The 72,089-nt window shown below is 40.8% G+C and overlaps 1 protein-coding gene across 9 annotated transcripts; it reads left to right on the forward strand.

The window, feature by feature from the left end:
• The first annotated feature begins 5,825 nt into the window (after window positions 1-5,825).
• Window positions 5,826-44,977, forward strand: EMSY (EMSY transcriptional repressor, BRCA2 interacting). 9 transcript variants are annotated; one of them, XM_052671047.1, is made up of 19 exons: window positions 5,826-5,950; window positions 6,822-6,924; window positions 10,327-10,426; window positions 11,015-11,089; window positions 13,390-13,565; window positions 18,004-18,263; window positions 22,839-23,115; window positions 25,364-25,678; window positions 27,802-27,951; window positions 29,531-29,704; window positions 31,345-31,481; window positions 32,958-33,131; window positions 34,052-34,250; window positions 35,131-35,295; window positions 35,538-35,696; window positions 37,428-37,487; window positions 38,535-38,689; window positions 39,944-40,507; window positions 43,348-44,977. In XM_052671047.1, exons 2-19 carry the CDS (start codon window positions 6,855-6,857, stop codon window positions 43,540-43,542), a joined length of 3,405 nt encoding a protein of 1,134 aa, XP_052527007.1. In that variant the 5' UTR covers window positions 5,826-5,950; window positions 6,822-6,854; the 3' UTR covers window positions 43,543-44,977. The 9 variants fall into 9 exon arrangements, with proteins under 9 accessions (XP_052527007.1, XP_052527009.1, XP_052527012.1 ...); XM_052671049.1 differs by having other exon boundaries at window positions 35,541-35,696; XM_052671052.1 differs by lacking the exon at window positions 43,348-44,977 and adding an exon at window positions 41,374-41,738.
• Window positions 44,978-72,089: the final 27,112 nt, after the last annotated feature.

Genomic DNA, 72,089 nt, shown 5'->3' on the forward strand with positions numbered 1-72,089 from the left:
AGTGTTCAGAAAAATAAGATGAGGAAATGCCTGCTTTCATTGGCCACCTAGGTGTTAAAATCTTTAATTATTTTTCCTATTATCACCTTAGCTGCTTTTGTTGTCTGGTCCCTGTATAGTGATCACAGCTATGCAATCCATTGCTGCCCCAGCATGCATTTTTAGCACTTTTAGCAAGTTAAAGTGTAATGACATCTTTGATCCTTTTCCCATGCTTTTTGTTTTGGGAAATGCCCTTGCTTCCTTCACAGTGCATTGTTAACCAATATTATACATTACAAAGAGAACAGAGGTATGCATCTGTCTCCCTGAATCACAGAAGCCTCTGACTTTAAGCTGCTCTTTGACATGCCTCAGAATGACACAATGGAGTGGGTTTTTTTTAAATATTGTTTCAGGTTATATAATCAAGCTTTTGCCTCCCTGTAGTGTTTAAATAGATGCTTGACTCCAGCGGTGTTTCCACGCATTAGGTTTCGCTGAATTTAGCTACTTTCAGCACTGAATTTCTTTCCATTTGCAAAATAGATAGAGGTTTTAAGTATACATGTATTACTTAAAACGGGGGAGGGGGGGAATAATTCGCAATGCAAAGCTCGCTCCGGTGAAATAAGTTGAAATATTGTTGTGGATTCAAGTACAAATAGTTCTGAGCCCACTGTGACAATCCCTGCTTCTGACAAGGCTGTGCATAAAAGGCTCCCCTGGCAAGCTGCCATTGCCTGAATGTTGCTGAGGCTTCTGTTCCTATCTCAGCCGTGAGGAAAATGTGATGGGAAAGGGTTTGAGGAGGGGGAGAGTTTAGGAGTCGTCTGAGGGTGATGGAATAAAATTAAAACGGAGATGCTTGTGTCAGGAAAATGTAGCGAGTCACTGAATGATCTCTAAAGAGAAGTGGAAACTGTTGGTTGGGCCATTTAACATGGAAACAACAACAATAAAAGAGACCAAGAAAGGATTTAATTTGTGTTAGAATCTCAGCTATCTCTTGCCTGTGCAAAACACGGAACGTATTTTAAAGCATCTTTAAATTCAAAAAAATTTCACATTATCTACAAAGTTTCGTTTGTCTTAGTACAAGAGTGTCGTGGCTTTCTTGACTGCTGATAAAATATTTTCTTGATTTTCCAATTCTACTTTTCAAATTATCAGCACAAAACTCTGAATACTGAAACTTCACCGTTTATAGAAAGGAAGTAGTTGTGCATGTTTCTCATGTAGTGCCAAGTTGATGTGCCTCAATTCTACCTTCAAAAGGCTGCTCTGAAGGAAAAGGGGATTTCAGAGTTTGTATCAATCCAGCTGTAGCTTGGATGAATGCAGGTCTGTCAGCCGTGTGCCACAATGAGAATGGAGTTTGTAGTGGCGTGAGTGGAGATGCACTTAATAATCCAGCAAGAAGAGGAGAGAGCTTGCTGTGCTCGTTTTGTATGAGCCCCTAAAGAGCTGCGAGGAATGGCTTTGTTACTGGTGAGCTGGGCTGCATACAAATCACTTTTTTCAAGTGAAAATCACTTCTCCCCTGTGCTGTGCCATCTCACTGCTGGTGCCTCAAAACTACAGCGTGTTGTCTTCTCCCTTCCATTAGCTCATGCGGTACAGGGAGGTGCAGTGAAACACATATTATTCTATACGCTCCCAGAAAACTTGTAATTAATTAATCCAGTGCCTGTAATTGATGCGAATTGAATTATTACATCCGGTCCTAGAGAACGTGAAACAGTATTTGAGTCCTTGATGGTCACTGTATTTCTTAATGTAAGTGGGAATGGATTTTGCTTAAATGCATGTAATTGAGCCATTTCTTTATAAGCCTTGCAATATGCTGTTATAAATGATTACGCATGGCTTTTGTATATCAATCTGCCATTCATTTCCTAAATTCTTTATTAAAAAATGGAGATAGAGGTACAAGAAAAGTGAAACAACTTGCCCAGGGCTGCTCACTGGGTTATCAGCAGATGAAGAATACTGCAGGACTAATGAGATCTCATTTCATCTGTGTCTGCTGGCTGTAATGCATTGCTCACACTTTTAGACCTAAGGTTACAGTCTCATAAGACCAATTTGTGAATCACTTGTTGACATCAGTTGAATGTTCAATAGATTTACTGGTTATCATGAGACAGAACTGGCTGACAGCATGGTGGCAAGAGCCTTGCATCCTTAGGAATCCTGAAACCAAGCTGCTCTCAACAATTTTCTTTATGGTTTTACTTTTAGAAAAGTCAGAGTGCTCTGTAATTTTGGGCCTCTGTTACTGATGACTCAGTCAGAAACTGAGGATGTAGGTAATGAGAACTAAGAAGGTTGAAGGCAACTAAGAATATATAAAAGAAAAAGCTGGCATTTTCACATTCTGCATTTTCTTCTGGAACCCACAATGAATCAGTCTATTTTATATGACTGCACTGAGAAAATGTCACCCATGGGCTGTTTAGCTATGATTCCTTATTAATGAAGTCTAAACCACCCTGCTCTTCTTTCCATTTTTTTAGCATATAACTGGAATGCTCCTGACATTCTCTTCATCACACATAAAGAAATGTTGTCAAGTCTTGGTCTCCCTTGGGTGGCCTGCCAGGATTATCCTAAATTATCTAAGCAGGCTCCATGCAATCATTCTGAGTCCAGATAACTTATGCTTTTCAGGATTCATTCTTTCTGTGTGATTTTGTTGTGTCTTTTTTTCTTCTTTGTCTGCAGTATCTCAGCCATCCCATTGGTACGGGTAATAGAGAATTGATTGTAGCTAAGTAGGTGGCTCTGAACAACTGTGCTGTTGTAACTACAGGCAGAATTTGGCCTTCAGAGCTTCTGGACCTTCTCCCACATATTTCCAAGTCTGGTTTTCATCCTTAATGAAAATAAGAAGTATTCTTGGAAAACAACTTAGGACATCTGCAGAAAGTCGCAGCTTCAGACAGTTCATACATAACTGCTTCATGTCTTACATCTCTTTTTTCATTCTGTGTGCAGAAAGAAATGCAGCGTATATGATTTGCTTGAGCACATACATATGTGCTCATGAGAGTGTTAGTGTGTGTCTGTCTGCTTTGCTTGTAATAAGTTGACCCTGTTGTCAATTTTGGAAGAAAATTAAAGATCTTCAAACAAACAAACAAACAAATAAAAAAACTAACCAGCCTCATTAAGTTTACTGAGCCTGCTGAGCCAGGCTGAGAAAACATATTATTCATGCTTTCTCTGAGAAAAGGTACCAGCATGAGCTGCATTGTTAGCAAGTAGCAGAGAATTCACTGCATGAGGATGGAGAGCATACATAAATAAGCAAAAAAAAACTTCAAGAAAATGTTCAGCTAACATCTACACCTTATTAGATAAAATATGTTTTTAAAAAATGGAGTAGTTTCTTGCTCAGGGCATGATTTACTTACCTCATGCAATAAAAATGATTCTCTCCTAGAGTATCACAGTTGCTGTTGATGAATAAATCTCAAAAGGGCTGTATTATTCTGGTAAGTGGCATTCCTACTGAGCTGCCTAACTGAACTAAAAGTCACATTTCAAGCTGGGTTTGCAATGGAACCTCTGAGCTACAAAGAAAAGCTGCAACTTTTAGCACCATCCTTGTCTACATCTTCCTTAGCTTTCTACAAAGCGTAGGGCATTTGGTTTTGTTAGGGCATGTTATGCAAAGATGATGCTATTTTCCTTCAGCTGGTTCTTGTTTAAGAAGGCATTAAAAAAAAAGGAGAATTGTTTGAGCTCTCCTGTACCGTTCAGCATAATCGTTTTCAAGTGCTGGAGATTTATGCTGCTGTGGAGAACAATAGGAAATTGCATGTGAGAAAATATTCATCAGCAATCACAAGGAATAAACATTTTTCTGTAGTTAGGTGGAAACAAAAGCACTTGCAGATCTAGAAATAGGCATTGCCTTTCAAAGAGTACCATCAACCTTGTCTTCACCTCAAAAACCTTCCAGCTGCATCTGCTCCTCTGCAATCAAGCTATAAGATAAGATTTTAAGGAGTTGGGACTCGGTGATCCTTGTGGGTCCCTTCCAGCTTGGGATATTCTCTGAATTTATGATTTTCTTGGTAAAAAAAAAATGCAGGCAGAATAGAAATTTGGGCTCAGCAGAGAGATTGCTCATTTCTAAGATTTTATTGTTTCCTAGAGAGCTATTGAAGGTAACCAAACCAGCCTTTTCCTTTTGGCCGCTGACAAGGAGAACTGCTCCTTGCATACAAGCAAGCCACCACCTTTCCCAGGATCGCACCGCACACTTCCCAGTAAAACGTCTAGACAGGAACAGAGGGAATTTTTCCTGCCAGCATTTCCAGCAAAAGCCTCTGCAGGCTGGAGCTTTTAAATTATGTAGGGAGGAAAAAAAAAAAAAAAAAAAAGTCTCAATTCTTTTCATTATATATGATTTTCTGCGAAAAGACCCGCTGTGGTTTGCAGACAGTAACAAATTTCTGCAAAAAATGGGTTTCTCTAGCACAGGTGTGGGCCCAAAACCACCAGTTCCTCACAACCTGAAAACACTCATTACAGGACAAGAGGGAATCATCTTAAGTTGCACCAGGGGAGGTTCAGGTTGGATATGAGGAACTATTTCTTCTCAGGAAGAGTGGTGATGCATAAGCACAGGCTGCTGGTGGAGACAGCATCCCTGGACGTGTTCAAGAACCATGGAGAAGTGGCCCTCAGTGATGTGGCCAGTGGAATGGGTTGGGTTGAACTTGGGGACCTTAATGGTCTTTCCAGTCTTAATGATTCTATGATCTGCAGGATGAAGGGGGACAACTATGATAGAGGGGACACTTCTCATCCTTGTCCTCAGTTCTCAGGCACTAATACATATATATATATATATACACACACATATATATATATTTGCAAAATTGGGAAACACACACAAGGAAGCGCAGAAAAAAAAAGTCATGAGGCAAAACTAAAGCCCCACGAAGGCCTACTGTCCAGAGCTCATCCTGTATCTATGGTTTTCTGTCTTTGTTGTTGTTGTTGCTTGTTTTGATTTTTTTTTTCTTTTTTCTTTTTGTTCTCCTTTCTCGCTGTCACACCACAGCCACAAACCGCCGTGTCTCCTTCGGGCTTCAGCTACACGCCAAAGATGGTTTCTTTTTTCACTTCTAATCCCATCTGAGAACTTTCTAGAGGCTATGATCGACTGCACTGCTGCGAAAACCACAAAATACACGCACACACACATACCAAAAAAAAAAAAAAAGCCAATACGGCTATTAGATCTGAGGCAGCCGCCGGGCTCGCAGGATGTAGCCGTCCCGGTGCGGTTGCCGGCTGCAGGTTGAACCACCGCATTGTCTGCACTGAGGAGGGCTGGCTGCCGTCACCGCACACGATTTTGAGTCAGAAAGCTGGAAACGGGGAAATAACGCCCCGGATTTCCTTTCAGAAACTGCGCTCGACGGTTAACGACCAAACTTTGAGAAGTATGATGGGCTTAAAATTCGCATCGTTACGCTAATGGCTGTTTCACGGTGTAGCTATGGGGTGCTACGCACCCCTCTACTATCCCAGCCTTAGAGAGCAACGCGCGCGGCTTTTTGTCCCCTCTCGCTTCCCGTATCCGCCCGCAGGGCTATGGCGGGACAGTCGGCGCCACTTCCCACCTCGTAGACAAACGCACAGCGAACTACATCTCCTAGGAGTGCCCCGCGGCGCTGCGCATGCGCGGCGCACTTTCCCCGCGCCATCTTGGCTCCCGCTTCTTCCATCTCCTCGCTCACTGAGTGGCTGAATGAAGGGATGAGGGTGTGCGGACTACAACTCCCGTCGTGCCTTGCGGAGCTGGCGCATGGGCAGTGCGCCCCGCCGCCATCTTGGCCGGGGAAGCGCTGCCGCCACCGCCGCCAAACAAACCCGAGAGCGGCACCGCGGGGGGAGGAGGGGTTGAGTTGCCGAGGAGTCTTTCGATGTGCCGGGCACGGCCGGCCAGGTGAGTCTCGCTCCCAAAGCAGCACCTCCCTGCCTTCTCCGAGGCTCTTCCCTATGAGGAACGGGGCTGCTCTCCTTCCCCGGGGCGCCGGGGACCCGCCGCCCCCTCACGGGCCCGGCGCCTGCTCCCTGTCTGCGCGGCCTTCACCTCCCTTCTGCCTTCAGGGCCTTTCTCCCTCGCTTGAGGTACCGGAGGAACCCCGCGAAGGGCGGGCGTGAGCCCCGGGTGGCTGTAGCCTGAAGGCTCCCTCCCGGGAAGCTCCGAGCCTGGGGATGGGGCCGGGGCTTTTGTTCCCTGTGCTCCCCTCAGGCCCTTCTTCCTTCTCCTCCTCGGGGGAGATGCTCCCTCCCTCCCCTCCCATCCCCCAGATCTTCTCCTCGAAAGGCTTTTTCCCCATATTTGAATTTTTTTTTTTTTAATTTTTACTTTATTCTTTTTATTTTAGGGGACGCGGAAAGCAGATTTCTGCGTTATTTTTTGTTTTGCTGCCGTTCTGTTATAGATCGGTGCTAAATGCGTTGTGTGGGGGGGGCCGTGTGGATTGCTGGAAGAGTTCTTATAATAGGTGCTCTGTGCATAAAGAGAAGGAGGAGACTCGAGCATCTAGCATCTATTCGGAGAGTGTTTCAGCATGAAAAAGAAAAGGCTGGGGCAGGAGGTAGGAAACTCAGGAGAAAGGCTTTGACTGGTGGGAGAGAACATAGGAAGCCCCACGCCTTTGTGAAACTGCTGAATTCCTGCATGGTAACGCATGCCATTAGGTTGGGGCATGGATGAGAGGGAATGTGGTGTTGAGAGCAGCCTGGGGACTTTGCATTGGGATGTGGATAGACGGTGGGCTCACGCTTACTGCGTCTGCGTTCCTTTGCAGGGAGGCTGAGCTCTGCGGGAGCATAGGGAGAAGATGCCTGTGGTGTGGCCAACGCTTCTGGATCTCAGCAGAGATGAGTGCAAGAGGATCCTTCGCAAACTGGGTACAGTAAGATGCAATTTGTGGGTCTGTATGTTTGCCCTTTTAAGACTTGCCTGCCTGCTGCTTCCACGAAATACTTTATTGCGTCTACAGGCAACTTACAAGTGATTTCCTGCTTCTTCCGTGTGTCATTAGGCTGACAGCTGTGGCTTAAAATGATGTTGGGCAGATGCTCTGCCTGAGCAATAGAGGTAGAACAGAATTGTTTTCGTTTGATTAAATCTCTCATAGATATCCTTGTCCATCTTTGCTTTGATGTGACAGTGTTTATGGCTATGAATGTGTGATATATCTGGGCAAGAAGAGAATCTTAATTTGTTCTTCAGTTCTGTGCTAAGGCACCTATTTGTACCAAAAATGCATAGAATTTTGATTTGATGGATACGGTGGTGTTTCTGTAGTAAAGACTTACAGATTCATAGAATATACCAAGCTGGAAGGGATCTGTGAGAATCATGGAGTTCTACTTCTAGCACTGCACAGTCTTGAAACGTAACAAAAAATAATCTATGATATCTTGTAACTTTCTGCCTTACTTACGTGAGTTGTCAGAGAGATGTGGAAAGTCCTAACTTTACAGCAGGAGCTTTTTGTTTCAATTCTAGCTTAATGTCTGTGTACCTTGCCCAACAAATGTGTGCGTATTGAGATTTTTTCGTGCTCTGTAATTGCAGGTGTGTAAGGAGACATCCTATTGTGTTTTGGAAGCTAGTAAAAATATTTATTCTTTCCTCTCATGCAAGCTTTTGGCTACCATAGGAGAGAGAGAATCCTTTCATCTGATCCTATGCTGTGGTTCTTGTGTTCCTAAGAAACTTGTTTTGTTTTAAGTTAAGGGCTTTTTCTGAATTAAATGATGCATAGCATTAGAGGAAAAGAGAAGTAGATTTCTTTTCAGGCTGTCCTCTGAGGAGCTTTTTCTAGGAGCTGATGTCAGGAGGAAAGCTGAGCCTGCCACAAACTTCCTGTGACAGTCATGTTAATCACTCAGCTTTTCTTGTTCACATTTTGAAAGCTAAAAGACTGTGTGTTGTATTCCTTAGTTATGTGAACGTTCTCATGTGCTGTGAAGCCATCGCCACTGTTTTCTGAGAGATGTGAATTTGTTTTACCTTGCTCTTTTTTTCACTTTGCTTCTTGACAATCTGGGATTTGCATTCTGTTGGAGTGGTGACGCAGTTGTTGCACACAGCATCAAAACGAAGCCGTGCATCCATTAAAGTGATAGCTCTAGGTGTGAAGAGAGTCTCAAGGGGCACAAAACTAGGAGAAAGTGCAGAATGCCAAAAAATATGGACCGGATCTCTGCTACTAAATTATGCTAACATAGCTCTTGCTGGCTGGAAGGGTGGAAAAAAAAACTTCCAGCCGACGGCGGTGTGCTGGCAGAACCCTGCTGGTGTAGCTGAGCCAAACAGAACTGCAGCTACACCTCCTCCAGTGACATAACCTAGGCCGACAGGAAAAAAACAGAAGAAATAAAAATCTTTTTGGCTGGCATGAGCTGTGTCCCCGCCAGAGGGCCCTGCCAGCATAACAGAGATAAGAGCTTGTAGCTGCCGTGTCTCTTCTAGAGTGGAGGAGCTCTCCATTTATACAGACACACCAGAAGGCTGGAGGGAGAAGGGGCACAGCTAGTCTGCCAGCCACGAAGCAAATCAGTTAAGCTCTCAGCCCAACATCTCATGTGGTTGCTCATTCAAGGCAAAATACAGTGGTGCAGGGAAAGCTGAAATGTATCCTGAGGTGTACAATGCCTTGTGTTGCCCTGCAGCCTTCGTGGCTTGTAACTGAATCACCTTGCACTTGAAATAACGGCATTTATTTGTGAAACCCGGCTTTTGAAGCATTTATTGACTTGCTTGGTGGTTTCAGCTTGAAAAGAGAGCACGTCAGTTAGTAATGCTGTGTAGACAGGAAGGTGAGGAAGCTAGTTACAGCTTCTACGTAATCTTTTCTAACTCTCAAAAAGCCAGAGTGTGCATTTGTTAGTCTTAGTATAGAGCATCTGTATTGAAAATGAAAAGAAGAATCTCTTTGCTAAGTCATTATACAATTGTATCTGAGGATTATTTTATGGTATTAACAGAGGAAAATAATTAGTATCTTAAATATTGTAACATGGTTGTCTAAATAAATGTTGATATTAATAATCACCATTGCATTAATTAGCAAATGTTTTATAACCGAAGCTGCAAATACTTCTGTAGGTCTCCCGGCATCCCTGTGCAGGCTGTGGAGTTAACCAAGGCGACTCTGCTTTGTGTCTTTCCTACTTAATCAGGGCAGCAGAGCAGGGCTTCTTTTCAGCACAACTCCTTGATTTGATTTGTTAATTGGCTTTTTGGAATCCCAGTCTGAGCAGCATCAGTCTTCTTTAATTGCAGGAAAATTCAGATGTGTTTTGGGGCTCTTGTTAAGTTTTGGCCTGCCCCTTTTATTTATGCTTCTGACTAACTGGGATCTGTTGTGGGGGTGGGATAACTGGTTGTTGAAATGGAGCTCTGAATGAAAGTAATCTGCAGAAATAGCAAAATAATTGGTATTGCTGGTTCAAAGCATGGCCCTTAGTAATGTTTTCTTTAACACGTAGTGCTGTGCTTAGAATAGCAAGCTAGCAGACTCCAACTGTACATGCATTAGGTATTTTTTACCCTGTTTAGTAGGACAGCATCCAGTATTTCAGTAGCCTTTAGCTATTATGTTATTTTGAAAGCACTGATGGTGTTCTTATGAGTCACCTGCTATTACATGTTTATGTTACATCAGAGTTACATTTTTGCATGCTAATCTTCTTGGTGGCCCTACTTTTAAGACTGGCTGGATTGTTTGGTGTACTGTATGGCTTTAATTCACTGCAGTGCATTGTTTTCAGATCCGAGCAGTTGTACATATCAGGTGAATGGGCATGAAAAGATAATGATGATCGTGTTTAACAAAATGGAGCTCATGCTCTCCATGCTAATTAAAGAGCAGTGTTAGGAAAACAAGTCCATTACTCTTTTGACAGTATTTCTTCTCCAAGCCTTGCAACTTTTAATAGTGATACGTATTAAATATTTTCTTCTGCTTCTAGAGAGTTCTAAGCTACTACTCAAATTGCTGGACTCATTTTTCAAGGTTTCTATGTTGAACTGTCAGCTCGGGGAGTGCTTGGGTTTATACAACTAGATAATCCTCTGTGATGATACAGTTGTTTCATAGAAAAGCTGTAGGCTGCAGAATAATTGACTGAGAGAGTTCTAAACCATCAATCTCTCCTGAAAAGCGCTAAATAATTGAAAGACACATTCCTTGTAATGATTTTGGAAATTAATAGAGTACTGTCAGTAATACTGAAAATAACATTTTTTCCTTTTGCTGTGAGCATTAAATAGAACTACTGTTTGCTCTAATTCCTCAGAACTGGAGGCATATGCAGGTGTCATCAGTGCCTTACGTGCACAGGGAGATCTTACGAAAGAGAAGAAGGATCTTCTTGGAGAACTCTCTAAAGTGCTTAGGTAACCCTGACCTTTATAAACTAAGAGCTGGTGGCCTTTTTTCTTTTAAGAACCTAACATGTTTTTTCTATCACTAACCATTGTAAAACAAATCTTGATTCTCCATCTTATGGGCGCTTGATTCTGGTTTGTTTTGAGTTCCTGTGGGTGAAGATTTACTGTTTTGCTGGTGGCTTTTGAGTTATCTAGTGATTGCAGCTATCTCATGAATGCTTGCTAGTTCCAAGTTCTGTCAGAGTAGGATTTTGAGGTCTTAGGGACCACATTACAGCAAAGAAGAACGCTGTATGTTCTGTGTAAGTTTTTCTACTTTGATATTTCCATCTTTGATTTGGAAATCAGCTGTTTTGCAGCGGTACCCAGTGAACAGTAATGTTCTCCTTATTCTTCAGTAGCACTTGTTGTGCAATGATATGTTCATACTTTCTCACTGTGATAGCAAAAATTAAGTGACAATCTCTGAAACCTAAATACCTGTCCCCCTTTGTCTCCTGAGTGGATTATTCATAAGTTTCGTTTTAGCTGAAAATTGTAGATAAATGGTCATGTCTCCCTTTGACTAAAATATATTGGTATTTTTTTTAATAGTATTTCAACAGAGAGACATCGTGCTGAAGTTCGAAGAGCAGTAAATGATGAACGGCTAACGACTATTGCACACAAGTAAGTTATAGGTCATTTCCTCCACGATTTCCAAAGGTGCCTTTTGGAAAATCCATTATGCCTTAACTGAACGATAGAACTTTCAAGATTGATGGTGATTTAAAGAGCAGTGTTTGACTGAAAGAATTACCGTATCAGATTTAGGTCAGGGTGCCAGAACGGTTTTAACCTTTTGGATCTCAGGGCATCCTGCTCACAATATGGTACAACATAGGGAAGAGTCAAGAGGAGCTTTCTGTAAAATAGACCAGAAGAAACAAAATAGAGAAAAGAGATAAAATGTAAACGATGAACAGCTTGCACAGTTTTTCATCTTTGTTTTATAATTGTTTCTGAGTTGAATTGTGTTTAAATGCATTTGTGAAGGTCGTATTAAGAGATACTTGTCCAACCAGAAAGACAAAAGGAAGGAAAGAGATGAGAGACACTAGTGGAAAACAATGCATCAGCAGCGAGGTGGAAAAAAAAGAACTGCAGCAAGCTGTCTGATGACATCAGTGTCCACTGTTCCCTGCTTGATGCAGCTGCTATGCTGGCATCAGTTGGGCTGGTTTCTCCTTGCATTTGCTTTCCCAGGCTCCATGTGACTTTGAGAGGTGGAGAGGAGCAAGAGGACAAGCGCTTACGTGTCTCTGGTAGTTAATAGTCTTAAGAAGTGTGCTGAAAGAGGGGTGGACTGTGATGATTCCCTATTTTCTTTTGTGTTATAACCACTGATTTTTAGTTTGCCTCATGTAACTTAGGTGTTATAATGAGGAAAAGAGAATGGAAATCGTGCAACTAACAAGCTTCTTGGAGTTAGCAATTGTCTGAACATGGACTTGCCAAGATTAGCATACTGTGCTAGTGCTGCAGGATATTTAACATTTTAGTGGTTTAATGCTCATGTTTAAAGAATTAGAAATGTGCTGTTTACCAAACAAAAACCCACGGACTTCTTTGCACTTCTTTAGAGAAAGAGAACAGATAATAAAAGAAAAATAAGCATTGTATTGTCAAGTCTGGCTTATTTCCTTGAATTAAGTATCCTTTTTAAGCAGTAGTTCTGTTTTTAGCATTTTCCAGAGCAAGAGTACAGTTTGTCCCGAAGTAGCGAACTTCAAACGGACGAGATATTATAATCCAGGCAAGGTGCAACTGTAAAGTGCTGCATCTCTTTATTTTTTTCCCTCTGGTAAATTCTTTGTAAGTGATGGTTGGTAATGTAGTATTTGACTTAAATAATCTAACTCATTAGGAAAGCAGACTTTGCTAGCTTTGCTTTGCGCAACATTTGTAGTCTTATATTTGATTTTAAAAATGTGTTTTTACCTCAGTTGGTGCAGCTCTGCTTGTACTTATGTGAATATGTATGAAGAATGCTGAAGCATATCAAGATTTAACAGCAGAGCAGATCCTCTGCATTTTATGAACTAATTTGTTGTAGCTTTTGCTGCAACTTGCTTGCAGTAGTTCATGTGGGAAGTTGTTTTTCGGAATATATTAATACATTAAATGGGTTGGTTTGTTTAAGAACAACATAACAGCATTGAAAAATAATTTGTCATTCTGATTTTACTGATTTCTCAAATGAGTGCTGTAAAACAGTTATAAGCAGGAACAGCTTTCTATCTAGGCAAGCATTTTTTGAAGCATTCTGGTTTGTGTGTAAGTACTAAGGTTGAGAGAAAATGAGAGGAATCACAGGATTGTAGGGGTTGAAAGGGACCTTTAGAGATTATTGAGTCCAAGCCCCCTGCAAAGCAGGCTCCCTATAGCAGATCAGGGAGGAGCAGGCTGGATTCTGTAGAGAAAGATGTGCTTGAATCTTTTCATGTGCTATTACTTTTTTTGGGACTGCTTCAGTCAGTCTGAGAAATTTCTGCTGAGGTAAAACAAGAGTTGCATTAGAAGCTGAGATTTTTCTCTTGCAAGATAATCAGTTTTGGTAATCTTTCATGAAATCAATGTGATCTCTAGGTATTTTTGTCATCCAGAAATGGAGGGTAAACTAACTCTACCTGAGTAGTAGATAATCTAATATGGGGGAGTTGAACATGACATCCACAGCCCTGTAAGGGCTTTGTAAAACATCACATTAAAAGAAGCAGCAACTCTTAGATATGTTATGGGAGCATTTCTGCATCAGCTGGGAAAAATGTAAGGGCTGTCATGAAAGGAAGAAGACTGGAGGTATTTCTCTAGTGTGTCTTTAGAAACAGCCTTTTAAACTTTCACTGTTGAAAAGAGGAACTTAAGTAAGAATGCTGAGTGTGTAGGAAAGTCAGCAGAGAAGTTAAAAGGTTTTCCTTTCTGTTTAGTATGTCTGGGCCAAACAGCTCTTCGGAATGGTCTATAGAAGGTCGTCGGCTGGTGCCGCTGATGCCACGGCTTGTTCCACAAACAGCTTTCACTGTTACAGCTAATGCAGTTGCCAACGCAGCTGTTCAGCACAACGCATCTCTTCCAGTCCCTGCAGAAACTGGAAACAAGGAAGGTGAGAGAATGCTGAGGTTCTACACAAGCTATTCATGGTTTAAATTGTTTTCTTAGTGCTAGCTGCCTTAAAAATCCAAATCTTTCTTTTTTGAAAATGTACCAAGTTATAAGATTGATTTCTACTTTTCTTTTAAACAGTGCTATCACATATTCTGTGTAACTTGGCTGGATGACCTTCGGTTATGCTTCATACAACTACAGGATGTGTAGCACTTCTTCAAAGAGGCTTTTTTTTTTTCTGGTTTTCTGAGAACTGTTGGAGCATTGTTTTGTGACTTGAAAGTAAAGTTGAAAATAGCCATTACCAAAAATATTTGCTCATTGCTCAAGGAATGTTTTAATTTCTTCAAGTGATGTACGTTTGAGGGGAGGCAGAAACTGTCTTCTGTCAGTTACCTATCTAGATAAAAATTTACAGAAATGAAAGAGATCATTATACTGAATGAACACTAAAATTAAAGATAAATGAACGAACTGTAATGTGAAACATCTGATTATTGTAAAGGAGGATGAAAAGACAAACCCTAGAAATGGCAGCACAAGTTTCTGGGTATGGGAGGAGGGGAGCTTAGATTTCTCCTCTGAAGGCAGTTCATTCCATGGCCATGCTGAAATCAAACTTGTGAGTATTCAACAATAACAGGATTGCAGAAGCAAGTATATGCCCCACAATAAGTCTTTAGCTTGCATTTCAGTTGCTGAGATAGTGATAGAATAATAGATTTCTGTGCTTCACTTATATGGAAGGTGTCTTTTCTCCTCTTCAGTGGTGGTTTGCTATTCCTGCACAAGTACCTCTTCAAACTCAACATCTACCCTTGTTCCAAGTTGCAATGTAGCAACAGTGAAGTCCCTTAGACCCACCTGATCAGTTTCCAATATATTCTTGCCTAGTGGAAATACTGTTTATGTCAAAAGTAAGTGATAATAGTAACTGATTAACAAAAGGCAAAAAAAAGGCCTATCTTGTGGCTGAAGTGTGGACTGAAATAGACACTCTAGCCTTGGGCAAGTCATTTAATGCCTTTATGCCTTAGTTTAGTCTAAAGAATGAGCATATTGCTTCCCTTTTCCAAGGTAATTACTGCAGGGAGCAGTAACAACAAGACTGTAAAATATTCTGAAAGTGAAGTATAGGCATTGCTTTATATCAGTGGATTTCTAATCCAGCTTATTCAGCAGTTATCTTTAAGGTGGCCCTGCAGGTTGCTTCGGCAGAGGACTTCCCTCTTCCTTGTCCTGCTTAAGTATTGCAAATAGTCTCTTATTTGAGTTAGGAAGATCTCTCTTTCTCACTTCCACAGCTGATCTATGCATTATTTTGGAAATATTTTTGTGCCCTTATTTCAAAACCAGGCAGGACAGGGCTGTGAGCAACCTGATCTAGTGAGAGGTGTCTCTGCTAGTGGGTTGGAGCTGCATGATCTTAAAGGTCTTTTCCAACCCAAACCATTCTGTGATTCTATGATTTCAGTTAGAGAGCCGTTGTGCTTGTCCCCACTTGCTCTAAACTAGCCTTGCATTGCTTAAGAATGTGGCTTTTGGCATACTATGTTCAAATAGTAGCAGCTTGAGAGAATGCAAAGATTTCTAAGTTGTAACTCAATGGTTGAACAAATTACAGTGTTTACTACATCTAGTAATTCTGTGGTTCATTTGGTAGCAAATTTTTTGTGAAGCGTGTGTACCTAAGCAACTTGGGAAATCCGATTGGATATGAGACCTCAACAAATATCCATCTTCATGTGTTTAGATTGGAAATGCAGCACATGATGAATAGAAGCAGTCATTCTTCATGTTGTTTTGGTGGGTTTTTTTTGTTCTTGTTTAATAAATGAGCTAGTTCCAAAAGCAGAGTAAGTCCTCATAAATACGTCCAAATCATCTGAGCTGGTTTTTATGTGAAATTGAAAGTGCTTTATTCTGATTTTATTTGAATTTTGATGACTATTAAAAGGCTGATGACAAATCGAGATTAATAAAGAAGTAGTTCAGAAGTGCTGTTTGCTATTTGTATTGTTGTTATGGATAACTAACATTTTGAAAATTGATCTTAATGCAGTGTGTACGTGTTTGTGTAACATCTGCTAGCCAAAAGCAACAAACTGTACATGACTGCAATGCTACCTGCAAACAATCATCTGTATTGATTGTATCAACCTACAAAACCCGTTAAGGTTTTTTTTCAATTTTTCTGATTCATTGTGCTCATCACTCAGTTTTAGTTTAACGATTGAAGGGGAAAATGTTTTTAACCTCTTAAAAATTTAGTTTAGACTTAATGAGTATAAAACCAGTCTAGACGCACAATAGAGAGATGATAGGTTCTCAGTTTTATTCCAACCATTCTTAGTTGTTTTTTTTTCCTCCCTTGCCACTTGCTTTATTTTGTTCTGTCTTTTAAAAGAATTGTCCATCTTTCAGAATGTGTTGCATCAGTCACAGCAGTTTTAACAAACTTGAATAAGAGTAAACTTGGACGGGCTGAGTTATAGTCCTGCTTTTGTCGCCGATCTGTTGTGACCTCACCCAAGTCACAGCCTGATTGAGCCATTAACTCCTCTGTTCTCTGCTGCCTTGCTTGTCATGTGTGAGTTACAGTCGAATTGCATTACTTCTGAGTTAAGTGCTTCTGGAGCACTTGGCAGAAGTACAGCTTCTAGCATGAAATTACAGGAATAACATTCTTACAAAACCCCAGCAGTGAAAATGAGAAATGAAATGAGCTGTACATAAGAAGAGGAGATAATATTCAGCTGGTTCAATCTGTTTAGTCTTTTGTTATTGTTCTGTGGAAGAGGGTGGATGAAAATACATTTTTATCTCCAGTGTTTCTTTGTAATGCACAAAGGTAACAACTGTATCCTAACGTGCAGGCTGCGTGTGTTATTTTTTAATTGAGATGAATACTTCTCTCATCTCCTTCTGAAACTCCTGCCCACTTTCAGTGTGATCGATGACTTTGCATTCATTGCAAGTTTACGAAGTGTACTTTGTGTAGTACTTAGAGCCTGTTGCTAAAAGATATTCATGGTATTCTAGGGATGGGGTTCACCTTTAGGCTTGTTCCAGTCCATAAAGGAAATTGTTTTGAGCCTTGACTTGTAGATCTGTGCTTAATCATGGTGTTTCAGTGTGCTAAGACTAATCTTTGAAGCTGCAAGCTTTTCTCTTGGTCAGTTTCCCATCTGTGTGTGGGGGCAACCATCAGCCTTCTGAGTGACTCTGATGTGTACCTGCCAATGAATTGGTTATGGGCTAATACAGAATGCCATCTTTTGGACACCATTTGCTATGCCACTTGTCCATGTTCATTCCTGCATCTTTACTTTTTGAATGCCTGAATGTTTAGTTGTTAGATTGAGTGTAGTTAGATCCTGACCCTAATTAGAGATTGTCTGTTAACCATGTTTCTTTGTGTTACCAGCGAGAATGCTTTTTGCTATGGCACTGTTTGCTGTCTGTAAGCCACAGGCATATAATACAAGATCTTCAATCTTATTCTGTAGAGGAGCATCAAGTCCTCCCTGTGTATATTTTTACTGAATTTGTTTATCCCTGGCTATTTTGGTAAACATGCACGTTACCTAGTAACTAAGAATTTACGAGGTAGTTAAACTGTGTCTTTCTGCAATGCATATCAGTTTATGCACCTTTTGCCTGCTTAGGAAAGTTTCATATGTATTTATGGTCCCTTGATCATGCTGTAGAATGAAATATTTCTTGCTCGGTTGAATGTTGCAGTAATTTGTTTCTACTTGTGCAGTCGGCAGTTGTGGGGATGAATGAAATTCTTTGAGGCTAGACTTGTTTTCTCTAATTGCATGCAAGGTGATGCCTTGCTATTGCACAAAATGCACCAGACTAAACTTGCAAAGTGAGGTTTAAGTATGAAATGAATGAAAGTGGAACATGAGATGCTATGTTGATGTGAAAAGGAGAAAGGTAATGTAACAAAAAGCATGTTGTAACAAAAAGAATGTGCAGAGGTTGAAATCAGGAAAGACTACAGGAGGATAAACTTCAGCTTTCCAGTAAACAACCAACAACAGCAGTGTAGTATGAAGATTTAAACTGATGCTATCCTAACTCCCGTGTATGTGCAGTCACATTGGACTAACTTCTAGAGATAGAATGAAACTCCAGCACTGGCTCTGCATTCTTTCTGTCTTTTAAATGGAGTGAAGCAGCCAAGCAAGGTTTTGGGGGTTATGTTTCTTTGTTTTCTGGCACTGTAAGCGTGGCCTTCATTAAGGACATAACACATCTATGATGTGTTGTGGATCGGTTGTGACCATAAGATATAATTTATTCTCTGTTTCTTTTTCTTTTATTTGGAAATGTGTGCAAGACTCAGTAAGTTTGAAGTGTTCCGGAAAGCACTGAGAGCCACAAGTAGGGGAAAACATAAATTTAGAAAAGCACTTCTCTTCCAGGTGTCAGCTGCTCAGATGATGATGAAAAGCCCCGCAAAAGACGGCGAACTAATTCTTCCAGTTCTTCCCCTGTTCTCCTGAAAGAAGTCCCGAAGGCAGTGACTCCTGTCACTAAAACTATCACAGTGCCTGTAAGTGGCAGCCCCAAGATGAGTAATATAATGCAGAGCATTGCCAACTCCTTACCGCCACACATGTCGCCAGTGAAAATAACCTTCACTAAGCCCTCAACACAGACAACAAACACAACAACACAGAAGGTATGTGGGGGAAGCTGCCAAATGTTACTTTATTTTGGTTTTATCAGTGAATAAGATGTGATGTTTGACTCTTCCTTTCTGTGAACTGTCTAGCTGTTTGGTTGTTTTTTTTGTTTTTTTGTTTTTTTTTTTTTTAAGGATTATGCTTGGGATAAGGTAATCCCTCTTTAAAACAAAGAGAAAACCAAACTCGTGTATGAATTTAGTTCACCTGTGTGTGAAAGGACCTGGATTGACGGCTGTGGAGACTGAAGCCCTCTTTTTATCCACAGAACAGGTACAGCACAGGCAGCGGGAGTGCAAGCTTCCCCCAGACTGCCCCACCAATGTGCCTCAACCCTGACCTGAAGGGACCACTTCTAGGGATGAGAGGGGATTCAGTCTCCATGCTCATTCAATTCTTGGCCTCTCTGGTGAGACTGCCAACAAGGTTGCCAGTTAGTACCATTTGTGGTGTTGGGTTTTGTGATATGGACACTGATCCACTGAGAACTGGATCACATAGGCCACTGAACAGCCTTCAGATGGTAACAACTATTGGTCAAAGGTAATCTTTCTTATTTCTATTTTCCTTACTTATAATTATTCTTTGCAGTAGTAGATTTCCAGGAGAGGTGGCATGGACTTTCCCTTGGCATGCCTTTTGTCTAGAGACTACAATTCGGGGGTCCCTAAGGCTTGCCACTGGAGCTGATGGAAGACTGGGGAGGGCTTTGTTTTCCTTTTAGTTCTAGCGTGCAGTTTCTCATTCTACATGAACAGCATTTTGGTGATCAGATCAGTTTCATCATCTCAGCTGAGTATGCCCGGGTTCTGTGAGAATGCAGCATGTGGAGGCTTACCCATTTTGAAACTTTTTATTGGACTCAGATTTTATGTGGCTGTTCTACTGCATGACTACTTTCCCATGCTTAACAGTGCATTTCAGATCTGTCTGCTTTTTTGTCCTTAAGGTTTAAAGAAGATTAATGCTTCAGACCAAGTTAACTCTTGGCGCAGTTATTAATTAAGGCAGACTTGTGAGAGAGGCAAAAAGAAAAAAGAATTTGGCCTTGATACTGACAGGCTGGTTGTAGGCTGGCTGCTGACAAGCATTTGTTTTTTTCCGACTATGAGAGTTTGACACTTGAACTCAAACCTTCACATGGGATAGTCTTGTTAATTGTTTTATTACTCTGGGTTAGCAGAGTTCCCATGTCCTGGGTTTGGAAACTTTAATAACAAAGACAATATAACTGAAGTAACATGCAATAAAGAACTTGCTTTCTGGCCTTTTTCCATTTCCAAGGTCTTTGTTTTCATTTGATTTACTGTTCTTTGACAGTGTTCTTAATCAGTCTTCACCTCGGAAAGACATGCATAGAAATCTGTGAGTGAGCATACATCACTAAACAGAACATCCTGCATTCACTGCAGCAAACACAAAACTAGTTTAGAGCCTGACTAACCTACCTAGCCTGCTGTTCTTTTTAGGCTCACCTTTTGTGCAGGAAGATTTTTCTTCGCCCTAACTGCCCATGGTGTTACATATGCTTGGTAGTTAAAACTGGAGTGTACTAAACCTGCAAAAGGAAGAGAAAGGACTGTCAGCAGAATCTTTTCTGCAGATGTGCTTTTGCTTCATTCAGATTTGGAAATTTTAGGTCTTAGTTTGCACATTGTGACTCTTGCTAGTCTGCAGCTATGGGAAAATCATTTGTTTCATCATAGTAGTGTTTGTGTCTGAGCTTGTCACACTGCCCTCTTTCGTTGGATTTAGGTATACTAAGATACATCACTGGATAAATTTGGTGGGAGAAATCCCACTGTGCAGTTTTAAATTAAATGACAGACTTGTTAGACTCAAATTGGAACTGCACCATTTTAAACAAGTGCAGCTGGTTATGAGTGAAGTTGTTGGGTATGAATGAAATTTTTAGTTTCTACACGCCAGTTTTCAGAATTGTTTTGACATCTCAGTGGGTTGGAGAAAGACTTGCCGTAACAAATAATAATGTCACAGCTCCAATTTCTGGCTTCTCTTCCTGTAAATAAAATCCTCTGTGTAGGACATAGAAGGAATCTAGCTTCAGCTTCTGGTGGTTTGGTTCATTTATTTCTTCAGGAGCTGGGTTTTGATGTTTCTCAAAATAGGACTGATAGGACTAAATACAGTAAATGTAAGGAATTTATATCTTACTATAACAAAAGCAAAAAAAAAAAAAAAAAAAAGCAACTTGCTCTTGGTCACTAGTCAGTCTTTCTGCTGTGGAAAGATATGCAGTTCTGGTGACAAGTTAACATGTAATCACAGGATATCCTGAGTTAGAAGAGACTGAGGATCACTGAGTCCAGCTCCTCGCTCCACCCAAAACCCAAATCCTGTGTCCCTGAGCTCTGGCAGCTCGAGGCCATGGCCACTGTCCTGGGCAGCCTGTTCCATGCCTACCACCCTCTGGTGCAGAACTTTTTCCCCACACTCAGCCTGATCCTTCCCTGGCACATCTCCATGCCATTGAATGTTTGGACATGTTAAAATATAATATTTCAAAGACATAATAGTTGTGATTTAAGTTTCAGAATTTGAAATTTTTTTTTTTTAGATCAGAAGATTCTGCTTGTTATATTTCATACGGGAAGATCACTAATCCTCATTGCATTTCTTCTCCCAGAATTAACACAGCAGAACATAGAGATCCAAATCTGCTTAGTCACAGGACAGCAGTTGATTTTGAGCTATAATACGTGACAAGACTTTTCCCCTTGCATGATTAAACAAAGTCATATTATGTAATAACCTCTAACTGATGGTTTTATCTCTTGCTTTGATTGAAGAACAACACTGTTCAGGAGTTGTGATTATATCCAGATGCATCCTGCATGTTCATACTTAGCTGAGATGTTTAATGCCCTGTTGCACTAGGAATTACTTAGGAAGATTAATATGAATAATCTTCCTTCATAACCTGCAGCTTGTCGTGGTGCTCCTAAATTAGTTATCCTGTATGGAATGGAGCTGGCCCTAATATTCAGAAACTATTATTTCTAGTGCCATCTGACTATTGAAGAAACAAAATTAAACTCTGATCACACCTTAGGGTCTTTTCCACATGCAAGATTAGTACCAAAATTGAGCTTATGCAGTGTTCAGCATGTGTATTTGGCCACAGCCCAGGAGCAATTTCAGAAGAGTGTTTTGATTAAATTGCGGTTAGACAGAAAGCGAAAATAAGGGTGGCACAGCAAAAACATTCTTCCTGGAGTAAGAAATGAGGAGGTGAAGTAGTGGGTATGGAAAATTTATCCTTTGGGTGATGGTGAGGTGTGGTAAATGTGCTGTCATTGGTGGAGGTAGTAAAGTTTTGTTTTTCCTCATGTCAAAATGTTTAAAAACTCAGTTAAGTAGCAGGGATCATAAAAGTAGTGGGGAGAAAGGAGAGGCAGAGGCAACCACAGTGGTGGAATTTGCTGTCTTGATTCCATCCATTCCATCAATTCAGAGCAAGATATCAGTAGCGTTGGGAAGTAGTATAAAACCTTCAAATTATTCTTGCCAAGATTTGATTTCCTCCTTATGTACCTCTTTTCTATTTGATTTTGTTCTGTGAAATCATGACTAAGTTTTTAAATTTATAGATTTGTAATAAATGATGTGGGGGTGATTGGATTATTGAAACCGTTTCTTGAAGTTCCTGCATGGCAAACTGCGTTGTATTTCTGTCCTGTGTGTTTCTATTTAAACGGTGTGTTTGTAAATGCAAGGAGGTAGGAATAAACAGAATAGCACAAACCTCCTTACATAAGTAGTTCCCATCTTAAAAACGTAAGAGATGGGCAGTTTTCTAGGTCAGTTGCATAAGGACAGACCTCTTTCTGTGTATGTCAATGTCAAACCAGAGCATGGCCTTGTAAGTGAAGATCATACTAGGAGTAATGCTTATTGTCTTCAGACAAATGGTTTTCAGGCAGATATCAACGAATTTATTGTTACTGAGGACTCTAATTGAAACAAATTGTTTCTGAACCTAGAACAGATTTTTCACTGATGAAATATTGATTGCTTACATCCTTGTGGATCAAAGATACTTTCCTATTTATTCCCAGTAATTTCCCATTACTGACTCAGCAGCTGTTAGTTGTTGAAGAGAAAAAGACATTTCTTTATTCTCTTTATTGCCATTTCTTGATATTTGTGCTAGATTAGAGAGAATGGTGTTTAAAACTTACTTGAACTCCCTGTTGTTTTGTTCAAAATGGGCTTCAGGCTTCCTGGCTTGGTTAACAGAACTGAGTTCTTAATTCCTCCTGTCTGTTTGCCTTCAAACAAGCAATTGCTATCTAATTAAAATAGAATTATCTCTAAAAAACAAAACAAAAGCCTTCTAAGGAAATGTTTATAACTGTCTTTTCCAACTAAGGGAAATTTTTAATTGCCAGCAAACATGATTCACACTTTTAAATGCTCTTGATAAACGTGTATCCCAGAACTAAATGCTCATACACCAATATGTTACTGAAGTTTTATGCTTTTTGTAAGTGCAAAGAACACATGAATTTCTTCTTTCTTTTTTTTTTTTTTTTTTCCCCTCCTTTCAGGTGATTATAGTAACCACATCTCCAAGCTCAACTTTTGTACCCAACATCCTTTCCAAGTCCCACAACTATGCAGCAGTTACAAAACTTGTTCCAACATCAGTCATCGCCTCAACTACTCAGAAACAACCGGTGGTTATCACTGCTTCTCAGTCCTCTCTGGTCAGCAGTAGCACCAGCAGCAGTAGCTGTTCCACTCCTTCCTGTACTGCAAGTACAATTGCTGTGACTGCTGTGGTATCATCAACGCCATCTGTGGTCATGTCAACGGTAGCACAAGGTATGATGAAAACGTATGTTTAAGAGCTTTTTTGCTGATTGCTTTGAGAACAGCATAGAGATGAGGTTTATGTTTACATATGCTGAGTTTGAAAGAGGAGTTGTTAAAAAACAAACACTCCACTGATGAAATTAATCCAAGGTACTACAGAGGAATTCTTGCTGGACACAGCTCTTTTCGTTCTTCAACCACTGATGTGTAAATTCAGTTATTAAAGAGAATCTGATGAGGCAGTGTGGCAAAGCTTCTAGTTCTGAGGTAAAAAAAAAATTCTTTGGGCATTAAAACATTGCCCCAGAATGAGTGTTTTCAGAGAGCTCTGTCTGATTCACAAAGAATGGGTATTTCCAGTATTATTTGAATACCGTGTTGATTGCTTCTCTTAATGCCTTCACAGAAACATGGAAAGTTCACACCGAGTAAATTAAGCTTATGCTTGACATACTCAGTATTTTAATACTCATGAAGTATTTTAGAATAAAAATATTCTAAAAAAGGCTTATACATTTTATCTTCATATTTTATTGACTTTCAGGTCCTTATTCTTAAGATCTGAGTGAGCCTGAATTTAAAACACCTGAGTTGCTGGTTTCTCTTTCCATCTATGCCTGCTAGCATGATTGATTCAACTCTGTGCCCGTTGGCTGTCTCTTTGGGTGGGAAGGTGTGAGTGACTGAGGGGACCTCAGTGACCACCACTTGCTGTTCCTGACAGTGACAATTGTTGTGTAGCTTTTCTCTTGGTCTGTATTTTCCATTCCATTTTTCAGTCCACAAAAAGTTGCTGAGCCAAATCAAGGCTCAGGAGGTATTCTGCAGTCCATATTGCATGCGTTAATCAAATCCTTAAGGTGTGTCAGTAATCTACAGCACACAGGAGCTTACAGCAGCGTTTCGTATTGAACCGTGAATTTTTAATTGGATTTGATCTTGGAAGTGGCAGCTACAATTCAGAAGTGACTGATGCAGGTTAAAGATTCAATGTAATTACGAAAGATAAAACATTGATGAAACGTTGTGGCAAACTGATAATAGTTCCCACCATGGAGAAATGAAATCAGTGAACAAGAACGACTGACCGAGAAAGGGAGAAGCTGATAGGTCATGCAGTGAGAAAAGGGTTGCTTATTTAGATTGTCAGAATTCTAGGTTGCTCTGTTAGTGTTATAGCTGCCTATAACTGTAGAGGAAAAGTAAGAGAGGAGATTAAAGCCTTCTGCTTTAGCACGGACTTGATTGAAAAGTGCCAATGTAAGACATGAACTTTGTCTTTCTCAACTCTTTTTGAAAGGTGGATAACAGCAGGACAAGGGGAAATGGTTTGAAGTTGAAGGAGGGAAGATTTAGGTTGGATGTCAGAGGTTGGATGTTGGATTATAGAGAGAGTGGTGAGGTGCTGGGGTTGTGGATGCCCTGTCCATCCTTGGAGGTGTTCAAGGCCAGGTTGGATGGGGCCCTGGGCAGCCTGGTCTGGTATGAAATGGGAATGTTGGTGGCCCTGCCTGTGGTGGAGAAGTTGGAGATTTCATGATCCTTGAGGTCCCTTCCAACCCAAGCCATTCTGTGATTCTTTTTTGGGGCTTGCAGATGTACAGTACAGAATTTGAGGTAAAGCCCAAATTTGCTGGAAATGTTCTGACAGCTCTGCCAGCTGTGCAAGGAAATAACCTAAATGCTTATGCATTCAGGAGATTTTTTTCATCTGACTGCACCACTTTATTACTTGTAAGATTGTTTAACCTTTCATCAGGAAAAAAAGTATGTTCCATACTTCTCTAAATCTCATACCATTACTTGATTCATTTTTGTAAGATAATTTTTTGTTCACTAATGGATATTTCCTTATAATGATGGATTTGACATTTGTCATTCCTGCGTTCTAGCTTGTTGCAGTCTTGATTTTTATTCACTGTAAACATCTTGCTTTATTGAAGATTGAAGATCTGGCTTTGAAAAGATTCATGAAGTTATTTGTACCACAAAAGGTGCAGGAAATAGGCTAGAATTGTGGTCTTCGTGTTAGTTGCCTGAAGATATCCTACTGTCACATTGAAAGCCTGTATAAAGCTCCCTGGACACTGACCAGGGCATTTCTGGCACAAGTACTATGTTTTTTTTTTAACCATTCTGTATTTATTGGCATTCTTCAGTAGTAAAGACAGTTTAAATGAAAGAGTATATGTATAAAGAAATCATACTTTTCTTTCACGTTGCCCTGTTAAATCCCAAACCATCTACTCTTTTGCAGGTGTATCCACATCGGCGATCAAAGTAGCCTCTACCAGACTTCCATCCCCAAAGGGTTTGGTTGGGAATCCAACGCAGATCTTAGCACAGTTCCCCAAGCAGCATCAGCAGTCCCCCAAGCAGCAACTGCACCAAATGCAACAGGCCCAGCAGCAGCAGCCACAGCAGCAGCAACAGCAGCAGCAGCCACAGCAGCAACAACAGCAGCAGCCACAGCAACAACAGGTGGCACAGTCTTCTGTAGCTCAACAGCAGCCCCAGCAATCTCAGTTTCCACCTGGCATCAAGCCCACCATTCAGATCAAACAGGAATCAGGTAGTTGGAGTTAATCTTGAGTTATATTGCCAACTGTGATCTACTCCCAAATCTCAAGAAAGTAGGGGCCAGATTCTATCCCAAACATAGAGAAGGAGCTGCGAAGGCGTAGCTGCTTAAGGACAGTATTTCAAAATTAAATAATAGAGAAGAATGATATTATGTTGTCAGCTAACAATAATTGAAGAATTTGGTTCTGCCATTCTTGTTTGGTTCAGGTATTGCAGACCATATGCAGAGTTACTGCAGAGTAAGTATTTTATCATTAGACATTGAAAGGTATGTAATTATCTTGAAAAGTAACTTAGTTGAAACACGAAGACACCGATTTTCTGAAGATCCAAGAGCTGTTCAGCTGTATCAACTGGAGGAAAAAAAAAATTAATCCTTGTTTCAATTCTTTTTTGTGGTCCAGAAATTGAGATCTATTTTTGAGGTACTTGTCACAGCAAAAATACAATTAGATCTGAGTCTGGGAATTGATCTTAATTCTTTTTGTAATGTTGACTCGTTCAGTTGACTTTGGGCAAGTTGCATAATCTTTCTTCCTTGGCTTCACTTTACTGTAAAGTAAGAAGTAATGCTTGCAAAGTTACCAAATTCTAAAACAAAAAGTGCTATAAAAGTGCAAAGTATTTTTAAATCCATGTTTTATATTAATAATGTGATTGGTAAAATTATTATTTTGTTTGTACTGTTTAGTTAAAAAAAAAAAAAAATTAAAACAGGCAATGGAATGAAGAAACAAACAAACCTACCCCTGTCCTTTAATAAACTTCTTGGATTACACCACCTCTACCTAGGAAAAAATGCCCTGTAATGAAGACAAATACGACACCTCCATCCTCCAATTACAAAACAGTGCTTCATCAATAAGAGCTTCACTCTGTGCCTTTTACTGTGGTTTTGGACTCAGAGTGCTTTTTAGTTTAAATTTCTTTGGAAATGCCATTTGATTCTCAACCTATTTTCTCTGGCAGATGTGAGCTGATTTTCTTGAGGGCTTGGCTTTTTATCCAGTGTTGTGTCTGGATGATTCAAAGGCTTCAGTTTTTCCTTCCTGATTTGGAGCTTACATACTCTGTACTGTGCTTATAGTCAATGCAGAAGAAGCAAACATCTCTGGAGGATGTTTCATGGCCTGAAAATTGCTCACCTACAAACCCTTGTGTACAAATACAAATGCCTACATTTGGGTGGGATTAATTTAGGCTGGGTGTTTTGTAGCACTTAACCAACACAGTGGAATCTTAACACAGAACTTGACCACCTGAGAAATGTGCAGCCTGGATAACTTTTGAGCAGACAGCAGTGACCTTTTGGTTTGCAACTGAGAAGTGAATCTCACGCATCTCCCATTCTTCTTTGATAACTGAGTGAAAGTGAGCAAAATCATTGCCATAATGAGGTGTCCCCATCCTTGCTACTTCTACTCAGAGTTTGTTTCAGCCCAGTTCCTCTTAATGTCAAGATAACCAATAACTGGAGAGATGATACTTTACTTAAAGCAACCTTCTATAGCCAATGTTACATTAGTTCCTTGCACCCAGCTGAACTGATTGTGCAGGAAGCTTTTTCATGTGTTCACAAGGATGGAATTCAACTGGGCTGTTTAAGACATTAAAACTTAACAGATTAAATTTATGGATTACTACTTCCTATTTAGATGCTTAACGGTACATGAAACAATTTGGTATTGGTTGTAACCTGTTGGCCTGGGAAATGTGTTCTAGTTTTTGAGTCGTGAACTTGAAAAGATTAAAAGTCAATGAAACAAATCAGTGATAGAATGTAATCCTGGGACTCAGTGGGAGTCGCTAGGAATTGAAACAGGCACATGAAAGCAAAGATGATGAATATCTTATTTGCAAAGAAATATAAAAAAAATAATAATAACAACCAAACCCAACCAAAAAAAAAAAAATCACCCACAAAACAATAAGCAAACAATTAAAGAAAGCAGCCCAACAAAAAAAGAAAAGTATTTTCACAATCAAGAATAAATGGGCTCAGAATAGAAGCCTTGTGAGGCTACCTGCCCACTAGGGCTCAGTCTGAGAAAGCATTTTCAGGAAGTAACTTTTCGTGCCTGTATTTTAACAGTAACCTTTCTCCTTTCCTAGGTGTTAAAATAATCACTCAACAGGTGCAGCTCAGTAAAATCCTTCCCAAACCAGTTACAGCGGCATTGCCCAGCAGTAGCAATTCACCTATTATGGTGGTTAGCAGTAATGGGACTGTCATGACAACTAAACTGGTCACTACTCCCTCTGGTAAGTTATGATTTTGAGAAGGGAAGGGAGGGTAAACCCAGGCATGCAGGCAGCAAAACATGGCTTGCTAGGGGGAAAAAGGTCACTTCTCTCTTGTAAACAGTGAGCACAACATCACATTCACAGACCTGGATCATTATGCTAGATAAGGATTTTAGCTCTTTCATTCCTCTTGTGATCTCTTTGCATTAATGCAGAAAACAATGAAAATTCCATCCTCATTGAGTTGATTTAAATATATATATATATATATTTCTATATGTATATATATGTTGTTTTGGTTTTGTTTTTTTTGTTTTGCAATACGCTGATACTTTGCACTTCTGTAGCACCTTACATTAGACAATTTACATTAGTGTGTTTCTTTTTTTTTTTTTAGGTGTCTCAAGTAGGTAGGTCATCATCATTTCTGTTTTAGACACATGGTGTTTAAAAGACAGATATCTTGCTCATAGTCTTGCCAAAAAACTGAATTTTAAAATCCCATTTTTTTTTTTTTTTTTTCTGGAGATCTAATTGTATTTGTGTTTTCTTATTCATGGAAGATCAGCAATAATGCAGATGGTGCAAGTTATAATCTTGTATGAGGAAAATGTGCAAAGGAGCTCTATCCCAGTTTTCTGAACTTTTAGTGTGAGCTGGGATTATTAGCTTATGCTGATAGTTGATATCTCAAGAAGAAACAAAAACCTATAACTCCTGCTTCACACAAACGTTTCCAAGCATATAAAAAAGAATTATCAGTTTTGCAGTTCTTTTAATTTGTATAACCTTGTTCTGCTCTCTTAGATTTGAACATATGGCTTTCTTGGTAAAGCAATTTAGTTTTCTCTATGATGTTTAGCAATTAATGTCTGTAGCAAATTATTGGCAGCAGCACAAGCAGAATGGAGTTGTGTTCATAGTCTAGCTATTGACTCCTGTTATTATTTTGAGCATGTTCTTCTGTGCACTCTCACCTCATTCTGTTCTGAGTAGGTAGAGGAAAATAGGATTTAGCTAAACACTAAATCTGTGCAATTGTATTATCACTGTAAATTACACTTGGGTCTAAATATATCTCTGAGGGAAGTAATTACTCATGTTCTTAAATGATTTGTCTCTTGGGCAAAATGGGAGTTCAGGCCTCCTTCAGGAGGAACAGGAATCAGTTCTCATGGTTTTATCAAAGAACTAGTTCTTGGGGGTCTAGCAGAGTAAATGGCAAAATTCAGGTAGGACCTGTGCACGTATTGAAAAGTAAAATTTTGGTAACAAGGACACGAGTCAGAATGTGTCAGTCATAGAGCATGTAGTGCAGTATTTCACAAAACTCTTTATGCTGATTTAAAGATGGCATGTACTTGAATATTGCTTTGTGTGTTTAGAAACTACCTATAGGTAGTTTCTATGCAACCTATACCTATGCAACTCCTCACAAGGAGTTGCAATAAATTGCAGTCCAGGGTCTCTCTGAATACAATGTACTGCTTTTCTTCTAATATATATATATATTTTTTTTCCCCCACCTTACAAATAATAGGGAATTATGTTTTAACAGAGAACTTCTGCTGTTTCTGTCTTTTGTTCTTTAACACAGGAACTCAAGCAACATACACACGGCCGACGGTCAGCCCCTCTATAGGGGCTCGGATGGCTGGAACTCCAGGGGCTGCAACTTATGTGAAAACCACGAGTGGTAGCATCATTACAGTAGTACCAAAATCACTGGCTACTCTGGGAGGCAAGATTATCAGCAGTAATATTGTTTCTGGTAGGCATATGAGTTGGTTTTGTTTGGTTTTTTTTTAGTATATTAGGACTGAATTCACAAGCAAGTTCATATTTGCTCAGATTGTTCAGGGCTTTTCTGTGGATTGCATGCTTAAATACTGTATAGGGCTTTTATTGGAGGGGTTAACTCAGAAGAAAAGTAGCTGGAAGTGAAGATATAAATAGCAGGTAGAAGGTATGGATTCTTTTGTACCTAGGTAACTCAACAGCTCATGCTGCTGGTTCTTAGCAGAATCCCAGAGTACCACCAGCCAGATCCTGGCACTGAAAGGCACAGCAGAGGCTGAGGTAAAGCCATGCTGGAGTGTAGTCTGGTAGACATGCCTCAATTTTTTTTTAATCCTAATTTCTGCAAAATCTTATTTAGGGCTAATACGGTAACTTCTTTATCCTGTTGCAGGTATGATGGGTTCTTAAGGAGATTTCTAGATAGACTAACGAGTTCATAAACAAAAGAGAATATTATTGTTCTCCAGAGCAGCAGACTATGCAGGGAAGCCCTTACTTGATCTTGGTGAGGATTATACCAGTTTGTCCTGATATTACACAAGTTTAAAAACTATATCTGCCTTTTTATATATACTTTTTTATTTCATGTTCTTTTCCTTTTCTGCTAATGGAGCAGCCAGCTAGAGGCTTCCTAAGCTAAGAAAATAATGGTTGTGTCTCAGCAAATCTTCCCTATTTCCGAATTAGTACAATTATTGATCTGAACTATATAGTGAGGCATCTGCAGGCATGACTAGTGGGTAGAAGGTAATGAGAGGAATTCTTGGGATTGCAACTGTGATGACTGAGCAGTATTTTCTGCAGAGGGAAAATGGTAGGGGTGGTAAAAAACAAAAAAAGACTGTCTGAGTAGATTTGAAATGGCAATCTGATAACATTAATGACTTAAGTATCAGTGTGTACCATTGTAGATTGTGGAGGGTGGTCCAGCATTGCCTGCTGTGCAGGTTAATGCAGGGAATGGATCTTGGTACATACTGGGAGAGGGAGAGAAATAACCAACAAAGCTCTTTGAAATAAATAAAAATAAAAATGGTTGGGAACTCAACTTTCAAGAACCGATTTTAAAACAATAGCATACTTTTCTTAATTTTCATTTTTCCTTCAATCTACTGTTAGTCACTTACATTGCAGCAGCTCAATTCTAGAAAGAGATGGCTATTATTGAAACACACAGGTTCTTCTGCCTAAGTTATCTGCTTGAGTTCTGAAGTCATATAAGTCAACTCTTATCTATGCATGTAGGACCTTGACTTGAGTATCAGTATTGCCCTTATCTCCCCTAACTCTAGCTTTTGAGAAGTTAGATGAATTATCCTGAGAAACTTGCATTAGTCTTTTCTGTAATTCATGAGAAGAAACTGTCTGTTCTAATACAGAATGAACTGCTCTTGTTCAGCACATGCCTGTTTTGCCTATAGATGAAAGATTCATAGAGCAAGCAGTTGATCTTTATATGTTGAATTGGGTGGCATAAATTCCCATTCCAGATGCTTTCTTTGTTGTGCTGTAAGATTTAAATACAGTTATTTCTATGCAGCCAACTTCTAAAGTGAAAGGAAATATATATGGGGTAAACTTCACATTCCTTCTTTTCTCATTAAAATTTAGGAACTACAACCAAAATCACTACAATTCCAATGACATCCAAACCCAATGTGATTGTTGTGCAAAAGACTACTGGAAAAGGAACCACAATTCAAGGGCTTCCTGGCAAAAATGTTGTCACAACATTGTTGAATGCTGGGGTAAGTAAGACTTTAGAGTTAAAAGATCTATGGCCAAATGACAGATTGTGCTAGCTGCTGTGCTCTTTCTGCTAAAGTCCCAATTAAAAGCCAATTTTGCATGAGCTTCATAGCAGATACAGCATGCCTTAATTTCAAGGATGTTAGAAGAAAAAAACATGTTTTGCAGGTTATTAAAGATATTTAAAACAAGCTGGGATTGTTCCCAAAGTTAAGTAATGATTCACCCTTTTTTCCACTTGTTTTGTAACCCTGAAGAATTAAGCAGAAGTAGACTCTCAATCTGTTAATGCTCCAATGAGAGCCTTAGACGTGTTACAAGCTTTCATTTCTGTGTCTCTTTTGGGCAGAAATAAGCTGTTCCTTTACAGTAAAGGTACCACATTTGATTTCCTGTTCCTGAGTGCTATTAGTTCTTGAATAACATGATGTGTAGTAAAAACAGAATCAAGTTTCCAGATGCAGCTGGATTTTCCTTCACACATTATGAACCTGCTTTTCATTCATAGCTAGAACTGTGAGATTGAATGCTTTAATTGCGTTATCTTTAAAGTTTACTTGGCTAGCTGAGCAGGAATCTTTTTGAAACTTTTCAGGACATATTTTTTGAAAATTTCAACTTTTCTGGCTTAAACAAGAACAAAACCTAAAGCTATGTTTTCATGCAAATAGGAATCTCATGATGTTACACAATAGGAGATACCAGACTGTGGTATTTCAGGAAAAAAAACAAAAAGTATGGTTGTTGGAGTTTCCATCTACTTGGTGGGATTGTGTAGAAGTACTGAGAGAACTGGCAACTAACATGGTTCCTCATGTAGTTTCTTACTGTGCAGAACTAAAACAGCATGTTCAATTTCCTTGCTGTTCTTAAGCTATCAGGAGTTTAGTTATACATCAGCAATATCTCAAAATCAAATGTTTCCTGTGGAACAGCTGTGAAAATGCATCTTTAAAATAAAGGAACTTTTAGTTTAAAAACAAACAAACCAAAAAAAACCCCACCCAGATATAATTAATATCTTGGGCAGGAGGATAATGCAGATTTATATTTATGTCATTTATTTATAGTTTTCCAATTCGAATTTCATAGATGTTGTGCCAAAATTAGTGTTGGTAGAAATAAGAGGCTTTAAATAAACATTTGCAAATGATTTGAGGAAAGTTCCAGCTTAGGTGAATTCTTTGGAGCAACTTCAAGAAATTTGTCAGTGTCATTTAGTTACTCTTTGCTCAGCCCTTCAGAGCAGTTCTAAAGATAAAGTAATGGAAAAGAGGATTTTGGTATTTTTTCCATTCAAAGCCATAGGGTTTTTTAAGTCTTGGATGTACTTTGTATTAAATACATCTAGTTCTAACAGCAGTAGGTTGATTCTGTGGTATACACACTCACCAATAACTGTGTATTTTTTTAGAGAAGCGGGTCTCTCTGAAGAACTTCACTCAGTTAACCTGTAAACTTTGACTTCTCTACAGGGGGAGAAAACTGTTCAGGCAGTGCCAGCAGGAGCAAAACCTGCTATCATCACTGCCACGAGACCCATCACAAAAATGATTGTTACACAGCCAAAAGGAATAGGGTCCACGGTCCAGCCAGCCACCAAAATCATCCCAACTAAAATTGTTTATGGTCAGCAAGGGAAAACGCAGGTACAGTGAGGACCCATTTCTGTTTTGAAATGTACCCCTAAATTTTAATGGGAAATAGATCATTTTTCACTGTGTTGCCACAACTATTGCGAGATTAATATATGCGGAATGTGTCTATGGGGAATGAGACTTAAGAAAGTTATGAGGTGGCCTTGATTCTGGCTCCTTGAGCACAGTGTTGGCATTTGTTAGCTATTCTTGGAGGCATAGAATAAGTTGAAAAGAATTATTAAGCCTGTTACATAGCTGAAATTTAAGATGTCTGGTCATGGCTCTGGAGGCCTCTTTTAAGTCTTAAAGCTAATGACTAGATCATTAAAAGTAAAGATGTGGAGACTGAACATAGGTCATGTGTCAAATGAGAGAGTTTTATTGAAGCTGTTCTATCATTGATGTATTTTCACATTTCCCCTACAGTCTTGTATTGTTGGCAGGGCTGTAGACAGAGAATCTGGCTTTTGTCTGGATGCTCCCAGTTTCAACTTTTTTCTCTGGTTGCTTTTTGTATATGAAAGTGCTAAAAGCAGGTGTAATATTTTGTGTGTCTTGAGCATTCTAGGCTACAGTGGGCTAAGGAAGAGAGGTGTTTGTCCTTACCAATGCAGTGCATGTTCCAGCTCACTTACCTAGCTTTCTCTTGTCCACATCACTGTGTCCAGCTGCGAAGAATGACTGCTTAGTGCTTTATTATGTTAAGTGCTCAAAATTACTGAGAAGTACATTCTTGTGCAGTGCCATTTACTGGGACTTCATGGTTTAACAATCAGAGTTGCTGAATTTGCAGGTAGACTGCTTTTAGCAAGCTATCAATATTGTCTAAGTCTTGTACGTAGAACTCTTTTAGTGGCACACTGTTCTCTAATTGCTCAGATCTGTTTTCATGAGTGCTCTTACTGTATGCAATCTGTCTTTCTAACCAGGTTCTCATAAAACCAAAGCCAGTGACATTTCAAGCAACAGTTGTGAGTGAACAAACTAGGCAGTTGGTAACTGAAACATTACAGCAGGCATCAAGGGTAGCGGAGACAGGAAATTCATCTCTTCCAGAAGTGAAAGAAGAACCACAAAGCTACACTGATAGCAGCTCTTCTTCTACAGAGTCCTCACAGAGCTCCCAAGGTATGCATCAGTGTTTCCTAAAATAGGAGTGGAGTTTCTCCCAAGCATGCTGATTAGTTTCACATAACTCTGTGCATCTCTTCAGCAAAGTTCTTCATCTAGTCTGCTGTCACTGAGCGTCATTGTCACTTCCCTGATGGATATATTCCTCTTGTATGAGCTATTTAATAGATACATCATTATCCTTTGTGAAAAATAGAAATGATATTTACTTTCTGGGCTCTTATACTTGGTCGTGAAGACAGTGTAGCCACCCTCCTTCAAGCTCTGATACAGATGCAGCTTCTCATGTGAAAGAATAGGATAAATAATAAATGTATTTATAAAGTAACCCTGTCTGAAGTGACCGTAGAGTGTATCATTACACTAAATAAAAGGAAATATCTCTCAGTAAAACACATTTATCAATCAGTAACCTTTTGTGTATAATACTGTAACTTTTGGTTTATACTGTCATTTTCAATAAAGTTTTTTTTTAAAAAAAGACTGAAACTTAAAAGATAGGCAGTGCAAATTCAAAATGCTGAATGCATGTTGATAAACTTGAACTATGAAAACCTTCAAGGTGAATTCATCATGCAAAGAGAGATGCTGAACTTTGATTTATCAAAGCTTTGGTGAAGAACTAAGAAATAAGATCTTAGTAACTTGATAACATCAATTGTGTTTTACTTTGGGTCACTTGTAATTAAAACTAAACAAAAGCATTGCAGTATGAGGCTTTGCATCCTATTAAAAGTTCAGAACGAAAGAATAATGGTTAATGTAGTTTAATTTTGAGCCCAACTGTTCTTTCAAGCAAGATGTTGGACAAGAGACCTCCAACCCACTTGGTTCCATGATGACTTCATGTGTCTTATGGGTTTTTTTTTGTCAACAGATTCTCAGCCTGTAGTCCACGTGATTGCTTCCAGAAGTCAAGATTGGTCAGAACATGAAATAGCTGTGGACACCAGCCCTACAATAATTTACCAGGATGTATCCAGTGAATCTCAGTCGGCTACTTCCACGATAAAAGCTTTGCTAGAACTTCAGCAGACAACAGGTGTGGAAATGCATGTGGTTGGTTAGGATTACTTCAGAGCACTGAGCTGCTATTTGCTTAAGCAGCAGTTTGTAATAAATTTTGTAATTGAAAAGTACCTACCTTAAATCAACTAGTTTTGTTTCATTTCTACACTATAAAAGCTCTTTTGAAACAATTATGTAACATGCATAATGTATTAAACTATTGCTTTTTTACTGGAGATCTGTTTTAATGCATCCTGCTTTGCTTTTCTTTGAAAGCAGTGAAGGAGAAGTTAGAATCAAAGCCAAGGCAGCCTACGATTGACTTGAGCCAAATGGCTGTCCCAATACAGATGACCCAAGAAAAGAGACACTCTCCAGAAAGCCCTTCAATTGCTGTAGTAGAATCAGAATTAGTTGCTGAATATATCACAACTGGTAAGTGACTCAAACAGTTGATTGTGATTTTGTAATTGAAGTCTTGGGACTTTATTTTGGAGTTTTCTTACAGAGGAGTTTTCTTCCACTTGTATTTTACTGTAATCCTCCAGTGAAGGAACGAGTGTTTTCTTTCACTACTAAGACTCTATGCAGAGAGGGGCAGAAAATGCATCTGCTTTTCTGGAACATACTGGAGAGTGCTTTTACTTGAAACAAATGATTCTTGCTTCAAGACATTATAATTAAGGAGACGCTCTGTCCTCTGATTAGATGGTGAGGAAACACTGCCCTTCTTGTCTTTAGGGAAAATGTCTAGTAAGAAAGAAGTAGAAAATGAAGTTACAGGAACTACACTTATTTTTTACTTCATCCATACTGGCAAAATTGTACTTGCTTACAAGCACAAAGTATGTTGTTTCGGCCAGGTGTGCTTTTGGCTTCCTAATGCAGTTCCCAGCTTCTTCATTTGCTTCATTTGATTTGAACTGCTAAATTTGCACTTCTTACAGAAATGGTTTAAACTGAAATTATATTTGAGAGACAACTCTTACCTTCTGTATTTTATTTTTTTAACACTTGAATCCTCCTATCTGGATGTCATTTTTGTCTCAGCCCATGACTCCCTTCTATTGGACAACTCTAATTATGCCATGTCTCTCTGGATGCTCTCTGCTACCTTAAGAATCCTTCTTATGAGCCAGCTTCACACATGAGGATCAAATTACTTGATTGAATTTCTTAAGTCCACATTGTTGGTCTACTTACTGTATTTGGAAAATGAAAACGTGAAAATATGCATTGAGGGAGTGAAATAAGTATGTGTCTGTAACTTCAGTGTTTGTACCGTTAAATGTCCAATCTGATTTCTTTTTATTTTTCATTTTCCTGTCCGACATTCCTTTCCTTGCTTCCGTCCCTTCTGTATTCTAAATTTAAGTTATGTGAAATTGGGGATGGAGGGGCTTATTGTTACTCTAAAATAATACTTGATGTGTCTGGCTTTGGTTTTGAATGTTTGACTCATTCTCCCTTGGATCCGATTTCAATCGAGCTCTGAAGTACAATAAATAATGTTCAGCTGCTCTCCAGTCACCAAGTCAGTCATGCTCACTGACACAGATGCCATGCATTGTGTTTGTATTCAAAGTTCTGTTTGTTACTGGGTCTTACTGCAAGAGCTGATGTAAACTAGGACCCTTTGGGGGCTGGGATGAGAGAAAGTCAGTATCTCTATAGAGACTTCGTCATATGGAGTACAAAAGCTGAAAGCTTCCCTGAACAATTAATGCTTGTAGTAGTGTTTTTTGGTAAAGCTTGAGATGATTTACAGGAATCTGCCAGGGAAATGCAGGCCGCTATGGGCTGACTGTCAGCAGTCTCTGCTATGGCACAAAACCAGTTACTTTGCTCTTACATTTTTGTCCCTTTCCCTTCACCCAGTTTAACTGCACACAAACAGGGAATGCAGGTAATTCGGAGTTTCCTTCTGTTTTAATTTCTGCTTCTCAGGATTCACCATAATCCATACAGTTGTATTTTCTGCTAGAAAATTCAGTAGTAAGATAGTCTGCAAGATGTAATTGCCTGTGGAATCTCCTGCATGCGCTTTGACCAAAGGATTAGGTGCACTTTTATCTGTATGGGAGCTGGGATTCAAAGTGTACTTCCTGGTGAGGACAAGGGAGCAGTTCATGCATCTTAGTGTCACCGTTTTCTGTCTGTCTGCAGACTCAGGAAGACAACACTGTCTTGGTTCACATTCGGAAGAATATCTACACAACCACATAGGTTAGAAACTTTACTTTTAAATGAAGCTTTGAATTGGGCAGGAACTGTTGGGGGATATCCATAATGGATCTAGCACAGCATGCAAGCTGGTATCGATATCATCCAACTCCTTTCCTGGAATGGGAAAGTAAAATTGTCATAATAATTCAAAATTTGACTTTCCTTCTAACTTTCAGCAAGGTCGCTGGTGTCTTTTAATTTTCAGTTATAGTATAACTGAATATAAACTTTGCTTTTTCTCCTCCAGTTATTCAGTATTGCATGACCAAAACGTTCATGAGAGCAAGTACTTACCTTTTGATATGGATAGGCATGGAATTTGAGTTTACATCTTATCAGTGACTGCAATATGGAATGATTGATGTTTTATTTTTTGAATTGCCAAGGGAATCATTTCTCTGTCAATCCACTCTTTAATTATGGAGCTATAACCATTGCTCCGTAACTTACGGTTGTGTCTGTTCTAACAGACCCTTGACAAGGTCTCTAATTTTAGTCTGTGATTTCTGATCAGACTTGCTTGTCTTCTGAATAATACCTGAGCATTTTCTAATGGCTAATCTTGCAAATTTAGCTTGTACTTGAGAGAGTATTTGTTGTGATTTAACCGTGATAGAAATTCAGTGAGCAGGGGTTGCTGTTCTTAATTGCAGTCAGTTGTGCAGGTGCTTTTGGCACCTGTAAAGGTGACAGAATAATTTGTGCTCTATGGTGTTGTGTAGTGTGGGTTATATAAGAAGAACCCAGCTGAAAACAGTACAAATTCCGTTTGCAAAGTTGGTGTGTTGGGAAAATGAGTCCAGAGGAGATTTGGACCAACTGTGATGACTTAGGAAATAGAGTCAAAAGCAAAGTCCCTGAGATGCTATTTTAAGAGGCTTCTCGGAATAGATCTGCACTTAAAAGTTGAAGCTGTCATACAATCAAATATATTTTGTACTCGGCTCTTTTTCACTCATGCTTTCAGCTGAAGGATGAATACAAAGCAAATAGTTGAAGTTACTGCAGTTAGTTCTGGAGAAGTGCCACTGACCTCTTTACTTTCAGTTAGTCATCGGTCCCAACCCCACCAGCAGTCATCCCAGCCCCAGAGGACTCTGCTGCAGCACGTGGCTCAGTCACAGACAGCAACGCAGACTTCTGTTGTGGTGAAATCTATCCCCGCATCCTCCACAGGCGCAATTACCCATATCATGCAGCAGGTTGTACCCTTTCTTTTGCAAACAGTCTGTAAAACAGCAGTAGGTTATGTGAATGATGCAGGAGCAGGGTTTCTTCTGAATGAGTGTGTTGCTGTCATTGGAAATGCTAAGTGTGAGGGCAAACGAGTAACTGAGTTCAGCGTTGCCTGTTTTGATGGGGGAGGATGGTGGGCTAAAAAGGAAGACTTGAGTGTTAAAAGAGGTATTCACAGTCACTGTGAAGAAGTCTTTCCTAGATTAGTTTTTGCCATCTATGTCATCTTCTTGAGAGCAACCAGGTGCTTTTTTCCATATTGTTGTGTTGTAGGGGTCAGCATTCCAGATTATATTGGCATTAAAGTAGAAAAATCAGCAACCTCAGCTGTGGAACAGGGCAGTGTTGTGTTAGGGTTATAAATCCTCTTCAAAGAACAGATTTTCACTGGTGTTTGAGTAGGCTGCTTCGTCCTGCTGAAGTCATTTAATAGCATGCTTATGCAATGGTACAGAAAGTATAGTAACATAGGTCTCTTGCTCCCTCAAAAAAATCCAATCAACTTCCATGAAATGCATGAGAAAAGCTGTAGTAAAATTTTGAGGAGAAGGAAAAGAGAATCTGTGCTGAAATGGGATGGGTAGTAGGTATAGAGAATTACAGAATCTTGGAATTGCTTGAGTTGGAAGGGATCATTAAAGGCCATCTAGTCCAAATCTCCTGCACTGAACAGGGACACTTAACAGCTCCGTCAGGTGTTCAGAGCCTCATCCAGCCTGACCTTGAGCATCACCAGGGGATGGGGTACCACCACCTCTCTGGGCATCTTTGGGAGCTGCAGCAGAAAAGATGGAAGGGATGACTAGATTTTCAAGAGGCACAGTAAGAAGTTGTGTAGATGGGCTCTGATTTTAATGAGAAGTTAGTGATTGAACCACCTCTTTGTCGCTACTCTCTCATATCTATCTGCCATGCTGATTTAATGGGTTTGAACCCTAGTGTGATGTGAGCCAGGGCTGTGTATTTTCCACTGAAGAGCAGCTAACGCAGTTAATGTTCTTGTGTGGGGGCTTGCTACCTTTCAACATGGAAACAGTAATATTAATTACATAGGTATCATGAATTTTGTGGAAGTGTATACGTGAGATGGGAGTCAGCAGTAGTAAAATCAGCTGTAGAAAGATTGAAGCATCAAAAATTATGTTTAGATTATGCTTTCTTATGAAGCATAATATATTAGATTGCTCCTTACTAACTTGCTCCAACTTCTTCTTCCTAAGGCCTTAAGCAGTCACACTGCGTTCACCAAACAGAGTGAACAGCTTGGAACCGAGGAGGGAGAAGTAGAAGAGATGGACACCTTAGATCCTCAGACTGGCCTATTCTACAGATCTGCCCTGACACAATCGCAGGCACAAAAACAGCAAAAACTGAGTCAGCCGCAGCTGGAACAGACTCAACTGCAAGTGAAAACTCTGCAATGTTTCCAGACTAAGCAGAAGCAGACAATCCACCTGCAGGCCGACCAAATCCAGCACAAACTCCCACAAATGCCCCAGCTTTCTATAAGGCATCAAAAGCTAACCCCCCTGCAGCAAGAGCAAGCACAGACCAAACCAGATGCACAGCATCCCCCCCACCACATGATGGCCAAAGAAAGGCAGCTTCCTACCTTAGTGGCGCAGCCACAGCAAACTGTAGTACAGGTGCTTGCAGTAAAAACCACGCAGCAGCTGCCCAAACTGCAACAGGCACCAACGGCACAAAAAATCTACATGCAACCCCAACCCCCCCAGAGTCAAATGCAGCTACCTGCCTCTTCAGAGAAACAGCCAGCAAGCCAGGTAACGGAATATTGATAGCATGCAAAATACACGTCGCTGTTCAAGGAAAAAAATCTAAACACCAACCCTGTCGCTGTAGCAGTGTTTTGTCCTGGCAAGAGAGAACTCCTCATTCCGCTGATCTTAATTACCCCATCAGAAGGTTGACACTAGGAAAGAGAAGCACATGTGTTATAGGGGAAAAATCCGTAGAGCTCACAAACGTGTTTTGTTGGACAGTTTTTATGAATTTCTGCCACCACCGGTGCATGGAATTTGTCCCTAATTATTTTCTTCCTTTTTTTTTTTTTTTTTTTTTTTTAGATATGACACATGATTAATTTCCGTTCCCGTAGCACTTTTTATTTCTGTGGAAATAAAGATGAATACACTGCAGTCTCCTAAGGCTCTCCATTGTACATCTTCCTTTGTAGTTTACATCTTCCTGAAGTTCAGTGGCTTTCATGTACAAGAGTAAATTCATTTTCCTTGGGAGGGGAAAATGAAACAACTAAGGAACATGGAAAAACATATGTATTTTAACTCCAGAAAAGTACAAATTCTTTGTCCCTTTCAGGAGTACATGTGAAAACAAGAGAGTTAACAAACGTCACTTGGGGATGTAAATCCCAAAGGAAAACGAGGCTGCTGTGGTATTACACTGCTACAATCCTTATCTAGCAGCCCAAAGAGCTGCGTTTCCCCAGGCTTCAATTACCTGTTGCCATCTCCTTGCTAATTCCTTTGTTAAAACACTGAGTTTCAACTGTCTTCTTAATAGCAAGTATGTTGTTTGTGCCAATACTGTCCTTGGAAATATTGATTAGATTTTCAATAATTAAAAAAAAATCTAGCTGTAATGTGAACAACAAAAATTTGATTTTCAGGTGCAGCAAGCATCCAATTATAACTCAAGGATCCACTGTTACAAAGATAACTTTTGAGGGGCATCAACCTCCTGTTTCAGAGGTAGCAGGTGGCAGTTGTGTGCCCAAACTGGCATTGCCAGTTACAGTTTCCCATGCAGGCATCCATGAAGAGAGCAGTAGCAGACATTTTGAGAATGTCTATGGTGGTGGAAGCTCAGATTGATACAAATGTAGAAACTGTGATAGTGGATCCGCAAAATCAAGGCCATGTCCAGTAGTAAACCTGCTAGCGAAGCAGAGTCGTCACCTTGTACCCAGGTGCCGAGGGTGGCTGCAGTAGGGATGACGGCAACTTCCATCCCCCAGCAACAGACATGTAAAGAATCCAGTTCAAGTCCTCCTGCTGTTGGTCCTACTATAACAGAGAGGAAACTCGATGCACAAGGAATGCCTACAACAAACCAGTTTATACACATTCAGAATGTATCACAAAAGAAAGCTGAAGAGAGTTCATCAGAAATTGTTATCCAGGTAAGAGAAGAGCAGAGCAAATAAGACAAAGATTTAGCAGAGCAAACTTGCTTTGTCTAATGTCGTGATAGCAGCTGAACAATGTTCAAGTGCTTTTTGTTTTTTGTTCAGTTTTTGCTTTTTCTACTCTTAGGCTTGCAATGGATTACTGCTCCAAAGTATGTAGCTCTTGTTAAAATGAGCTCAGGTTTCTTCAACCCCGTCATTCATGGTGTTCTCAGTGTCTTCCTTTGCTTTTCTGTTAAGAAAACAAAGCAAGTTCATCTATTCCAAAGTGCTTTACTTTGAAATGTTTCAAACATGACAATCACTGCCTACAATGGATCCATGATCTAGATTTTTTTATGCCATTTAATGAGTATAAAATGAATTTGGGCAGAAAATGAAGTAGAGGGGTTCTGCTGACTGGATGGGAAAGTTCAATAAATGAGGTCTGGATTCACAAGGAAGTTTGTAAACTGTATAAACAGTCTTTTCACTTTTAAGATAAAATGACTTTAAATCTTTAAATGCTTGGAATCGTTGCCTATTTGATGATTGATATTTTAATTGATTTTGCTATCTTAAATGTGATGTTTTGTGATGTAGCGCGTGGTCAGAGAGTCAACTGGTGAAGTATTTCAGTCATCTGAGGTCTCCTAGCGTTATATATGAATTGTTGCAGACAAGTTGGCAGTGTATCTGTTTACAGAAATGAAGTGTGGATTGAATTGGTTTTATTGTGTATCGTGTTACAGTGAAATACTTTTGATGGGGAAAACTGTGTACAGAGCATTCAAATTTTTCTTGTCACTTTGTAAACTCTTCATTGCAGCTAACTTGGCTTTTGTGCAATCCCTAGTCCTTATTTCCTTAAATAGACCAAAGGAAATTTCTATTTTCTATACCTTGAGATGTTGATTATCTTCATGGCATGCTACAGACTTTTTCAAAGACAGAACACTGCCCAGGTCTTGAATTGTGTGAAGATGTAGACTGAATTTCCAGGACTAGAAAAAGTAGAACAGCCTAGATCTGTTTTGTTTCTATAGTGCAGTGCTACTGCAGCACTGAACAGGGTCAGAGCTTGTATCACCTACAAGAAATAGAGCTATTCCATAGATCTGAATGCTCAGCTGAGAAAAATATAAGATGTTGAAGAGTATTCTCTCTTGCTTTGCATTTGGAGAGTGGTGAGTGGTGGCAATCAGTGGTTTTGCTGCAATTCTGTCACAGACCTTTAGTGAAGGTCCAAGCCCACGATCAGTGCCCTAACGAAGCATTCAAACGTCGTCTTTCACAACCTCATCTTGTGAAAGGGTCCTTTGAAGCTCTGACAAATGTTTGCAACAGGCGTTAGGTAGGAAAAATTACTCTTGGAAAACTGAATAGCCCTTTTCCATGAGTTCCTGCGCCTGCTGAGATGCCTTTGCCTGCCAAAGCTGTGCATGTTAGAACTTAAATCTTTCTCCTTTTTTTCAGACTATCCCTCGATATTCCATCCCTTGTCACTCCAGCTCCAACGTGGTAGTGGAACCCAGCGGGCTCCTGGAGCTCAACAACTTCACCAGTCAGCGTCTCGACGATGAGGAGACTGCAGTGGAGCAAGACGTGGACAGTAGCGCCGAGGATGGCACTGAGCCCAGCCCCTCTCAGAGTTCTGCTGAACAATCCTAAGGAATGGGGACGCTGGAGTGCACTTTAACCTATCTGGGGATTTGAGTATCCCAGATGCCCTTGTTTTGTGATGTCTTAGAGCACTTTGCCTATTAGAGTTGTTCATTGGACCCTTGAAGCATCAGTGTGTTTTAACAAGACAGTATTGCAAAAGCTGCATCTTAGAAATTGTTTCCAAAAGAAAAAGAGGTATAGTTACTGAGATATAGTAATCCCGTGACAGTGGAATGTACTCCTGATAACAAGCAAATCTGCAGCGAATTCTACAGCCCGTGCTATTGAAGCCCTTGCCCAGATACTGAAAGAGCTTTCATTGAAAAGGGATCTTTAATTTGCTGCGTCTTTTTGTTAGCTGCTGAGCAAAACACCATCAAAGAAGAGAATGTGTAATAAATATTTGTATTTTTAAATAGCATGTGAGAGAAACTGTCTCTGACAGTGCTGGAAAAGCCCCAGGAGTTTTGGAATTGGTTAGCTTTCTTGCACTTGTGCTCACTTAGAGTTAAGATTTTTTCATAAGCCGAAAAATATAGTTTATTTTTTTAAAATTCTTGTTGTTGAATGTTTGGAAATAAGCAAAATCACTAACTGGTAGCAGTGTGGATTTGCTCGTGGATTTTTGTTTTCATGCTTTACAGGAATTAGGGTAACGGTGTACGAGCTGTTTCTTCGTGCCATAAGCACATGAAATGCTCATCGGCTCTAGTTGATCTCTGATTATTTATTTAAAACTTAAAGTGAGTCCAAGTTGTTTAAAAAGTTCCTGTTAAACAGGCAGGTGTGTAAATTCTAGTACAAAAGGGTTGTGGGGGATGTATTTTGCTATATATCCATTTTTCAAAACTGGGGGATAAGTGGTTCCACGTCTTTAAAAGCTGAACCTCAGAGCTTAGAAGTGAGCGAAGGCTTTTAAAAAATCTGTATTTTACTCTGACATGCTGTTTTTAAAGCGACCACTTGGGGAGTTTCGATGCTGAGATCAGTAAACAGTGGTGGGTCTCTGAAATCAGCCTTATGACTTGGCTTGTTGAAGCAATACATTGGGTTTCTGTGATAGTTACAAGCCACAGAGAGGGGGGTGTGGGTTCGGATGGGATATGAGAACCAGTTTTAATACGTTCTGCTAATGAAGACAATACTTTTTTGTTTTGAAATGTATATAAAAAACACGTTTTTAACTGTTTTGTATAGATTTCATTATAAATAACTAAGCATTTTAAGACTTTGACATATCATTTAATTGTATATACATCTATCAGCCTAACTGCCCACTTTTTGGTGCTGGAGTACTACTGTAAGTAGATTTCATCCAAAGTCTAATACAGTTTTTTGCGTCAGTCTTTTTTTTAAGCTGTGATTTTACTGTTGATATTGTAGTTACGATTAAATTCAAACTAGAGTGACTCAAACAGAAAATACAAAACCTAAAACGTTGCTTTTCCTTGTCCTGAAATCCATGTATGTCAGAACGTGCAGAATCCCCTAGATGGTGCTGTTGCTTCTTCATCTAACCTCAGTTATATTTTAAAGGAAGTCCTTATGATTTTCATAAGGCGTTTTCTTCTCTGTTCTCCTCCATTGCCATTGATTCTGAATCACATTCTTATTATGGTCGGGAGATGAATTTATCAACATGCAAAAGCTTAATTTCATTTCTTTTTTGCGTTACCTTTGTGTTGGAATAGATTTCTGTTCTGCTGAATATTCAGGATGGATAAGAATTTATATGAGGTGAAACATAGCATTTGTCAAGTTAAAAGAAAAACCTTACCAGCGTGCCATTCTAAACTGTTCAGGTTGTCTAGTTGTCTGGGAGCTGTCACTCTTGAGGAATAATTCTGACCAACAAGAATGTCTTGAGTTATGATCTCAAGCCTCAAATTTTCCTCTGGCTTGGATCACGTTTTTGCTGTCTCCTGGAATCTTGTTGTGTTCGCAGCATTCCTGCCATAATCAAGATCTGAAAGGCCATAAAAAGAAAAAGCAAAGCGAGGTTTTTGTTCAGCACATTTGTGCAAAAATGTTGCCATAAGTTCTAGTTTCACATTTAGGTTCACCCAGTGGGGTGGTGGAGTCACCATCCCTGGATGTGTTCAAGAACCATGAAGATGTGGCATTGAGAGACATTGGCATTGGCATAGGAGGGTGAGTTGGGGTTGAACTTGGGGATCTCACTGGTCTTCTCCAGCCTTAATGATCCTAAGATTAAGATCCTAGCATTGGATTCTATGATCCTATGCTTTTTGCGATCAAGAAGGGAATACTAAGAAACTGCATAAGGTGAATTCACTGCTGCTAACGTATCGCATATATTGTTAAGTCCTGGTTAGATCTGATGTTTTATATTAGAGCTTTGTCTGCACCATTAGTGATGACTTTGCAGCAAAGGTATGAGCGGATCTGCAGTGACATATTTGACAGTCGCTTGAAGATAGCCGTGTCTTGAGAAACATGAAAGCTTTTAGAGCTACTCTAAGAAGCAGCTCTTTTATAGGCTGGCAAATGGGAGCGCATGGGGAGCTACGTGGGGTCATGTAAGACATTTAGAAAAAAAAAAAAGGACTGCTGAAATCAATGTGGTCAGGTTAACTTGGAGCTCCTCCTCTTCCCATTCTATCCCAAATGAGCTGCTTCAGATTCCCTTACTTAATTAATTGTTCTAGCACTTAAACTTCATAAATACCTTTAGCAATAAGAAATGTGCAAGATGAGATAACCCATTTGGCCCTTTTATTCTCTCTCTCCCTTTTTTTCCCTACAGAAGAGAATCCTGCTGTAGCCCTGCACCCATTCCTTGCAGCCTTATAAATATTGCTCAGCTCCTAAAAATAAACCATCAGCGTGTACATTAACATTTGCATATCCCTTATCACTCATAAGCTGCATCGTCCTTCCTGAAATTAATGTGGTGACTCCCCTTGGAACAGAATAAAGGTGAGCTACGATGATGATAATCTACGCTCTTAGGAGTTGGCAGCTAATTGGGTTGTAACGTAGCGAGAAGATGTGGAGGAATTGGAGAGCAAGTAAAAATGGACTTGAGTTGCTTTGAATTCAGCATTTCAGTAAATGTGCTCTGGTGGTGCATCTGGTGTGTATATGGATTTTCAAAATCTGATACAAAGTCAGGAGAAAGTACTGAAATAAAGGAGAAGTCAGGAATACTTTTAAGGATGCTTACAGTCTCAGAGGGCAGCACGTTTCCTGGAGAGGTTTAACCCTTAGGAGAAATTCATTCTTAGTCTCTGTCTTTCTACCTGTGACAAAGTGGGCTTTTGAAAATCGAGGACAAAATACAAAGCATGAAACTGCTTGGAGTTACAAATGTCATCTTACATGGGGAGAACCCTTTGAACAGATCACATGCCTAAATAGGATTAAAAGAGAAAGTCTGAGACCTCCGAAAAATCAAAGTCAGGGAAATGTGAGACTCTATGCGTGCTTTTTCCCCTGGTATATCAACATTTCCTGAGAACTAAGAAGTGTTTTGCAGACAAAGGTGGTTATGAAACCCCCATGGGCACCCTGCAAAAGTTCAATCCAGAAAGGGCTGATCGTAATTAAGATACTGAGCAAGAAAAATCACACTGCTTAGAGGCTCTCCTCTGTTGGCCATACAACCCATTCAGCGCCTTTATGGCTATACTGGGCTCAGGACTTCCTCCCTTAAGCCATTAGGAATGGTAACGAACAACTCGTGTGAAGTTTCCTTCAATGCTATGGGACTGAAGAATTTTTCCCCCATCCAAAGTCTGTCCTGAAGCCATTCTGCAATTTGTGAATCTGATCTCCTCCTGCAGCAATGTAAAATGTAGCTTAGGGTAAGTTTAGAGGTCACCATGATGAGTTTAACAAAGAGAAAGTGAGGAAAAAATTGTTTTTAAATGTGTTTGTGGATTCCGAAGCAAGAAGGAATTTGACATCAGTGGCTCTTTAACCTCATGTTGCCCAACTTGGGTGGGATTGAGGAACTTGAGCTCCTTGGGTTATCAGGGAACCCGTAGAGGGAGCAGGAATGTCTCTCATGGACGATGTATGAGAATCCAAAGAGGTTTTGTCAGTCAAGTGCCCAAAATACATATAGCATCCTCTCTGATGGAGGTTTTGTTAAAATTATGACAACTCTTAGTGTGAGAACATGTCTAATTTATTGCACTTTACAGCCAATTCCATGTCATTTATTTTAACAAACTGCTTTCCATAGCTGCTGGGCAGAACTGTCCTGGAGGCTTGTAGGACTGCAGGACTTTGGGACTTCTTTCACATCATTCTCTACCAGAAATCAACTGAAGGCTCTGAAGGCTTCTTTGCAAACTCTTTGATTGCTGCTAAGAATGTTTTTTATTGTTGTTTGTTTCAAATGCCTATGCAGAACATAACAGACTGGTTGTCTCTGTAACAGTGAGTTATGAGAGTCCTTGCCACACTGTTCTCATTGTTCTGGACACTGAATGTCTCCATAAGTGTAAACGCTTTGAAATGGATGTTGGATCAGGCTGGGCTTTTCCAGCAGATGAACTAATCCTTAAATGTTGAAGTGCTGTTTGATGCAGCAGCCCTTTTGAAAAGAAAGGCAAGCAAGATAGATTTTGCTCAATACCTCTTCAGGTCTCCGTTCTCCCAGTTCTCTTTGTTCCTGGATATCAGCTTTCCCCATCAGTTTATTTCAGACCTGTTATCTGATCTATCTGCTTTACAAGAAGATAAACTTAACCCACTTTCCAGGTGGAAAATGGGGATGCTTTGGACAATGTCCAGATGAGTTTTGAAAATATACAAGGGTGAAAGTTTGACAATCTGTTCTAGTGTTCAACCACCCTCATATGGAATTTTCTAGTATTGAGTTTGTGACCAGAGATGCATGGGTACCTCTGCCTCAGCTGGGACACCCAGAGCAGAGTGCCCAGCACCACCTCCAAGCAGCTTTTGGAGATCTCCGAGGTGGGGACCCTACAACCACCCCACACACACATTGGGTATTTATACACATGGAGAATATCACCTTTCATCTGTACTCCAAGAAACCTAAATGGAAGCCAAACTAGCAATGTAAAATACTTGGAGAAATCACTTCTGTTTCAAGTTTTCAATTACCTGGCCTAGGGCAAGGTGCACATCTTGAGACTTAAGTCTTCTTGCTTGACTGTGTGTTGATGGGAGGGTTTCAAACACATGTGATGCAACAGCCACTGCTTTCAGGGCTCTGGGAAATAAAGGCAGTAATTTGAAGCTATGGTGACCATGGACTTTCTGGAGTGTGAAAATGATACCAGCAAATTCTTTGAGACTATTTTGAGAGATGCTGGAAGAGAATTTTCCTACTGTGTGTCATGTGGAGAAGATTTGCCTCCTCCAGAACGAGGATCAGGCATCTTCTATGGGGTGGGGATGTGTCTCAAGGATTGGAAACAAGGACTTTGTTCAAGGTTATGACATTATCCAGAAATGAATTTCTCCCAGAGATGGAAGAACTCCTTTTCTTTTCTTATGTGTGTTTTGTTTTTGGTTTGTTTTGTTTTTTTTTTCCCTTCTATCTTTTTGTTTGTTTGTTTCCTGTCAAGGTTTCTTTCTTTGTTTGAACTAAATGTCACAGTGAGATGTCATAGCGAGCCCAGGCTATTTATAGTGGAAAGCAGCAGTCTCTCGACTTTCAAAGTCTCTAGCACAGAATTAAAAGCACAGCTTTTCTGGTCAGGAAATGGCAAAGGTTTGTTTTGAAATAAGAAATAAAAGCAGAGCCTTTATTATAAACAGCTCCTTTGGGGTGCTGCGAGGGAGCGAGTGCCTTTTGGGACAGCAGGACTGCATGAAGTAGCACTAATCCTGAGCCAAAATTGAAGCTTTTCTCTTGTAATTGCACTTCAATTTGTCCTGGCTGGTGAATGAAGAAGCGTTCTTCCTTCTGCAGTTCCACGTTTGGAACCTCCTCCCCTTTTATCAATTGTAAGCCTTTCTTGTGTCTATATCTGCTGAGAAACAAAAAAACAAAGCCTTTTTTTTTCCCTCTACCATCCCAGCAAAGACATGGACATGTCTTACTCTTGCAGCTGGGAATATGACTGATTGATGCTCAGTTCATTGTGTTGCTTTTGGGTGGAAATGCCCAGCAGTTGCCACCACGATAGGATGTACCACCCTGCATTGCTATCCCTACTTTGCTATTTACCCAACCTTTTGCCTCCTGCAAGACGGGCTTTCAAAAATGAGGGATCATGAAAGGGCATCCCAACCTAGAAAGGACTGAACACTAAAGGGTTTTCGGAGCATGGATGGTGATCTGTCTGTGGATGATACGAGTGCTCAGTGTTCTAATTGGGGTTGATGGGCTCTTCAATAGCTCTTAAAGAAGACTTTGCTTTCTGCATGCCTTGGTTTCCCAAGTTCTCAAAGCATGTAGAGTATATCTAGCTGTAGATGTCCCTATTCCCTGTAGGGGAGGTGAACCAGGTGACCTTGAAGAGTCCTTTCCAACTCAAACAATTCTGTGATTCCATGATATTTCCTTCTCATTCCACCCAGCTATTTTTCTTGATAAGAAGATGTAGCAATAAGATACAAAAAATCACCTTTAAACCAAATGGTCTAGCTGGATTTTTTATTTTTTTTTCCAAACTTGCACCTTTTGTTATTCAATGGGAAAACAGAGCCTATGTTTCATTTAGAGACACTTCAGTGCTGCTTTTGTAAGGAGCTAAAATAGTAACATGTGAACTCATTAGGAGAGAAGAGAAGGAAAAGTAGAACTGACCTAAATTGTGGCTAAAATCCTTCCGGGAATGAAAAGGTTTCTGTTCAATTGTTTTTCATATGCACTGTGTCTTCTGTTTTTTCCTTGGTTTGTTTTGGACATGAAATGGAAATACTGTATTGGATTGAGAAGAGGTTAAAAACAGCATGAGAACAAACCACAAGAAGTAGGAAGTAGCATGAGTTTAGTGAGAACAAAGTTTTGTAGCTCCAGGGTTCCCAGAAATAGGGATATTTGTTTTCCTTTCCGGACTCTACTTGTATATAATCCCTACATTTGGACTATGGTGACACTGGGAACTAAGAAAGCATTGTGGTGATCTCTCACTTTCTAGTATTTCTTAATACTGAAAATAGTGTCTGGAGAAGGATTGGGATGCTCAGAAATGTTTTCTTAATTGTGTTCATCTACAATTGGAGTTGTTAGCGAACACCATGTATCTTCCATGTACAGATCCATAGGTGACCACAGCATGGTTTTAGTTCTGATTTAAGGCTTTTGCTAGCCCATATGTACTAAATATTGGAAGTTTTTAGGCTGATTTCCCTGTAAAGCAGTGATTTTGATCTACGTGCCTTGAGGACATACAAACTCATTTTGTGGCTAAGATTGCACTTGCCCTCAGGGATGAACAAGTTCTCCTGCATTAGATGGGGCTGAATGGACCAAAACAACACCAAAGATCTGCAAAAACTTTTTCCAGGACAAAGAAACTGCAAACCAGAATTGTCTTATTACAAAGAGCTCAGAACAGGGCATTATTACAAATAATTATCAGATTAGACTGATGGTAGTGTACTGGATTCATAGAGAAATTTCCAGGTGCTCTGTATGTACCGTGGCACTCAGTTTCTTCTGTTCCCAGAAGTGTTAGAACACTATAGAAGAGTATTTGCAGTTGTTCTTGAAATAAAATAGGCCAAAATGCCCCCCCCCCAAGAGCTGCAGATCCTATTACAGTGAGACATGGCTAGCCCATTTTGTACCCAGATGGTTGATTTGGTGGTGGCACTCTTGTTTGCAAAGCTTACAATGGCTCTCAAAGTAAAACAAAGATATCGAATTCCTGAGCAAGGTGGACCCATTACCTCATTCCTCCTCACCTTCCACCCCTAGAAAATAATTTTTCTAAAGTTCTTAGCATCACTGAAAATCACTTTTCCTGTCCAACAACTTTCTTAAGAGGGTGAGGTTTGTTTTCATCATGAATCACACCCTCATTCTTGGTTCTGGCAGAAAGGATGTCCTTTGTGTGCTTGCCAAGGGACTTCATGGTTACCTTTTCCTTTCTCTGTCCTTCTCTTCATGGTCATGTTGCAATGATGTCTACAGCACAGAGGTTAGCTCCAATCTGAATAGATTCCCCATGGAAATCATGAAGTTTCCCAAATGATTAGGATGACTGCAGAAAAGCATGAAGCCACTTTGTGACTAAGTACAGAAGATCTGGATTCTCATACTTCAGATATCAGAGATGCCCTGTTGTCTTTGAGATACTGCCCCACAGGCAGATGGAGCCCATGGGGCTGGTGTGAAATAGAAAGGGAGAAAGACAAGCCATCTAAGGACCTCTTTTTCAGCCCAGGACTGGTTAGCTCTACAGGTCAGATATGAACCAAGAAATACAATGTGAAAATTGCAGCTTGTCAATCATGCCATCAAAAGCTGTGTGACTTCAACCATGAAATTATGATTCCTGTCAAATGGGATGAGTGAAGACTCCTGGAAGTGATGAGATTTATGCCCCATCTGGAGTACTGTGTTCAAGTCTGGGGTCCCCAGTACAGCAAGGATGTGGAGCTCTTGGAGCAGGTTCAGAGGAGGCTGTGGAGATGCTCAGGAAGCTGGATCACCTATGAGGAAAGGCTGAGGAAGTTGGTTTTGTTCAGCCTGGAGAAGAGAAGGCTGTGGGGATATCTCATTATTACTTTCCAGTACTTGAAGGGAGCTTATAAGCAGGAGGGAGACTGACATTTTACATGGATAGATAAAGATAGAACAAGGGGGAATGGCTTTAAACTGTAAGAGGAGAGATTCAGACTAGATGTTAGGAAGAAATTTTTTACTCAGGGGGAGGTGAGGCCCTGACACTGCTGCCCAGAGAAGCTGAGGTTGTCCCATGTCTGGAGGCATTCAGAACCAGGTTGGATGGGATCTTGGGCAGCCTAATCTGATGGGTGGCAATCATCCATGGCAGGGGGCTTGGAACTTGATGGGCTTTAAGGTCTCCTCCAACTTAAGCCATTCTATGATTCATGGTACAATAGTGACAATAGATATGATACAATTCCCCAGGATCTTATGGAGTCTCCTGCAAGGATTCCAGTGTGTTTTGTTTCACATTTTTGTGGCTTTTTGATTACACTATACTGTTCCCTGCAAACGAATGAGTCCATCTTGCAAAAACATTCACTGCTCTTTTGTTATGGTGCTCTATGTTAATATTCATTAAAGTCATGGCAGCTCCTTCACTGTTTTTTGAGATCACTTGTGAGCCCTAGAAGATGATAAGCAATTGGAATGTAGGGATGCATCTGAACAGCCTGGGTTTTATTTTTGCAAAACATGATGATAGTTTCTCCTGGATACTTATAATTTCTTTGATTTGAATGAGGGAATTGAGTGTACCCTCAGTAAGTTTGCAAATGACACCAAATCAGAGGGAAGCATTATTCCTGAGTGTAGGAAGGCCCTGTAGAGGGATCTAGACAGGACGGATCAATGTGTTGAGGCCAATGGGATGAATTTCAGCAAGACCAAGTGTCAGATCACTTTGGTCACAACAACCCCAGGTAATGCTACAGGCCTGGGGCAGAGTGGCTGGAAAGCTGAAGGAAAAGGATCTGGGGTGTTGTTTGGCACTCCAGGTGGCAAAGAATACTGATGGCATCCTGGTTTGTAGCAGAAATTGTGCAGTCAGCAGGAGATGATTGTCCCTCTCAGCACTGGTGTTCAGCTTTGGACCCAACACTACAGGGAGGACACTGAGGCTCTGGATTGCGTCCAGAGAAGGGTAGCAAAGCTGTGAGGAGTCTGGAGCACCAGTTTTATGGGGAGTAGCTTTACAGGGATTGTTCGGTCTGGAGAAGAGGAGGCGCAGGAGAGACAGTATGGCTCTCTACAATAACCTGAAAGGAGGTTGTGGCATGGTGGGAGATGGTCTACTCTCTGGGTAACAGGGATAGGATGAGAAGGAATGGCCTCAAGTTGTGCTAGGGGAAGTTCAGATTGGATATCAGGAAAAAATTCTTCTCTGAAAAAGTGGTTAGGAACTGGAACAGGCTGCCCGACGAAGTGGTTGAGTCACCGTCCCTGAAGATGTTCAAGAAATGTTTAGTTATGGTACTTAGCATGTAGCTAATTAATACTGGTGATAGGCAGATGGTTGGACTAGGTGATCTTAGTGGTATTTTCCAACCTTAAGGATTCTATGATTCTTCGGTACTCATTCCTTCTTACGTATACTTGACATTCAGCATTTTTCGCTCATTGTCACCAAAATATGGCAAAAAAAAAAAGCCAAATGATACAGGGTATTCCTGTTCCTGCAGTTTGTGCTGCCTGGTTGGCCTTCTCTGCTTCCCTTGACCAGACATGTTGTGTTATCGCAGTGCTGCAAGCAGTAACTTGTGTTAACATAACATTTGCTATTGCTGCTGTTGGAGCCTTGCCACAAATATTGCTAGGTTTACTTGTCAGATTTTAACACCAAAACGTAAATAATCCAACCCAAGAGGACTTAGCGTGGATACCTTCTGGTTGGCTTGGCAGGAACCCAGCCTCGCTGTGTGCTGACACAACACGATCTGTGCTGAGCATGGTGGCTTGGCTACAGCCTTACTGCTCTGAGACTGTGACAGTGAGCTTTGCTGTCACGGTGTGTACAAATTCTACCTGCTCTCCCACAAACTATCAATTTTGGAAAAGTCTCTGAAAATTATCTCTGAATGCCTGGTTCTGATCCATCTCCTCCTAACCAGAGAGGTCATAACGCTCTTAGGGAGTGTCCAAAGGAGGCCTATAGAAATGGAGAACGGTCTGGAGGGGAAGAGGTGTGTGAAGAGCAGCTGAAGTCCTTTGGGTTGTTCGGCCCAGAGAAGAAGAGGCTGAGGGGAGGCCTCACGGCAGCCTGCAGCTTCCTCATGGTGGCCTGGAGCTCATCATGGCCGGCAGCTCCTTACAGGAAGCGGAAGAGGAGCGCTGATCTCTGCTCTGTGTGACAGGACCTAAGGGAATGACATGGAGCTGGTCCATGCAACCGTCCAGAGTTTGACAAAGAGTCAAAGAAGGTGACTGAAGAAGTGGCCAGAGGTTGTGTTGCAGGGAAAAAAACATCTTTGTGTAATTAGCTGCAGCGAACACCGCCCTGATGAGGAATTTTGGGGGAGAACTCCCGCTGAGCAGATATCAAAGGTCTCAGATGATGTCTGAAGGATATTTCTGGAAGAAGAGTTTGTTTTTGGGAAGCACAGTGCTTGGAATGTTGGCCTCATTGCTTAGGGGCTCATAAAAACATGAAGCATCAGCATCTTCTGAAGGTTTATTGAAGAGTACTCCAGTTTCTTTTCATCCATATCTTAGTGAAACAGTGTGGAAGGGTGAAGTAGAATCATAGAATCATAGAATATAGAATCACTTAGGCTCGAAAAGACCTCTAAGATCCCCATGTCCAACCCTAACCCACCCCCCACCATGCCCACTATGTCCCTCAGTGCACATCTCCACAGTTCTTGAACACCTCCAGGCCTGGTGGTCCCAATACTTCCCTGGGCAACTTGTTCTAGTGCCCAATCACTCCTCACAAGAAGAAATTTTTTCTAATATCCAACGTAAATGATGAAATACGGTAAGAAAGGTCTGAGACTTGCTCCTGTCACTTCCTCCCTATTGCATTATATTATCATACCGTTTTATTTTTCCATTCTCTTCTGAAGTGTGTGGGATACTGCTGGCCTGTGGTAATACAAAAGCAAGAAATCTATGAGATTTCTGATGCCTGTGACAGTGAGGAGCTCATGTGTAGCATGAGTGGGTCAAGCTGAGGAACCAAAGACCATCGTCATTTGGATTTACATGGTTTTCTGTGCTTCAATTCTGTTTGATTTTAGAATCAGCTTCTGGCAGTTTGTATCACCAAACAGAAGTTTTGGCAAAATAATAGATCCTGATTATAATGGAAAAAGAGAAATATTGCTGCTTGGGAAAAAAATTGATGTATTTAATTGGGTGCTCTCAGGATGCAAAAATATTCTCACAGCACGACACCCATAGAAATGAAGATGTCCTTGAAGAGAATAGGAAAAAAAACCCTCCGATCTGAGAGAGATGCCCTCCGAATTGAAAGAGACTCCCTGCAATCCAAACTCGACAATCTTAATATATAAATACTATGATTATATATATATATAATATATATAATATATAAATAATATGATTTATTTTTTTTGTCCCAATAACATACGCTTATTGACGTAAAGGATAAATCAAAGCCTCAGGTGTCTTTTCAGGTATCACCTGCATGAATCCCTGTAGGACTGAAGCCACATTTCTCCAGCCACGGTGCAAACTCCCTCTTGTTTTGCAGGAGCATAAACAACCCTATGCAGATGTTTCATGGGGAACTAAAACCAGAACATCACAAACTGTTTACAGTGAGATGTGTTGTTTCCTGTGAAGAACAATAATACTTAATCACTGTTTTATGATGCAGTTTGAGTTTGGTAGCAAGCTAGTCTCCTTCGTGATCACTTCACAAAGGAAATAGCTCAACAATCCACAACAAATTACTACCAGAAAAACCCCAAATCCTTTAATCTCTTCACACTATGTACCATGACATTACAAACACGAATTCTTCATTTCTTTCCCAGACTCAACTGGAAGAGAGAAATGATGCCATTCAACAACTTGTATTTAGTTTCTTCTTCTGTTCTTCGTTCCTTGACATTCGAAGTGATACCCAGAAGTAAAAAAGAAAAGATGCAGGCCTGTTTAGTTCTTTCTATATTTTCTGCAATTCTAAAGGGGAAACATTTTATAAGTGACATAGGAATAGAAAAGCCATTATTTGAAATTGTCTTGAACACAATGTTCTCAGAAGCCCACAACTGAAGAAACTGTGATGGGTTAAAATATTTGTGGGAAGTCCTCTGTTATTTGTCTTTATGAGAAAGAGGATGGATAGTTGTTTTCTGTAATGGAATAAAGTGCTTATGTTAACTACTGGCAGTGTGGAAAACAAGTGTAAGAGCAACAAATGAGGGTTGGAGAGAACGTGAGTGGTAATTTACTCTCTGAAATTGTAATTAAGTGTTGCCTTTTCACAGCCTTCATGCAAGTCACCTTTGCTTAGGATGGCAACTCTCCTGGAGAATGCTGCAAGCATTTCTTTGAGAAATGGAACTAAGCAAAGATAATGCTTCCTGATATTTTCTGTTGTGCTGTAATGGTCTCTAGGGACAGGTGGGAGAAGACTCCTGGAGAGGGCAAAACTGGAGAGTGTTGGGGAGATTTAGATTAGATATGTGGAAAAGTTATTTACAATAGGGGTAGTGAAGCACTGTCATGGATTGCCAAGAGATGTGGTGCGTGTTCCCATTCTTGGAGACACCCAGGTAAGGCTTGGGGGGCTCTGAGCACCTGATGGAGCTGTAGGTTTCCCTGTTCAGTGCAGGAGAGTTGGACCAGATGGCATTTAAAAGTCTCTTCCAACTCAAAGGATGCCATGATTCCATATACTATCTGATACATACATACTGATACCATCACCAGGTTGTCCAGCTGGTAGAAAAGGAAACATGAAGCCTCCATGTCAGAAAAGATACAAGAATTGTCTTCATGCAACTTCTGGAAAAAGTATGACGCTGTCCTTAGAGGACCTCTATCACCCTTCACCAAGATTCCCCCATCTCACTACCCTCTTTCACAAGCTGACCCAACAGAAATATGCATGGTGAGCTTTGCTCCAGTGTGTGGGAGCAGGTGGGAAAAGTGCTTACGTATTCTTTTTCCAGTGGAAAACTTCTGTAACTCAACTTCTGTAACTCAATTTCTATAACAACAAGGTGATCTGTGTATGTGAGAGAGAAATCTCTGTCCCTTCTCGGTTAATGCTTTTCTTACCCTCAGGCCTCTCTTCTCAAATAAACACCAGCAAGTTGCTGACCAGCTTCCCCCCTTCAAGGGGAGCATGCCTTTGTGGTAAAAATGCCAGACTGGAGTTAGACAGTCCCTATGACCCCAGGCAAATACATCACTCGCTCTGCTCTTCGCCTCAGCTCCCAAGCATTTGGCCATCTCCTCGCTTTGCAGAGTAGCGTGAGGATAAAATCCATTTGTGATTCTGGGTTGCTTGGATACTGTGTGGACTTAGGGCAAAATAAGAAAAGAAAGAAAGAGAAAAATGCATCTTCTAGAGTCTTCCCTCTGGTCCCCACCTCTCCACATGTAATTAACCAACTGCTGTGTCTTTCCTCGGGGCCAGTTTGCCATCCTGATCTGCTAATCTTGCTTCTCATCTGGTATCCTCACTTCCCTCAGGTTCCTGCGAATTCTTTTCTTTAACTGGCAACTTTTAATTGACAAATTACCTTCACCCAGCATGCTTCCTCCCTACCTTGTAACATCCTCAGGTGTTGTTTGACCAACAAAACACACCTGCTTTCCTCATCCACAGTCCTCCCTGCATTATCTTCTCCCCAGAGGAAGCCTATGCCACCAAGGAACAGCAGTGCACATTTTCTGACTTATTTTTTTCAGTCTTTTCAGTCTATTATAGGTATGTCATATTTATTACCTATTATGTCCATAGATCTTTACTACTTAATTCCAAGCCAAGATAATGAGTTAGACTGCAGAAATTTACGCACCCTCCATCAGTGGCACTGCCAAAATTAACTGCCTAAAGTATGTGGACAAATTCTGGACTGTAATGTTCAACTCAGCATCTCTACAGCTGCTTTCAGAAGTGAAGGCAGCTCCGTATGCTGTAAATGTTATCTTTTGAGAACTGCACAGCTTGTTAGTGAAAGTTTTGTTTCTCTCAGAAAGAACCCGTGCCTTATACATCCTTAGAAGTTGCAGTTACAGTTGTAGCAACCTGATCTAGCACGTGGCAACTCTGCCCAGGGAACCAGATCCAACCCAAACCATTCTATGATTCTGTACAAATATAAATATGTAGCGATTTTCAAGGCTGGCTTGGTTTTTGTGGTTCCAAAATGTGTTAAAGTGGTTTGCAGGGCTTGGTGAAGGGTATCTGGCTGGGTTCAAACAGAGTGCTCATCAATCAGCTCACCAGAGAGTAGTAGAGCTACTCTCATAGCTCACAGATCTGCTCACGAACCTCAGTTCCAATCAATTACACGTTGAGATTCATATTTCAAATAAAGAGGAAATTACTTGTGCCACCCTCAGATTTTATTGTGCATTTGTATGCTCTATAGAATGACCTGGACTTTTCAAGCCCATTGGCCAGAAACGAGGTATGCAGTACTTTTAGAAAAAAATAGATAGAAATTATGTGTACACACACATATATATGTATTATATATAAAATATTGTATATGTATAGAAATATACGTATGTATATATAGTGATATACATTGTTGGCTGTTGTTCCGCTGAGCCACTTCACTCAGGGTAGAATATAAGAACATGAGGAACAGCCACTCATTGTAACTTAAATTTATAAAGCTACAGCAATCTAGGTGTTGACTTTGTGTGCAAGATACAGCAGCTGGTGCTGTGTGTTCTGCCAAGCCTTTTACTGCTGGTGGCTGGGCAACTGCTGAGTTTGTTTGCAGTGATGTTAGAGCTCAAGCATGATTTATGAAGGATCTAATACTCTAAGCTGCCTTTCCCTCTGTTCCCAAAAGATCTTCTCACCATGTAGGTCAGGAGGTACTGCTTTGCTGAGTACAACAGAGCTGAAGGTCACCCTGTGTTCTTCTTAGCTGTCAAAAGGCACTTCTATCTTTTCCATACTATCTTGACCTTTGGCAGTCCGCATACCTCGTTTCATGTCTACAACTCTCCCAGTAAGCCAAACAAGGTCAGAACCTGGTCCTCAGCGTGGTCCTCTGGTTGTCCAGGCCATATCTGCTAGCAGTTGCCATCAGAATAAAGCAACATGAGATACCTATTCACAGACCTGTGCTACAGAGGAAATTCCTTCTGGATGTAAGCAACAAAGCAAAAAATCACCAACCCAACTCTTTGCTCACGTGTAGCTGTGAATGAAACTTTCTTTACAACACAAAGCAAAATCTCCTGTGAAATCCATCTCTTTGTGATTGGAGGAGGGAAAATGGCCTCAAGTTGTGCCAGGGAAGGTTTAGGTTGAATATCAGGAAAAACTTCTTTACAGAAAGGGTTGATAAGCCCTGGAATAGGCTCCCCAGCGAGGTGGTTGAGTCACCATCCCTGAATGTGTTTGAAAACCGTTTGGATGTGGTGCTCAGGGACATGACTTAGCAGTAGGTTGTTAAGAGTTAGTGTAGTATGGTTAGGTTGAGGCTGGACTTGATGATCTTGAGGGTCTTTTCTAACCTGTCCAATTCTGTGCTGTTAGGTTCTTTGTTTTAGGCTTTAAATGGTTAACTTCACATCTCAGTTTGTCCCCCTCATCCTTTTGTGGCTGATCATAAATACACTGCAGTGAAATCCAGGTATTAGATAAGGTTTGTAAAGAAGCACAGACACGAACGGTACTTTTATAGATTACAGATAATACATACTCCCTGTCCAGAAGGCTTTGAGATCTAAAGCAGCAAAGTTAAACACATGGGAAAATATTCCATGGTGAGGATTATCCGGGGTTAACAGTGATTAGAAGAGGAGTGCTGCTTGGAGGGCTGCATTTTAAGCAGTGCTTTGAAGAACAGAGAATGTTTGACACATGGACACAGGGAAGGGGCAAAGGCACAAGGCTAAAGAATGTGAGGAAAAAGAAAAGAGTAATTAGATGAAAATATAGAGATAAGGCAGTGTGCTCTGGAATGAGAGTCTTGATCTTGGGCCTTACAGGAAAAACACAGGTTTTCACCATCACTGAGGGTAGAAAAGGAGAGATCCTAGCATAGCTGGGTTGGTGACTTCATGTGTATGGCTGCATACCTTCTGGGGTCCTGGTCTCAAAGAGGAAAGTGTGGACTTAGGAACCAAAGAAAAGATCAGAAAACAAAGAGAGGAATAGTCAAAAGTCAATGGGAGTCAATGGAAGATGGAGAGGTAGGTTCTGGAAGGAAAACGAACTTTTTCTGGGGAAAAATACTGTGTTTTAGATGCAGGTTCTGAGGTTGCTGTGGGAAGGAGTGGGAACCAGAGCAGTGTCAGCATGGAGCAGAGTGGTCAGAGCCCAGTGCTGAGGTGCAGCACTGTGGCTGTGTTGACATAAGGACATGGAGCAGCTGGAGGGGGTCCAGAGGAGGGCCACAAAGATGATCAGAGGGCTGGAGCACTTCTCTTTTCAGGAAAGGCTGAGAGAGTTGGGGCTCTTCAGTCTGGAGAAGAGAAGTCTCTGAGGAGACCTTATAGTGGCCTTCCAGGACCTGAAGGGGGCCTACAGGAAAGCTGGGGAGAAACGTTTTATAATGGCAGGTAGCAACAAGATGAAGGGAAATGGCTTTAAACTGGAAGAGGATCTATTTAGACTGGGTATTAGGAAGAAATTCTTCACCGAGGGTGATGAGACACTGGCACTGGTTGCCCGGAGAGGTTGTTGATGCCTCCTCCCAGGAAGCACTCAAGGCCAGGCTGGATTGGGTTGTGAGCAACCTGATCTAGAGGGAGGTGTCCCTGCCTATAGCGGGGGGGTTGGAACTAGATGATCTTCAAGGTGCCTTCCAACCCAAACCATTCTATGATTCTCACACCCAATGCGAAGAGTCCAACTGCCTCTGCTTGGATGTGACCATACTTACCTGTCTATTAAAAGATTCCAAAGATCTATCTGTGCTTTTCCAGTCTGTGCCTCACTGTTGGGAAAATTCCCCCGTAGGGAGACCTCCATCACCAATAGAGCAGAAACCTTGATGACTTCTGCTGAACAGTGATGGTTGTTGATTGTTCCCAGTGTTCCTCCATCTGCATCCACCTGTCTGCCCATTGCTTTGTGCTTTGCCTGTGAGCCAGGTGGATCCCTTGTAGACCTTTAGGGTGCTGCAGTGGTGTGGGAAAGTAATGTCCTAAGCTAGATGTTCCTCTCTTATAGCTGATGCTGGATGAGTTGTCACCCTTGCCTGGCCAGTCTGCTGGTGATGTCTCCTTTGGATGAATTTATGCCAAGAGGCATGCTCCATCTTCACATTGTTGTAATTTACTAAAGAACCTGAGAAAAATGAGATTGTTTCTCTTCTATACTTGTACCTCTAAGTATCCTCTGTGCATACCTTGTAACAAATGCAATGACTCTCCGAAATACTGACCTATCAGCCACGCAATGACAGACCTGTTTGCTATAGCTGCAGTGTAAGTGTGCTCCAGGCTTTCTTTTGGAGGGAAATTATAATACGTAGAAAATCTGGTGCACAACCCAGTTTCACAATGGTAAAGATCCAGGAAGGAGTCTTGGGCACCCACCCAGATGTGGGACCTGGAAAATACCCCCTGTGCAGCAGATGCAGAGGCAATGAGCCATTTCCAACAGCAAAAAAAAGCAAGAGAGGAGAGCTATCAACAATCAACAGGGAAGTGGGTGGGTGGATTAAACACACACACAAAAAAAAGAAACTAATGAAAAAAAAGCTAAGATAGATTTTTGTTTTTTGTTTTTTGTTTTTTTTTTCTATTTGTCTGTGCTCGTTGCAAAAATTCCCAGAAAAAGAATAAGGGTAGTAAATAGCACCATTTCACAAGCCAAAATTTGATTATGAGTGGAAAAACAAACTTGTCCAACAGCAGCTGCTGGTTTATATGTTGGCCATAAAGCACTTGGTATTATGAAACATCTAATAATATTTAGCAACTGCAGCAATCTAGTTAATTTTTTAATAGATGTTCACTTACATCCTGTTTATAAGATGGTCCTGAACATCTGCAATACTACAAATATGTATTGTCATGACAATGTGATTAGAGGAGATGTCTGCGTGGGGTGACGGTCATTAATTAAGTTTGCCTGATTTATAGACTGGAAAAAACATGATGCAGGGCAAAGCTATGGATGATACAGTAATTGGTGATAGTCCATTTTGATCTGAGTCGTTCAGTCTAAATTCTTGTCCAAATTTCTATTCTGTTTTAATCAAAATTGTGCCATCTTGTATGCCTATCTGCCGATCTTTTATGCCTTAATTTGCCTATCTGCTTCAAAATTTTTAGCATTGTTTCCAGAAAAGGATAGATGTGGCACTGTGGGACGTGGTTTAGTGGGCATGGTGGTGATGGGTGGATAGCTGGATGCGATGATCTCAGAGGTCTTTTCCAACCTTAATGATTCCATGATTCTAAGATCCTATTTTTTTGATCTTATCCAAGACATGTGGATCAGGTTTGGGACTGAACTGTAGTTTTTCTGCAAAAACAAGTATTAGCCCTGAGAGATTTTCACCCAAGGAGTCTGAACAAAATTGGGTGTCAAATAAAAGTTGCCCCAAAATCCCAATTTCAGTGTTAGTTTTCCATTTTATAAAGATAAGAGTTCCCATGTAAAGATGCTCTAGGACTCATTTGTACATGTTAGACAGATCTCATGCTGCCTGTGGGATTTGGGGTGACTGGAGCAAGTGCTTACACAACTATTGGACAGGCTGCAGATTTACCATGCAAGCAGAGGGAGAAATACTCAATTTCACAGAATCACAGAATCACAGAAACACCAAGGTTGGAAAAGACCTACAAGATCATCCCGTCCAACCATCCATTGGTTCATTGACCTGTTACACGTGATATGATGTAAGGCATCAACAGATTTGGCAGAGTAGGCCAAGTTCATAGCTGTTGTTGGTGCTGATACCACTGGTCTCGTGGGGTTGGGCTAGGTGACCCCCAGAGGTCCTTTCCAAACCCTATAATTCCATGATTCTGTGATTCTTGCAGCAAAAGAAGCAAATACAGATGAAGAACAGAGGCTGAGTCCATCCGTGGGCCATATGTATGTCTTAGTGGCTGCATTTTGCAGGTGTAAGGTGGGGAAAAGTGGATGTCCAATGCCTATCCTCTGCTGATAAATGGGAGGCTTCCTTCCCCAAATCTTTTTGGCAGCTTCGAACAGCTCTGACTTTTCTAGCAAAGAACCAGGGGAAAAATAGCTGCACCCTGATCAGTTTGAACAGCAGTAGCATGAAGCGTTTGTGATAGCAGCCAAACAACTTATTTCTCCTTCTGGTGTGTGGGGATGTGCAGGAGTGAGTCCAAAATCAATAATACTCAGAAACACAACAACAGTGCACATACATACATAATTAAACCTTCCTGCCTAAAATATCAGCTCAGAGCACATATTTACCTACTCATGTTTCCCACTAAAAATAAACAGATTGAAGTCACAAACCTACAGTGTGAGTAGGTGGGGGAAAAACACCACAAGTGAAGCGCGGCGTGTTGATAGCAATTCCTCGGTGCAGTGCTTGCAGGCTCCCTTCCCATCTCACCCTCCCTTCAGCAGTCTGAATGGAGTTGCTGGACGATTCTTGCCAGCAAATACAGGGACAGCGTGCCTGCTTCATGTCTGTGTTTTTATCAGTTACTCACAGCCACTGCAGCCACATTTCCATGTAGAAGTTATCAGAAGTTATTCTGTTTTGGTTTGTTTGATTGATTTTTTTTTTTTTTCCTATCCCTTTCATTTTCTTTTATTCTTCAGCTGGACGCACTGAAGCACCAGTCTAGGAATCAAATTCTGTTTTCTGTCTTTGCCAGTTACTTATTGGTTCCTTGGAAATATGTTACGCTCAGAGGGATTGCATAAACCTGTGCCCACGCAAGGTTTTGTTTTTTTCCCAAATAAAATTATTTAAAAACCTCATTTGGATCATTACCTGTTGGCTTTATGCAGCCGGGGTGAATCTCTGATGGAGCAAAAAGTGGTGATTGCATGCAGAGCAACAACAAGAGAAAATTGGGATGTTAATGGACCTCATGGTGTTCATTCTGTTTGATGTAAGAAGCAGCAAGCCACTCAACATCTTTTGATGTAACACCGATGCTCAAGCCAAATAGCTAAACACACTGCATTTTCTGTGAGTCATAGAATTGTAGAATCACTAAGGTTGGAAACAACCTCTAAGGTCATGGAGTCATGCAACCTCAACCCATCACCACCATGCCCACTAAACCGTGTCTCTCAGTGCCACCTCTAAATGGTTCTTGAACACATCCAGAGATGGTGACCCAACACCTCCCTGGGCAGCCTGTGCCAATGCCTCACCACTCTTTCAGAGAATAAATTTTTCCTAATATCCAACCCGAACCTCTCCTGCTGCAGCTTAAGGTCATTACCTCCTCTTCTATCACTAGCTGCCTTTCCCCAAAGTGCAGGTATTGTTTCTTGAGCTCAGAAAATGAATTTGGACTCTCCCTTTGCTTTGGGTTAAGCTGCAAAGAACTGCTCCTACCAAATGGTGTCTCAAACTATGAGGGATGGATTGTCCAGGGCAGAGGTATAGCAGGGATAACTCAGCATGGCTGACACCAATATCCAAAGTATAGGCCCTGTATGTGTTTAGCTTACTAGAGTAAATTCTATGATTCTGCGATTATTAGAAATAACACCTTGGTGCATCTCTACAGCCTGCACAGAGCAACCACTGGATGGAAGCCCAAATTGTGAACAGGAATTTCTGCACTCAGCATCTGCTGGATGAAGATTTCGGATCTCTCTACTTGCCTTGAACATGTTGCAGTTGCTCTTTTCCCGAGAGGTCCACACAAGACCACTATTGCAGTTCTGGTTTTGTTTTGTTTTGTTTTTTTGTTTAAAGAGAAATTCTTTGTGGTTTATTTCACGCACAGCTGGAAAATAGGTAACAGATCTCTCAGCTAAAAACTAAAATGAAAAATGCAGCGAGCAGCAAAATGGGCTTTGAATGAAATGTTCCAGACTAACTCTGAAAAAGGCAAACTCCTATTTCTTAATGATCTTTATCCCTTAATGATCCATGGCCCTGAACATCTGTCACAAAACATTCAGGCTCGAGGCTGCCAGAAAAAGGACTGGAGGGTTAAGGGCTTGAACTTCCTGGAGAAGCTACACTTGGCCAATGAAGGCTTTGGCTAAAAGCCTTTAATGGGAGATGGATGAAGATCCATCTCAGAGCAGAAACTGACGCCAGTAGTTTGGTCACATGTAATGTTTTATTATTTTGTTATTTTATTATTAGTAGGGATTTATGGAGATGTTTTGTTGTTGTTGTTGTTGTTGGGCCTTTTTGGATGGGGAAAGGGGGATATTGCTGCTTTTAGCAAAGTTAATCCCCCTTCTGCAGCAATCTGTCGTTAACAAAAAGAGATGGACTGGGAGACCTCTTCGATTTTCAGCCGAGATCTCGGCAGAACGGAAAATAAGGGCTTGTTTCCTTTATTTCCTGCCAGCACTTTAAATATCTCCACCGGTTCCATTGGGCATCAAACAGACACCAAATTTGGGTAAGACAATTTCCAGCACAATGCATGATGCATGGCCCCTTTGACAAGCAGCGTTTGTGGGAAGCGCTGCACCTCGTGGTCTTTAACTAAACACAGGTGAAGCAGTGAGTTTATTCCTGAAGGCCGGGATTACTTCAGCCGTCATGGAACAGAAAGATAAACAGAAGTCATAAAGGAACAAAGCTTTAAAAATAGTCCCATCTGTAAATTGCTCAGTGATTTAACAGGGACTGCACATGGAGAGGAAGAGGGCTACGTGACTTTATTACTGGAGCTCTGTATGAGTTTCAAAGGGTGGGCAGAACTCCTGCCATCGGTTGTTGCCAAGCTTATGTCTGCATGGATCTGGCCTGTAGCAAACAGGGTGCTGGAGGGCTCAGGATCAGGAGTGGGTGACCTCTGGGTTACAATGACTCCATAGATTTAAGCTGTTTTTATTTCTCTGTCCAGCCCAGATGTAACCAAACGCAGGCTCCATCTCTGACCCTATGAAATATCCACTATTTGTATCTTGTGGGATTAATTTCCCAAGCCTAGCTCCTCCCTAGACTAAATTTCATCCTTTCGTTCTGCTCCAATGGAAGAAATGGGTTTTCTTTCCCAAACCCCATGACATCTTCAGGATGATGGCACCCTGATGGCAACCCCGTCCATGATAGAGGGTTGAAACTGGATGATCTTTAAGGTCCCTTCCAACCTAAGCCATTCTTTAATTCCATGATGATCCTATGATCTCTCCTCATGGCTCCTCCAGCTTTGTTCTCGTCCTTTCTCAACAACAGCAGAGGGAATTACTCAGGGATTTCAGCGCATGAAACTATCCAACCTTTCATCTGTATTAAGATTCAGAGGGGCTGAAAAATAATAGCAAGAGGACAATTCCTTTAGCACAGTGGCTTCCATTCCCTCACACAAAGATGCTGAGGATGAAAACTGTTTTTTTTCCAAGAAAAATTGCCAGCCAGAGGTTTACAACTAGAGGGGATTGGCTCACAGATATAAATTGAAGGGCTTTTGGAGTCTAAAGCAAAATAATAATAAAATAAATAGTCTTTTCTGTAAGAGAAAAGTGATTTCTGGCTTAGGGTGACTGGAAAGAAAAGGGTTGGAATAATCATAAAATACGACGGCTAATTATATTAATCAGAGTATTGGGGGCAGTCTGGTAAGACTGGGCTGTGCTTCAGTGACATAAACAGTACAAATTACTTCAGGGTTCTTGTTAATTTGCAGAGGGATACAGACAGTAATGTATCATCACTCCAATCCTGCATACCAGTAAGATTCATTAGAAGATTCATTAGAACCATTATCAACACACAGCAAATCCCAGTGCTCTGCACTTTTATTGCAGTGAGGTTGTTATTTTTCCCTCTGCTTCCCAAATTCACAGCAGTACAACCAGGAAAGCTTCCATTGGAGTAATTGTGAAAAATCAGAGAGAACTGATACTCATCCCAGCTGCTCCATGGAAGAAATGCAGTAGTTATGGCTTAATCCCTTGTATGAACCAGGGTGGATCTGTGGATAGAAACAACTGCCTCACTAATGACTAAGCAGACTGATTTCTTCCACTGCTTCACTCAGCACCACACAAGGCTCATTGACATTTACTGAAATCTCATTGCCCCTGGAGTTTTCTTTCCCAGAGCAACCTCCATGTATCTGGGAATTGCTCGTAGCATCACTATGACTATTAACAGTGCTTTGGGGTCTTGCTCAATGCCATGCATCACTTTCTCTGATTGCACAACGCAGAACTAAGCTACAGATTACCACTGCGCACAGGCTTAATCCTGACATCATCTACCTATCTCTTTCCTTATCACTGTTTCATTGGCTGTCTAACTGAAGTGCTGCGTGCATCTCAAATGACACAGAGGTCTTTGTGCCCAACTATATATGTGCACTGATTGGCTTCAGAAGAAGCCCTTTAGCCCTATCTCACTGTAGTAAAGCCTCATGAGTCTCTTTTTCTCTCCCTGAACATTTACTTTTGACCTGGAACAGCAGATGAATTGCGATTAAACAATTATGTATCAGGAAGCCTGCACTGTATGAAGGTTTGTAAATGTCACCGTCTCTTAATCAGAAAGACAAATCTTATCTACTGTGTGGGAATAATGCGTAGGAGGAGTTGCTGGTCAGCTTGATATTTTTGTCCTTTATCAAAGTAGCCTCAGGCTCCAAAGCTATATGTAAACAATTTTTCACCATATGAGCTCACTCCATTAAGAAACAAGTAGGAGGCTCAAGTGGAGGTCCACAGGGACTGGAGCTTGATATTTTTCTGCCTCAAAGGGTACCAGGACAATATTGCTTCTGGATGCTGTGGAGGAAAAGGACTCAGAACCATTTTTCAGCTCTTCATGCTCAGCTTCTGTCAGCATTTTGAGTTGCCCTTGTTCTGCTCCACGGATGAGTTGTGCCTTGGCAGGATGCAGAGCTGAGCACTTCCTCAGTGTTTTTTCTGCTGCTGGTGCTTTCCAGGGTGTTCATCAGCTCAGAAAGAGCTTGCAAACCCGGGGATGTCCCCACCTTGCACACACTGAAGTCATGAAGCATGTGTCTGATGGGGACCCACAAGGGTAGCAATACCACAGCCAAAAGCATGGCTGGAGCAAGCTCCATCTCATCCTCAGCTTGTGCAGGTCAATGGAGCTATGAATGATGGAGAAGTATGAACACAACCAAACCAAGCATCCAAGCTGGTTTTAAATATCCAAATATCCAGTATCCAAGCTGGTTAAAAATATCCAAGATACTTGGGCTTCACTTCACCCATCACAGCAGTGCTGTTGATGTCTTGGTGCTTTACCGTGAGCAAGATGGGTGGGAGAGGGCTGAAATGGGGCAAAGACTGGGACTGAAAGCAAAAGTGATCAGTACCATGGACACCATGGACTTTCTAGAGGTTTTCAGGGTGGTCTCAATTGTAGTTAACCTAGAAGACTTGCTTCTGTCAAAGGTTTGGCAGGATTTCAGTGTGCCTTCCCCTGATAGAATCATAGAACCTTAGATTGGCTTAGGTTGGAAAGGATCTGAAAGATCGTTGAGCACCTACCCCCCACGGCAGGGTTCCCACCCACCCAATCAGGCTGTCCAGGGCCCCGGCAAACCTGGCTTCAAACGCCTCCAGGGACATGTGTGAGATTCATTCTGAGAAGGTCAAGACGTATTTGCCAACCCGCTGCCGCCTTCGCACACACTGAAGGCTCACTGTGAGTCTCACAAAGCCAGTCGCGGTTGGTACATCCCCTGTCAGCAGAGGCAGAGGGGGAAAACATCCCCCAAACCTGCTGCCCTCACTGCAGTGCTCTGAGACGAATGACACAGGTGCCAAAATTTCGGGTGAGCAACCAGAGATACGACATGGAGTTTCCTTCAGCTGTGAGATTGCCATTGCATAGGCTGCTTCCATTTCTTCATTTCCTCTGTGTGACGGCGTGTTCTGCTTTCAATCTCATCTAGAGACCTTTGAGGCCGCGGAGGAGCTTTCGATTTAGTTGTGTTTATCAGCACCTCATTTCAAGCCATAGCTGATGTCATCTCACATCTGTGTTTGGTAGAGCCTAAGTCTTCATTTACAGAAAAGGGGCTCAAGTGTAGCATTGAATCATAGAATCATTAAGTCTACAAAAGATCACTAAGCTCATCAAATCTAACTATCAAGCCATCATTGTCACATCTAAATAACTACTTCTGAAGCTCACAGAGCAACAGGAAAGGCCTGAAAGAGATGAGCACTTGAGTTCTTCATTCTGAAGACATCTAAAGTATTATTTGCAGCCTCTAGCATGAGATAGATCCATGTTAGGCTTTGCTGAGAACTCCAGTGTCCTCCTGTCTCCCTCCAAACTGTGAGGAGATTGGGATGTGTCAGCAGTGAACAGTCTTTTCTTTCTGCGAAATTGTGGCTGCCGAGAGAAATCATCTTGTGAAAGTCTTTGTTTTCTCAGAATTGCTCCTTCTTACCACACTTCCTTGGCCTGCTGCAAGGCCAGAAGAGAGCAAGCCACCTAAGCAAACCATTGACTCACACTTTTACCTCAAACTGTCAAAGGCTGACAGAAGCTGAGCCAGATACACAAGTTGCACAAACTCAAAGAACTTCCAGCTAGATTTATGCATGCTTTCCCTGTCTTTCACAGATTCTTCCCATACTTCAGATTTGCTTGCTTAGAACTCATTGCATTGCTTGCTGTTCTGAGGTCATTACAATCTTTGGAGGTGTGAGCTGTTTGTGTGGTTGTTGGTGCAAAGGCAGTTGGATCTGTAGGACTTGGTTTGATCCCTACTTTGTCTTCCTTTGATAGGATGAGAGGGAATGGCCTCAAGCTGTGCTAGGGAAGATTTAGGTTGGATATTAGGAAAAATTTCTTCTCTGAAAGAGTGATGATGCATTGGCACAGGCTGCCCAGGGAGGTGGTAGAGTCACCATCTCTGGAGGTGTTCAAGAACCACGGGAATATGGCAGTGAGGAGTATGGTTTAGTGGGCAATATTGGTGGTGGGTGGACAGTTGGACTGGATGATCTTAGAGGCCTTTTGCTGCCTTAATAATACTATGATTCCTACTGGAAACACTCCTCATGCCACCACCTCTTGGCAGTAGGTAAGAAATCTGAATAGTGCTTTGGCCTAACACCTGGGTGCGTGTCCTTTCAGAGGGGAAGGAACAGGAGGCTGTCTTGGGTCAAGTCATCTGGCCCAATTACATGTGCAATCGCAGAAGAACATGGAGCACGTCTTTCCATCAGCACTGGCTTGTGCTGGATCAGGCCCAGGATGCATCTTTGCAGCTGTGATGTGTGGTAGGATGGTAGGATTCTTTTGTATACACAACTGTGTTACCAAGTAAGGTTTCTCTTCAGAATGGAACTGGTTGTGCAGCAAGACTGTAGGCTTACAGGGAGGGGCAACATAAGCTGGTCAGTGTTTTTTAAGCTAGAAACCCCTTTCCCCTTGAGTCTAATTTTTACAATGGTCTGTTGGGTTTGTTGCCAAATATCGGTTCATCACTTCTTTTGTGTGTGAAACCTTTGCAGCTGGGGACTTTCCATGGGACAGCTTGTTTGGAAAAAGTGATGTAAATTGTAAATTGAGTCTTAGTACATCTTAAAATATCTGAGCCTGGGAAAACATGTCATTTTACTGAAGATAACACAGATGCTTAGCAGGTATCTGCTGAAAACTCACACCTGTAATCAAAGCCATGGTAATCTTTAAAAATGGTTGTTAACAAGTATAGCTGATCCTAAAATGAGATAATTAAGTTTATGAGTGAGATAAACCTTTTTTCATTTTTTGTTTTTAACTTCCTACCAGCAGTGAGACCTGAAGAATAACTGAATGAAAACGAATGACAACTGGTAAATCAGTGAGCAACTGGTAGAATTGCCACATCTTTCAGTGCATTGCTCAAATGCAGAAGAAAGCACTGTCATCATACAGAGAAACTCATGGTTAAATGACATGTTCCCAAACTAACATTCTATAGTATTGAAAGAACTGTGTGTATTCTTATATGTATTTATTTATTCCAGCTTTGTTATGCAATAGAAGTAAAAACACAGTTTGCATCTTGAAGGAATTTACACATGTGGATATTTAAAGTAGTGATTCCTTTTAATTTTTTACATGCTCTCTTCTTGAGGGAAATGGGACATCATCTAGCTGACATTTGACAAATTCAAACAAATGCCTCTGATGTCTGTACTACAAATTCCCCACTGAAATATAACTGCTTGGGAGATGTAATATTCAACAGTATTTCAAAGGTCATTGCACCAGATCTTTCACATTCTGTGGAAAAGGAAAGAAAACCTAAACCACAGAATTTTCTAAACTGATACTTTAAAACTGTGTTCTTAAATTAGTCTTTAAAATCTATACTTAGAAACTTGAAATTTGACAGTATTTCAAAGATGCTGAGCACCTCTGCTTTCTATTGGCACAGAAAAAAATCTTGACACTTCTTTGAATGACATCATATTTCTCAGAATACCTCAATAGGGCTGTTGGCACCCGATTTTGACTCATTTGCCTGAAATTTTCATGGTAAAACTGAGTTTCCAAAGCAGAAACCTCCAGGAAAGGTAACTGACAGTAATAAAAGATAATTATATTAATTGATTCTGTATGTGTTCCAGCGAGGTAGGTATTGGTATATTCTTTACCAATCATAGAGAAAGAAGGCATCACTGGAGCATTTG

This window comes from Tympanuchus pallidicinctus, unplaced genomic scaffold (assembly GCF_026119805.1).
Source record: "Tympanuchus pallidicinctus isolate F22 unplaced genomic scaffold, pur_lepc_1.0 scaffold11, whole genome shotgun sequence".
Classification (NCBI taxonomy): domain Eukaryota; kingdom Metazoa; phylum Chordata; class Aves; order Galliformes; family Phasianidae; genus Tympanuchus; species Tympanuchus pallidicinctus.

Coding starts and splice junctions, on each gene's coding strand:
- EMSY (XM_052671047.1), top strand. CDS start 6,855: ATGCCTGTGGTGTGGCCAACGCTTCTGGATCTCAGCAGAGATGAGTGC. Junction 25,679..27,801: donor TCAGATCAAACAGGAATCAG/GTAGTTGGAGTT, acceptor CTCCTTTCCTAG/GTGTTAAAATAATCACTCAA. Junction 31,482..32,957: donor CAACATTGTTGAATGCTGGG/GTAAGTAAGACT, acceptor ACTTCTCTACAG/GGGGAGAAAACTGTTCAGGC.